Source organism: Fundulus heteroclitus, chromosome 18 (genome assembly GCF_011125445.2).
Source record: "Fundulus heteroclitus isolate FHET01 chromosome 18, MU-UCD_Fhet_4.1, whole genome shotgun sequence".
NCBI classification, from domain to species: Eukaryota; Metazoa; Chordata; class Actinopteri; order Cyprinodontiformes; family Fundulidae; genus Fundulus; species Fundulus heteroclitus.
The window spans coordinates 14180549-14251428 of record NC_046378.1 but is presented as its reverse complement, the minus strand read 5'-3'; the positions used below and the strand labels follow the sequence as shown (position 1 = coordinate 14251428).

Sequence of the window (70880 nt, the reverse complement as noted above, 5' to 3'; positions counted from 1 at the left end):
TCCTTGAAACATTGGTAGAAAACTAACCAGACATGTGTCCACAGGTGAATTGATCTGTTTCCTTGGGCCTGTTAAACTAATTTTATTGTGATTTTATGTTATAGGCATCTTATCTGCTTGTGTCCACTCTGTTCTCTCCCTTAGTGTCTTGTTTAATGTTCACTGTTCTTACCTGCCTTAGGACAGCGGATGCAAATTAGCCGTTGTGCTAATTCTGGCATATTTACATTGATGCTTTCATCTGACATGTTGATGAATGTGCATTGTCCTAATTCATAAAAAATAAATAGAGCAGTGGGCTCACCATGAGCCGAGGACAAAGCAGAGGAACATGGAGAATGTTATATTAAGTCATTGGTGCAACTTCTCTACACCAATGTCCCGCTTACACAGACGTCTACCAAGGAGATCGTAACTTTATTAGTATTATTACTGTGCTATTACCACTAGCCATGAATGTTTTGTTTTGGTTCTATTTACCCAGAATGCCCAAACGAACAGAAAACTTTCTGAGCAAACGAACCAGAGTCTGACTAAAGCAGATTAAACAGGGCTGGTGTGAATGCACCCTAAAACATGCAGGGCACCGGCTCCTGAGGACTGGACTTGGCATCTCTTGCTCCAGATATATTCCTGTGATTGTTCTTTTACAGTTTGCTAAGTGTTATTCACTTTTTCTCCTCTAAAAAGAAGGCAGGGCCTGCTTCAAAAGTCTGAGAACCAAAGGCCTAAAAAAGAGATTTCACCGCCTACAAGGAAACACTCATTTCTATGAAAACATACCAGCGATGCAGACATGGTTGAGCACACTCGTAGCCAAAAATAAATCACCACAAAGTCAAACCCTGCAACACAAGCACAGACCCTTCCTCGAAACAGGATGCAACACTCCAAAAACAGGCCTTATGTCAGATATAAAAAAAAAAGAATTAATAGAAGCATCTTGGATCCAAATTATCCAAGATCGGAGGTCTTAGTGGAGGTATATTGTTTATCAACTACTAGGGCTGGAAGATGTAAGGAAGCAATGTTTAATATTACGCTGATGATATACTGACTAACTAACCAGTCTTTTCTTTTCTATCAACAGTTCTAATGAATGGACCCTAAAATATTCTAGCTCACAATGTCCTCGCATCCATCACTGCATCCCAGCAGTCGCGTTATAGCGATTCGACACATTGTGTTAGAGACCCTTTTTACTACAGCACCAACCTCCATGTACGCACGATGATAAACCAAACTTGACGGTAAAACTTTAAATCCTTTTTAGGGAACGTCTAAACGTCTGGACTGTTGAACTGCTGAAGCCACAAAATGGACACTGTACCACATTCGTATATTGCACGGTTTTAAATAATACTCACCTGGACACCGTGAATCGCACACTGTCTATTTCCCCTGCATTGTTTACACTGTTTACTTTCAATTGTTTACATAAATCGCTTCTGCATCTTTATCCTGAAATTTACTGCCATTTACTGTGATTTTTCAAGCTGTTTGCAAACAAAATTTCGTTCTGTACGCACTTTGTGCATACAGAATGACAAATAAAGTTGTCTAAGTCTAAGTCTTGGCGAGGGGTTTATTGAGAAAAGGTCCGTGTGTTCAAACATCGCTTTAACTGTGAACAGAAACTGGGATGCGATTGCTCTCGCCATCATCTCAGACGGTCAAAAAAACAAAAAACCAGCCACCACTCGAAAGATGCTCCGCTTGCCCAGGCTTCTGAGTCTGTCAACAGGAGCCGCTTGCTTTCCAGTGGCTCCATCGAGCATCCGCGGGTCCATTAATAACGCCGTTCTGCGGTCTAGATAAGCCCAGTGGGAGGATGACGTCTCCTAAGAGCCTATTAAGAAAAGCTTGAAAGCACAGAGCTCAGGGCTGTTGGGTGGGTGTAACCTCAGTGCACTGGCTGAGGGCAGAGGTGGAGGGCCGCAGCTGGTCAAAGGCACACACCCATATGCTAAAGGTCGGGCCCTCGCCCCCCCCCACCCCCTCCTGAACGTTCACATGGACAGCTCTCCGCAGGCCAGTGTGAAGGAGGGTAGCTACAAAGCTCCACTTCCTGCAGGATGGGGGACATAAAGAGGCGTCATAAAAAGGAGACACCTGTGAAGATCTGCTCCGTTCACAACTTCCTCGTGACTAAAAGCCTCAGGGTTCGACTCTGTGTGCTCGCATTCCAGGTTGTCCTGCAGAGCCTGATGAAACCACTGGTCTGGGAGCTTCTAAGAGAATGTTTCCTGCAGCAGACAGACTGACAGAAGGACAAAATAATGCTGATAACCAGGCTGAATCTTTTAACGTGGGCCTTCTTGAGGCCATTCCACGGAGCTGTGTGGAAAAGTTCAAGCTTGTGTTGATAACGGCACGAGTGAAACGGTTTCTGCCCTAAATGAATCCATAACTCCTTTTAAAAATAGCTGATCCAAAGGAGAGTTTCCTTTAAGCAATAGGATCACTTCCCAAATACCCTTCTCTTATACTCTTACCCAAATGTCAAAAGAAATTAAATTAGGGTAATTAAGAACGGTTACCAACAACAAAAGATTATGTTTTAGATACTAGGAATATACCGAAACACCCAGCCCATGAGCAATACACCATATTTGGTTTATGGAAACAACATTTAAGAATATCTGGAGGAAATAACAGATTATTACAATAAAAACCATCAATCACGTTAAAGAGAAAATAACAGATTCTGGGTTTTTTTAACCCAAAATACCAGAAGGAATGCTTGAATTTGTCGTTTTCCGCTGTCCGAAACATTGGTTTTAACCGTTGATTCCATGAAAACATTAAGATATTAACATGCACTTCTGAAAATGTGACTGATTACAATTACTGTATTACGGTGTGACAGCATAGTTGCGTTACTTAGTTTTGCTGACCTGCCCTGGATGAGTAAGTTTTATTTTTAGGGCAGAAATGGTGCTTGTGGGGTTCTGACTATGACAGATGTGTCTGCAAATACACCAATTCATCTTTTTTTATAGATACAACACGATTTACATCACCGGTACAACGTACAGTCTTCAAAAGGACAGCAGACTACTGCCTGTCCTACTTCAAAATAAGAGTCTCTAACAAAGATGCAACAAATTCTAAGGTTTAAAACCGCCATACAGATGCATTTGCACTATGAGCCCAGGAACATTTTGCCCTCGTTACTTATCGAAAGAAAACATTCTAGTTTACCCTAACTACTTCCTGTGTGTGTTTCCCCTGTGGGGGTTCACAACCAGGTCAAACATGTGAACCGTATCCACAGAAGCCGAGCAGGTGAACGCCACCAACTCTAACAGAGCTGATCCACAGCTTGTTCAGGCCGCTAAGTGATTTCCAGCGAGACAATTATACCTCGGATTTTTAGCATTTAACGAGAACCAATGATTCTTTCACAGCGGCTCCATTTTATAACTGTCAAGTCATGAAACAGTCCATGGAAAGGTGATTCTAGCAAACTGAAGTTGTTTTCTGATGGTGCAGACTTCTGGTTTAAAGCTCAAGAAGAGGACAGAGCTCCTCTGTGAGGATCACGAGTGTTAACGCTGAAACAGAAATAAAACCACCAGGTTACGGACCTTCTGTCACAGGGTACGTTCACACAGCAGGCAAACGAGATCCAAAGCCCGTCTTTTTACCCATGTGGCCTTAATATTGTCGGCTCCCATTGCTCAACAACTTCATACCAACACAGAGACGGTAGTATCCGTGTTTTTTTGTTGTCTTATTGTTTTAACAAAGCTTTATTGAACCTGCTTAAATCAAGGAAATATCAAGAAAATTTGATTTACTTTTAGTTCCCTTTTTGCAGTGTGAATTCAAACTCAACCCTTTAGTCAACCAACTTTTTACTAAAACTGTAAGCTTTAAAAATTTAAAAAGAACATGTGCTCTATGAACTCTGTAAAGGGGCGGAGCTTGATTCCTGGGTCTGCGTTGGTGATTGGTTGGGAGGATGTAGTAACTAGTATTAACCTACATGATAGGCTAGAATGCAAAAGGAAGGATAAATGTTCTTCTATTGAACTTTTTATTGAGCTCCCCCCCCCATATCAGCAATCTATGTCTATTGATCGATATACATTGTTATTGAAAAATCGTCCCGCCCTACTTTGGGGTCTTGAACCGGTCAGACAGAAGTCTGATGGCGGTCACATTTAATTAGTAGGATGAACTACAATGTAAAAAAAAAAATTAAATAATAAACAATGAGCATCAAGACCTGCAGTGTGAATGTAGCCATTCAGGACGGATATATTTCACACACGTCTCCAAATGTTCTTGTAAATGTCAGAAAGTTCAATTAACCTTCACCCAACTTTATAAAATCAAATCTTTGTTTACTTTACATTTCCTGAAATTGAACAGTGATAAAACTGAGCTCCTTCTTATAGAAAGAAAATCAGTATTATGCAAAATAGACAGTCTCTCTCTCAGTGGCGGATCTAGGGGGCGGCTACTTGGGCTACAGCCCCGGTTGTTTCCCGATGAGCCCCGGATCTCGCTTCTGAGCTGATATGTTGTAAAATGTGCAGTACTGAAATTCACCAGAGAGTGGCAGCATGCGCGGGGAAGCAGGCTGTAGCCTTCCAGTGCAGAAGAAGAAGTGTTTTCTTCCTTCCAGTGCAGAAGAAGAAGTGTTTTCTTTCGTCGCTGCCAGCTTTTAGAAGTAGAGCGCCTCCGCGGTAAAATTTAAACGGATAGGCCAGTGGCTGATAATATCAATGGATATCAGAAGCTTTTTCAAAAAGCCGACGGCTGCACCAGCAGCACCACCAGCAGCAGCGCCAACAGCTGCTGTAAAACACACTGATGTACCAGGTATGTGAAGCTTTGACTGATTCTGAGACGTTGTTTGTCCCATTTATTTATTTTTATTTTACAATTTTGTAAACAGCTGCAGATTAAACAGACTGCTACAACCTTGACATGATTATATGAGTTGTTTTACCGAGAAATCAATTAGAAGCGCCGGGAAAACGCTGCAAAGCGCGTTCCCGACACAGGGGAAACAGATTTTCACGGGGGAACAGAATTGCGCACACCTGTTGACTGTCTCACCGGTAAAGATAAGAAGCTTTTATACAACAGTTCTACAAACAGATTTTATTAGTTAACAGAACAAAAAAATGTGATTTGTTTGTTGATTTAAATATTTTTTGGCTCCGCCAACACAAACAGTTCATCAGGTGGAAGGAAACAAGGCTGTTGCTAGGCAACATGTCAACATTTTCAGAACAATGTGTCTCCACACACCAGCGCTGCTTTGTACCATTTACATCTACACATCAGCACCTGATCTGATCTCTGGTATCCAGGCCTCCCTCCTTCCTTTGTCCTGCTCTGAGTCTGATGAAATGTTGGTTTTGGAAGTTAAAACAGATGGATTAACGGTAATTAACGGTCCTTAGAACGCCTGTGAACTGTCCCAGAGCAGTTATCGGTAAATGGTCCATTCGTTTATCCATCCGACTCGGACGTCCGAGGATGTTGAAAAGTATCCAAGTCAGACGATGGAAAGTTGAATAAAACTCTCAAAGTGAGAACGTGGTGTCATATCCGAGGTCCAAGTCGGCTCGGAGCAATAGTACTCGTTGGAATGTCTCTTGTTCAATCAAATTACTCTGTAATTTGTTGTATACTGTAAACTGTTGTATGATTTTAAATATAGGTCAGCTGCCATCCTGCAGTAAAGACATTGGGTCATCTGCAGACTGCAGATTGCTACTGCAAACTGCAGGATGCCTTTTATTATTGTACTTTATTTTACATCCTTTATTATCAGTGTCAATAACTTTTTGTTTTGTATTTCTTTCTTTCAGTGGACGGTGGGGCATATGTTAATGTTCATGCTCTGAGGTCTGGGGGCCAGTCCAAGCTCATGGTTCCTAAGATGAGACTTAAAACCAGGGGGGACAGGGCATTCTCTGTTGTTTGTCCCAGACTCTGGAACACTCTGCCCCTCTGTGTTTGAACAGCCCCCACTGTGGAGTGTTTTAAGTCTCGTCTGAAGGCCCACTTTTATTCTCTGGCTTTAACACTGCGTGACTTGTATGGTCCTATGTGTCTTTTACTGTTTTAGCTGATTGTCCTATTTTATTTTATTTTATTTTATTGGATTGGATTTATTGTATTATTTTATTGTTCTCTTATATTTTTTTTGTCTATTTTATAATTTTATTTATTTATTTTTTATTATGTATTTTAAATGTGCAGCACTTTGATGAACATGTTTCTGTTTTAAATGTGCTATATAAATAAAGTGGATTGGATTGGATAAGACGGTTCTCCGTGCCTCTCTGCTGTGGTGAGTTGAAGTACAAACAAATTCGTAGTTTTGTTTGCGAGGCAGCAAAAAAAAAAAAGACGGAACAAAGTAATCAGCATCTGCACCCTCAGGGCTAAGCCCCTGATCTCCTAGAATCCTAGATCCGCCCCTGCTCTCTCTCTCTAACACCGACCCCCTTCCCCTGTTCAAATCCAGACTTAGAACCCATCTGCTCAGAACAGCTTCCTCCATGTGTTTTCACGTATTTGGAGTTATTTTTTTGTGGATTTACTGTAGTTTTTTTTATTATTTGTACAGGGAGCTTAAGTGAAAGGTGCCTGTTAAAAAAATGTATGATCACAACAGAAGACCGTGCGTGCTTTCCTGAACATCTTCACCATTCCTGCAGCCAAACTTTTAATCAATGAAACCTGTGTGGAAAATTTGGTATGGACCAAATCCCAGCCCTTCCCAGATTTTACAACCTAAACACGTAATATATAGGAACGTGAGCCTTCCAGGAATTTGTTGTTGGCTGAACTTTGTTTTCACACCCCTGCGTCGCACTACATGCCGACAAAAAAAGAAAAGTAAAGCCAGAACACAGCGGCGGAGAAGAACACGCGGTAAATCTCACAGCCTTGGTAGAAGTGATAGACTCATGCAGCTGAACTGCTTATCGGAGGCCGGCAGGTCGACCATATCTGAATGGAGACGCTTCATCTCCACACCTACGTCGTGTCTGAGCTGCACACCCAGACCGCTTTAGTGTGGGCCGCTTACAACCATTTTTCCTCTTTCGGTCCAAATGCAGTTCATGCGTGGCGTTTTCTTTTAAAATCTCCTCCGTGTGTCTCCCCTGTGGGGTGAAGTCCAGGTGGGCGGCTCTGCTTTCACCCCCCCCCCCCCTCGCATCTACACAGGGGCTCAGAGTGAACCCATCCATCCATGCTGGGCAGTGAAAGGCCCGTCTTGTTGCCTTGGGCTTATGTGCACCTGCTCCGGCCGTGCTCTCTAGGCGCTTGGCCAAGCGCGAGCTTCAGTCTATTTTGTTGGGATTTCATGTGACAAACAAACACAAACTACTGCATAAATGAAGTGAAAATGAAAAATCATACATGATTTTTTTACTTTTTTTTTTTTGGTTTGCAAGTAAAAATCTGAAAAGGTATGAGGCCAATATGTAACTCCCCCGTAATGTGAAACTCCTACATAAAATCCCCTGAAAGCAAATTTCTTAACTGGTAATAAAGTGTAATTTAGGCCCCGTCCACACAAAGATGGACACAGCAAAGTTTCACCAATGATTAAGAAAAAAAAATTATTAAAATGAAAGGCAGCAGCACCACTGACAATATTGTAGTAGGTATGCCGGGCCCACAGGTGGCGCTGCCACAGAAAGACACGCAAAAACAAAAAAAAACACCGGGCATGCACAGACAACTCACAAAATGAACACAGCAACATGGTGGGGTATCAGACAAAAACATTTATTTATGTTCAGCGTGATACGCCAGGAGAAACACCGTGTGGAGCAGGTTCTTTAGAAAGGAAGAGTCTTAGGACGCTTTAGCCATAACGCAGCCGCCTTAGCATCAACGCAACACCGGACTGGCACAAAGTGAGGCGCATGTGGGATACAGAGAGAGGTGTAGCACGGAAACACAAAACCGGAATTTTTTTTTCTTCTTAAATACGATCGTTTACGTTCTAAACAAAACGGCGGATCCATGTAGACGCAGAGCCTAAACGGCAAAACACCTTTCTGGATACGCCTAACATCGTTTCCGTGGGAATGGAGGATATGTAGGGACACAACATACAGGTGGAAGAAGGTGCTCGGGTCTGCTTAGACAAAAATAAAATTATGAGGGGTTTACGAGCAAAACACCATGCCTGAACAAAGGTCAACACTTCATAGGAAACTGAATACACCATCCTCTTGAGAGAAAAAAACAGTGGTGGCAGCACCATGCTGTGGGGAGAACTATGATCAGAAGCTGATCAGAATTGGTGGGATGGTGGATGGAGATAAAGACAATCCTGCAGGGAAAACATTTTAGAGGCTACTAAAGACCAGGGTGCAGGGACAACTGGCCTGAGCATACAGCCACAGCCACGGTGGTTTACATCAAAGTATATTCAAGAGTTAGAAAGGCCTAGTCAAAGTCCAGACCTAAAACCCATTAAGAATAAGAGGCAGGACTTGAGTTTGACAAATGGTCAAAAATGTACTCTCTAAGCTGGTGGAGAAACCTAAATACTTGCAGCTCCAACTACTGACTCAGTAGGGCTGAATTCAAACGCATGGCACAGTTTTCAGATTTTTATCAGTTAAAAATAAAGAATTTGAAAAACCACATCTCATTTTCCCATCTACTCCCCTATCACACCTTGCTTTGTGTGGGTTTATAGCAAACCCCCAATAAAACACAAAAAGACAAATTACAATAAAGTTTGTGGTTGTAATGTGACAAAAATGTGAACAGGGGGGGCGTGAATGGAGGCGCAGGACTCGCTTTGTGTAGATTTGGAACAAAAAAAGCTCTAAATATTAACAAAGCCTTGTAAATTTCTTTAAAATAATCCCTTTTCAGTTGTTAGGGGGGGATTCTGCATGTTTAAAAAGGTGCAGATTTGTAAAGTTTGCACACCCGGTACTAAGAAACATGTGATCCAAGTCCCCCTCCTGATTAAAGTAAACACTCCCAGGTTTCAACGCGGACCCTACCCAGAGAATGCGTGTCTCCCGCACAACCAGCCCCCCTAACCTGCCCACGCTCAGCCCACGCTCAGCCCACTCAGCCCATCCACAGACACCAGCGGGCCCCTGCCTGCAGAGCCCGGACTCCTGCGTGGAGAGAGCAGCCCTGATCGTGCATGTGTGCATCAGCACAACTCCCCCCCTCCTCCTCCTCCCCTCCAACCTCAGAGGAGGAGAAAAAAAAAGACAACATTCATTTTATTCACCGGGCTGTTCTCCTTTTATAAAACAAACACACACAAGCCGCTCATTTGTGACTTACTATTTTACTCAGATCCATGGTAGTCCGTCGGAGGCGGAGAGCCGGGATGTTTTGAAGCCGTAGAGGAGCGCCGCTGGCTCCCCGTTTCCTCTCCCGTTTGAACCCGGAGTAATTAGCGACGGCAAAGCGACGGAGGCGACCAGCGCATTCGGGGAGGAGAAGAGGAGGGAGGAGGTGGAGCGCTCCGTTAGCTCAACATGTGTCCACATTTGGTATTTAAAGGAGGAAAAAAAAAAATGTCCCTGTATCCTGCGCTCCCTCCCGCCCCTTTCTCTTCCGCGTCCCTGCTCCTCTCTCCCTCCCTCCCCCTCCTCTCCTTCTCTCTCTCTCTGGGCCCGAAGAGAAGCGCTCCCTGACCGGCGAGGACCTCCAGCATCTAGCCGCCGATAAGGCTGTGCTGGTGGGGGGGACAGAGAGAGAGAGCAGCGGAGGAATGCTGCTGGTGCTGCCCGCTAAGCGTCGCAGCGGCTCCACATGCGGCGGCCGACACGGGCTGCTTTTATCCCGCAGGCGGTCCGCTCCCCGGGGACACAATAGCGGCCTGGGGGCCCCGCGGAGTGGGGTGGCTCCGTCCTGGAGGGCTTCCCAAAGATGGGGGTCCGGCCGGGGGACCAGCGAGGGGGGGTCCGGCTGAAGGAAGGGGGGAGGATGGGGTGGAGTTAGAGCTCAGGAAGTGAGCCCATGTTCCACAATGTGTAAATGACACAGAACCAGAGCCAAAAACACCATTACCACCTGGAGAGCTTATAATCATGTTGATCACTAAAGCGTTTTTCCTTAAAGAAAATGATTCCAATAAGACCTCATTATACGCTTTACTCCAACACCATGTCTCTACAAAGACAGTTTTAATAGCCAAAGGGGGTTCTAAAGCAAATTTAACAGGGGGCCAGGGTGGGGCCAGTGTTTTTTCACAGGGGCACAGAACATTAGATTGGGGGGGGAAAAACTTAACAGGTCAACATTTCATCTTTTATATTAAATAAGCCAAAGAGCCAATTGTGGCTATTAACAGGGGCGGTTCTAGACAGGGGCCAACAGGGGCCAGTGCCCCTGTAGAACTGTTCCTGGCCCCTGTTATGGCCCCTGTACTAAAAACATATTAAATTTCTTAGGATGATAAATGCTGACAAAGATACCATGACTGACTGGTCATTTGGATCAGTTGTATTTTTTTCGTTTATGTTTTTACCCAATAATAAAATAACAAAATAATAATAAAAAATAATAATAACAACAATAATTAAAAATTAAGCTGTTTCAAGTTAAGCTCCCGTCGTATTGAGAAAAGATCAGGGGTCTGCAACCTGCAGTTCCAGAGCCACAATTAGCTCTTTGGCTTACTTAATATATTAAACAATGAAATTTTGACCTGTTAAGTGCCCCCCCCCCCCCAATCTTTTGTTCTGTGCCCCTGTGAAAAAACACTGGCCCCACCCTGGCCCCCCTGCTAAATTTGGTCTAGAACCCCCATTGGCTCTGGAACTGCAGGTTGCAGACCCCTGATCTTTTCTCAATACAGCGGGAGCTTAACGTGAAACAGCTTAATTTTTAATTATTGTTATGTTTTTTTTATATTTATTTTTTAATTTTGTTATTTTATTATTAGGTAAAAACATAAACAAAAAAAATACAACTGATCCAAATGACCAGTCAGTCATGGTATCTTTGTCAGCAATTTCCTAAGAAATTTAATATCATGTTTTTAGTACAGGGGCCATAACAGGGGCCAGGAACAGTTCTACAGGGGCACAGGCCCCTGTTGGCCCCTGTCTAGAACCGCCCCTGTTAATAGCCACAAAAGAAATAAAATACCTTATATATCCAGGGCCTACTCAACCTAATGGTAGGCCCCGGGGCAAAGGGGTCCTCCCATTAAACCTTCCCCACTTACAGCTTCACAAACCCTGATGACGGCAGCAAACCGTCAGCGTGATAATTTAAATTATTTGATGAACCAACCAATAAATCAGAAACTGCAGAGAAAACCATTAAAAAGCAGTATAAAGCTTTTTCTCCACACACCCATGGTTTCAGCCCAGATTAGCCCCGTGCATTACGTTTTTATGTAAAAAGCAGAAGCACTGATTCAGACTGGAGCTTAATCTAAACCTCGGTACCTCATGCCGCTCTTTAGATGTCCTGGACTGGAACTGGTGGTCAACAAAGCTGTCACACCTAAACATGCGTTAGGTGTTTAAATCGTCAGACAAAGCTAAAAGATGATACTTTTATTTTGAAGAGGGCTGCAGTCATCTGGGGTTACAATAGCACCCTCCTGTGTGCACCAGTGTCAACTCATGTAACATGTAGAGCTGGAGCCTCATCAGTATTGTATGACGTATGCTGTATAATTGGTAATAAACCTGTTGGCATAAATGTTTTAAGAACCATGTTAATGTTGTTACAATCACCAGTAGGTAATTATCTCCCTGAATCAGAACTGGCAACTGTTCGATAGAGTAAATCAAAAATAGTTTCAACATTTTGTGCGCCTTCGCTGTTTTGTTTTTGTTGTTGTTTTTTTCCCCACCACTCTTTCTCCGTCTGTTTTCCCCTACGCTGCTTCTCTTCGCTCACATGGCCGTTCAGAATGATCGGCCCCTCCCTCCCACATTTTAAATGGCGGTCTGTCACAAGATTCAGCTGAAGTAATGAGGTGAACAACATGCGGTCCGATTGCAAATGTTACTGACTATCATTCTATGGAGAGGTGAAAGTAAATAAAAATGTACTTTCGTCATAGGTAGCTACTTCCTGGAGGTCAGTTAGTAACCTCGGAGGACCTCCACTGCTCCTCAGAGGGTACTTTAGATCAATTGCAGATTTCCTTTGTGTGTTTTTTTTTTATTTTATCGTTCAAATGTATAGGTTTCTCTGGGAAAAAAAAGGGGGGGGGGTCTCCGTCTATGTTTGAAAGGCATCAACAAATCCCATATTATAAAAGGGTATCAGGCAGGAGGAGGGTATAACTAAATTACAGAATATTAACATTAAATACTTTCATGACGACGGTTGTGTCAAGCTAATAACAGCTGGCGTTAGCTTATGTCGTCCGGCAGGTTTATAACTGTGCTTATGACCTTTACTGACGCACTGGGACTGCTATCAGGTAAAACCTGCAGGGCTCACTGAAGTGAATCAAGAAGGTGCTCCAACAAAGTAGTTTAGGGGTGTGTGTACACTTATGCACCCAGGGTGTTAAAGCCCTTCTAGTTGTCATCTCTTTTCCACTGTAACAAATTCAGTGTAATTATGCAGGGTAAAAATGGATAAAAACTTTGGAGATGATTATAGATGGTCTCGTTTTATTATTATTTATTTTTTTATATAAAATAACTGCCGTGTACTCCCTGAGACACATTATCATTAATCCAAAAATCGGTGAGTGGATTGCTGAGAAGGCCACTTGAAATACTCTGTCGGTTGTTGCGTCTATTTGCATGGCACTAGGACACACAGCCCGATGGAGGGAGTATCACCGCAGCAGATGTTCAAGCCCGACACAGAGTACAGTGACCAAGATGCTAAAGGTCACAGAGATTACTGGAAGCAATAATATCACAGTCCAGAGTGCCAACACTGGCCAGCCCTATTCTTAAGCATTTATTTCCTGAAGTCAAAGGTAACGGCAGCTGTTTGGGGAGAGCAGACCTCTGTTCTCAGAGATCACACCTTGAATTAACTTTAAATCAGACTAAACATACAGGGAAATACAATAGCTTTCACATTTATTTCTAAAAGATAACCATTAAGAGTCAGCTTATCAATATAATGTGTCACATTTTAATATAATTGACTTCGGTCGATGATCTGACCAGTAACAACAATCATAGTGGACCATGTGGACCTTTGAGGAAATTATTCGGCCACCCATGATGCAAACCGGTGTTGATAGACCTTTAAAAGAGCAGCTTTTAAAAGTAAAAAAACAACAATAAGAGGGTAAAGCTCAGCTTAAACCATGGAAGCGATTCTGGGTAAGTGATGCCCCCCTCTGGTCAAACAGAGATGGGCAGAACCTGGAGCAGAAACTGCAGTAATGTTACTGTAGTCCAAAGGTTGTGACAGCTGTTATCTAACATCTGTCATAACCCCAGGATATCAAAGAGCTTTGCATACATAGAGATACACAGCTTATTAAAAAGAAAATCTAATAAGTTGTCATTCTCTCTCTTATTTTTAAATGACAATAAAAAAAACATACCGTTTTAAAATAAAATTGATTACAATATGTTACTTGGTTGGAGAGAACACATAGGAAGCATTTGGAATAAGAAGCAACGCTTCTAGATCGGGTTTAATTACGTCACCGTACATCTGACGTCATCAACAGAGCTCTGGGGTTTTTGGATTACACAGACAGACAGGAGACGCTGAGGCAGCTTAAAGTCAAAACAACAATAAAGCCGCCGAGATCCATTTTTAAAAACCGTGTTGGCCTCTTCTGCGCAGTCACCAAACAGCAGCCGACCAGCTGAGGCCCGGCCATCCACCATAATCAATAGGTTTCTCATTAGCCCGCTGGGGCTACACATTATACCTCGGGGCCTCTCAGCAGCATGCTTCCAAACAATGCCAGCTATTTTCCACCGGGTCTCCTCACTTCCTGGTACGGCGTGGGCCCTTCGCCGACTGCGGAGCATTTCTCACATACAGCTGTCCCACTCTGTCTCAGTGTGGCTTCTCACTCTCATACACTCCTTCTCAGAGAGTCCACCCACCAGGAACTACCCTAAGGCTAAAGTCTTACCATGTTTTGTCCCCACACGTCTTCATCTGTATAACATACTTATGTTGTACGTTACAGTAAACTAGTTTTGTTTTCAGAAAATTCAGCTTGGTACATTACCACTCAAGTGTTTGGGGCCACTTAGAAAAAATTACTTTAAACAATAAACGTATCAGACATACAGTCTACTGTAGACATTGTCAGTGCGGTATTGTGTCTATAACGGACTGGCCAGCACAGTTACCAGATCTCAACCCCATTGAGCTGTTGTGGGAGCAGCTTGACCGTGTGGTGCTTAAGAAGTACCCATCAAGCCAATCCACCTGTGGGAGGGGCTTCACGAAGCATGGGGGGACATTTCCAGCAGAATGCCAAAGGTCTGCCAGGCTGCAATTGCTGCAAATTGAGGATTCTTTGATGAAAGCAAAATTTGAAGACCAAGACTATTTAAATGTCTTGACTGTAGTCAATGTCTTGACTATATTTTCTATTCATTTTGCAACTCATTTGATTAATACGACGTGAGTTTTCTTGGCAAAAATTACTGTTTTAGGTCAACCCTAAACTTTTGAGAGGTAGAATGTAAGCTGAATAGCTCCATCAGGTGGGTAACTGGGTTCAGCTTTAATGTAATGTCCTTAAAACAAGTCAAAATGAGGCTCAGTAGTGTGTGTGGCCTCCACGTGCCTGAATGACCTCCCTACAACGCCTGGGCAAGCTCTTGATGAGGTGGTGGATGGTCTCCAGACCTGGACTAACGCATCCGTCAACTCCTGGACACTGTAGCGCAATGTGCCGTTGGTGGATGGAGCAAGACATGATCTCCCAGATGTGCTTAGTTGGATTCAGGTCTGGGAAACGGGTGGGCCTGTCCATAGCATCAATGCCTTTGTCTCTCAGGAACTGATGACACACTCCAGCCACATGAGGGCTAGCATGGTCTTGCATCAGGAGGAACCAGGGCCAACCGTACCAGCATATGGTCTCACAATGGGTCTGAGGATCTCACCTGGCTTATATTTTATTTCTATGTTTTCCACTTTGTTTTTGCTTTATGCATTAATAAATTAAGCGATTTTGTGTATATTTACCATAACAAGACCTCGTGACCAGAACCACAATGTTTCGCCTACACACAATGAGTAAACAAGGAGACGCAATGGAGCAGAACGAGTCAGCATTTTAGCGCCGCCTTTGAAATGGGGATCCACCAGCGGCTTTCCAGACTGATGTGCCGTGTTTACAGTGTAAATTAGTCTGGCTGGCCAGACGAGTTCTACGGTACTGCCAGCAGATGGGACGACAATGTTTATGATGCTGATCGCATTATTTTCAGGCTCAAAACGGACTAAGTGAACACTATCAGGACAAATGCTTGCCGTATATAGTTTTCTTTTTATGGTCAAAATATGTGGCTAGGCCCCTTTAAAAAGAGGTTGAAATTCAACAAAGAGTTCTGGTAGACCTCCGAGGAAGAGGGAGCCCGTTCCAGAGATTCGGATCTGCAGCTGAAAAAGCTCCGCCTCCCCTAGTCACAAGTCGAGTTCTCGAGACCACCAAGAGCATTTCATCTTCAAATCTTACAGCTCTACATGGATGATAAGTTAACTATGTAGAAGCTCAGAAAGATGAGGTGGTGGCAGACATTGAAACATTTAACCGGTGAGCCGGTAAAGAGAAAGCAATATTGGGGAACCGGGTCAATCCCGTTATAGTAGTCCAATCTAGGAATCGGATGGCCGGTTGGTTGACAGGAAAGATCTGAGGTTAAAATAATTGTTTTAATCAGCTGACTGTGTCTCATCCAGATTCAAACAAGCCGCTGGTTTACCATTTTCTGTTTGATTACATTGTGTGTAAGCCTCCGGCTGAGAGGGAACGGCACATGAACGAACATGTACGACGACTCCAACGTCAGTGCTTGTTTACCCATGCGTTTTCAAACTAAATTCCTCAATACTCACTGATGTGTGTGTGTGTGTGTGTGTGTGTGTGTGTGTGTGTAAAGTGTAAAAAAAATGCTCTAGCAAACCCAGCTCCAACATCTGACAAGCTACACGGTTTTATTAGAGCTTTGCCTTCCTGTAAGTCATAAACAAGCTTTCATTTTCAATAGGAGTTGCTGTAGATTTAATGTTCGACAAATCCTCATATATTCAGTAGACGCTAAGCAGAACACTCTGCTCCCTGAGACGTTTTGATCAGTTCATGTTAAACTCTCTACGACCAACCTGAGGGCTGAATTCATTTCGTCTCTCAGATGAAAGCTAACGCTACATTTTTTTTTAGAATGAGGCCACTTGAGTTGAAGCCAGCTGATTTGCATACCACAAGAAGAAGGTTTCAGTCCAGCTTCTGACCTGCGCTATAAGCCTAACAATAGAATCCCACTCCATCACTGTCTCCCTCCTTTTCCGCTTTACGGTACCCTAAAAAAAACAAACAAAAAAAAAAAAACACAGAAGCTCAAAGATGATTTGTTAAAGCCGTTGTCTGTGCCACCTGGGGGCTCGTCCACGCACTTTGGACCCGTCGCTCATGACGTCCAGCTTTATCATTTCACACACAGCCAGTGCCGGGAGGCCTCAAAGCAACCACCTGCTGTTTGTGCTGCCTCAGTGCTTTTAGAGGCCTCGCTTTTCAGCCCCCCCCCCCCCCCCCCCCCCCGCCTCGTTTGTCTGAGCGCGCACCTCACGTATGCAGAAATTCCTGCAGTCTCCCGGGGTTGAGAATTGCAGGATGTGGAGAAGGAAGCGAAGAGGATTCGAGACAATGAGGGACTCTGATTGGGGGTAGTGGGGGGTGGAAGGGTACTGGGGGATTTCAAAAAAGGCCACTTTGGGTGCACATTGTGTCTGGATCCTGTGGAAGTGCTCCTTACCTGGATAACAACGCTGCTGGATGACCAAACAGAACTAAAATAGGGGGCCAGAGCCACTGGACAGGTTAAATAGTTGACTTGGCTGAAACTTCCTGCTTCGGATCTTTGCGACAGAAAATGTGTGTAAATCAAAGCGACTGCTGGCGCTTTAATCAGATCAGGAGACTTAGCCGCACACAAACAAACACACTTGACTCTGAGGCAGGCGGCGTGCCCTCGGCACGGCCGAGCCAGTACGGGAAGAAAGAGTCGGGCAGGCTAAATTTAAAGCCCTAATTATGTAACGCACAATGTGGTGTCACTCAGCGGCTCACGCTCCACGGCACCAAATGGTGCCCCAGAAGTTTTTCCCACAAGCGCTAATTACGGGCCATATCGTTCCAGAGATTACCGCCTAGCCAGGCTTTCCGGGGAAAAGCCTCCGAAACGACTCGCGGTCGGTCTTGGGAGCTGGCACTCCTCACGTTCTGGAGTCCAGAGATAAAGGCTGCACAATAAAAACCCGCGGTGTCCGGGACCAGCTTGTTATTAGCGCTTCTTCTGGTGGGGAGGGGGGGAATAAAACCTGAAGCAAAACCAAAACACGCAGTGACATTGCACATTAAACAGCCTTTAAACTCTTAAATTAGAGAGGCAGCTGCTATTACTGGGCTAAACGTATCATTAAAAGCTAGCGGGCGCTATCTGCCTACCGGGGCTCGGGCTTTTTATAACCAGGCGTGGACACTGTGACGAGGAGGATTTCAGCACGCCATGCTTGTTTACCCAACTCTGCTGGGAGATAGGCGTCCAGTTCTCAGAACCGGCGTTTTTTTGTTTTTTTTTAACGCTGCTGTGGGTTCAAAGGCCACTCTGGGCTGACTGTCTTCTTTCACTTTTACAGATCCATACTATATCTTTGTAAACAACAGATGACAGGATCACCTTACGAGGGATTCTTGTCAGCGATTCACAAAGAGTCTCGTGCTAACTTCACATTTTTAGTGTTGCGTTACAGTTGGGAAAATGCGGTTTAGATCCCAGGTAAAATGAGTAAATACGTCTGTCTTTTTCTTTCAGGAGTGTTCTGCTTCAGCTCCATCGATCTTCCCATCGGCTGTTCCTGCAAGGCCCACAGCATGACGCTGCCACCACCACCTTTCACCTTGGGGATAATGTTTGGTCAGCTAACTCAGTTTCCTCTCCACGGCCATTGTTTTTTGTATAAATGTTGGCCTCACCCTAGCAGAGTACCTTCTTTGTTGCGTCTCGGGACAAACTGCAAACTGATTCTCCTCTCTTTCTGTCAACAAAGGCTTTCTTCTCCTCTGCAAAGAACAGATTTGTTGGGTCTGCAATCATCTGTTGTCCTGTCAACAGATTCTCCCACCTGAGCTGCAGATGCTTGCAGCTCCTCCAGAGTGAGCACACGCCACTCGGCTGCTCCTGAGTGTTTACCCGTGTGGGGGTTGCTTTAGGCAGAAGCCCAGGTTTTGTGGCTGTGCCATGATCTCCCTCTTTGCAGATGATAGACCGAAGAGTGCTCTGTGATCATTTCTTGATGCTCTTTAATGTTCTGTAGCAAACCTTGCAGAAGAGCTGGATTCATAGGGTTAGGGTTGGTGAGAAAAGACTCAAAAGGGATCTTTATTTTAGGAAGCCAGAAAAAACAAGTCCCCTTTCGTTACAGTTATGCACGTTTTTTTTCTCCCGCATAAAATCCCAACACGTTAGACTGTAGGCTGTGGGTGTGTGAAAAGGCGCCGGGTGTACGGTATATGCTGCAGGTGAAAGGCGGCCACCCAGCAGATTTAGGCAGCTTTGGAGCACGACAGATCACATGAGATTATCTCTCACTGATCCACGGCAGAGCAGACAGCAGATTCATTGATTCCTCCGCCTCCGAGCGCCGCTGCGGATCCTCAGTTAGGCATTAACCACAGGAAAGAAAGGGGGAGGGGGGGGGGGTGCCTGTTTACGGCGAATACAACAGACTACAAATCTTCACTTTTAAAGACTTGAAGAAAAAAAAAACTGAGATAATTATTAAAATTACTAATAAATTGCGAGAGCTCGCCAACGAACCGGAGTTCTGCTTTGGTCGCCTGGCCAGGACACGTGCGACCTGCTAAACGAACCTTGATGAGCTCATCACACGTCCACATGGTCTCAGGAGCTTGGCGAGTGACCTACTGACACAAGCTCGGGTCGGGACACTTAAAGCCAAGCCTGCTCTCTTCCCTCCGCCGACTTCTAATCCGTGCCGCTTTCTCCCCGCCGGGTGCGGGGACGGGAGACCCAGAGCTTTAGGAGAGGGCTGGCGTCGCCAATCCATCCCAGTCATAGACCTCAGCAGCTGCCAAAATAAAGACCTGCTGAGGCACATTCAGGAAGTGCTGATAGCACTGGCTACCAGAGGCGGGTTGCAGCACTGTCGTTGCAGCTTTGGCTGCATGGATTCATCTGACCTACTTTCTGCCCGACCAACGCGCCTGGTCCGGAGAGAGGAAAGGGGAGGCCTTATACGCATACACAGTGCTGTCAAAAAGTCATTTATCGTCCTTAAGTTGTTGTTTTTTTTGTGTGTTACATTTACAAGTTCTAGCTAACTGATTCCCATATCTGACAAGGATAGCCTGCGTAGAAAACAACATTTCTTAAATGCTTATTTCAGTCATTAAGCAAAGAAAGGTATCCAAACCAACCTGGACCTGTCTGAGAAAGTAACGGCTTCTCTTGTCAAATCGTGGACTCATTTCTTGTTTCCAAGGTTGTTGTTTTAGTGATTCCAGGAATCACTTAAACAGAACCTGTCTGGCAGCATGAAGTAGGCTCAAAGATCTCAAAAAGCAAAATCGTGGCCCGATCTAAAGAAATTCTGGAACAGATGAGAAACATCTGGCAGTCTGGAAAGGGTCGACCAGCCGCCACTAAGGCTACGTTCACACTGCAGCCTGAAGTGACCCAATTCCGATTTTTTTTGCCCATATGCGACCTGGATGTGATCTTTTTATGACAGTCTGAACAGCACAGATCGGATTTTTTCAAATGCGACCCAGGCTGCTTGGATATGTGGTCCTGAATCCGATATGTATCTGATCTTTTCAGATGTGACCTGTGTCTGTACGGCCGGGTCACATTTATCCGACCTGTACGTCACCGATACTCGACAAACGTCACTATTCTGCGTCCTGCTATGCAGAAGCGGGAAGAAAGACGACACCCATAGAGGACAACAATGAGAAGAGCAGTCAGTGGAGGGAAAGCTCCAGTTAGAAAATAAATTAATGACTGCAAAATGCGCGGCAGCATTATAATCCATGTTTACTTCCACAAACACTGAGGACGCTTGCTACGTGTGACGTCATTGCGTCCTCCTGTGCGCATGATGGACACTTCGGTTGAACGCATTCAGTTCACACAGGAGATCACATACAAGTCGCATATATTTGGAAATGTGAACGACCACGCAAAAAAATCCGATTTCACAAAAAAAAAAAAAAATCGGAATTGAGCATCAAGACCTGCAATGTGAACGTAGCCTAAGAATTCTGGGTCGAGCTTACCGCCGTCAGAGAAATCGTCTACACAGCGAGAAACATGGAACGACAATTTAGAATCAGCTGACAGCGAAGAGAGCTGTGATTTATCGTAACAGCGGCTAACACCAACGAGGTTGTTCGTACACCCCGAAAACAAAGAACATGATGAATTTACAGCATGAATATCAATCTTTTTCAAAGTAGCTTTGATCCATATTATGGAAAGAGAACTGCAGCAGTTTATGATCTCACTGGTGTCCTCCAGTAACCTTTCTGATAAAGGGTGTCGTTTTAAGAGTGGTTGTTGTGCTCTTACTGTATGCAGTAAGAGACCATTTTAAGTCCAAATCACAAACCTCTACGTGGAACAGTGGTAAATCTTTGCGACCTCTTTTTAATTGATGGAACCGTGAGTTCTGCTCTCTGGCAGGAGATCCTGACCGAGGATCTCCTTGTGCAGCAAGGAAAACGGTCCAAAACACACCACCAGTGTAGCGCTGAACCCCTCCCCCATTTAGATTCAAATCTAATCGGTTTTATCCTTTCCCTTGGCGTCATCGTGACTCGTCCGTACAGCTTTGAACGAGAGAAATGTGGGACAAGACGTTTTGCAGACAGCTCTGTTCCCGCTGAGGTAACTGAAACCAATAAGCTGAAATGACAGAAACTCGATGGACTGCATATTTATCTTGATTACTGAGCTCCGCTTTCCTCTTCTGTGTTCTTTTTAAAATGTGATTTGTGGACTCGCGGGCGAATTGAGACTTTGAGCACTGTTGTATTTTATGGTTTTGTCAGCGCTGGGATAGGGCCAGGAGATACGGCCAAAACTCAGGCCACAATATGTTTCTTAATTACGATCGACACCATATAATTACGATATCCACATCAACAAAATAAAAGCCAAGAGGCTTGTGAATTTTCGCCTTTTGCAGGCTAAACATTTGATTGCTTTAAAAATGGAAGAACCCGGAAATACCAAAGATAAATGAATGGCTTAAACTACTGAGCTACAACCTGGCAATGGAAAAACTTACTTATATAACAAAAGGAAAACTTGAAGACTTTAATGATATTTGGTCTCCCTTCCTGTATTTTGCCGAACAAGTTGACGTATCATCTTAATTTTTCCTTTCCTGGTGTATAGATAGCGAGCCCTGGGGTTTAGTGTGTTTTTCTTTATTGTTATTATTCATGGGGTGGGACGGTATTGTGTTAAATTTTAATTATATTTTATTTTTCTTTTCTTGTTTCTCATGTTCTTTTCCTGTATGTCTATATTTCAGAAAATTCTAATAAAAATATATATAAAATAAATAAAAGCCTCAGAAAGAAGCTTGTACAAACTTATGACAATTTTACCGTGTTTCTAAAATTCCTCCATTTTTAGAAACATTTGCTTTTAAAAAATAAATAAAACTACATAAAGCCCAGAACGTCGGTCAGTGACGAACTGTAATGTATATTGAAATATTGGAAACGTCACGCCACCTTTATTGAATAAAGTTAGATCGCGACTTATATTGATATTGATTATTGTCCAACCCTATGTTGAGATATGTTGGTGTCTTTATTGCCACTGTTTGTGTACAAAAAACCCAGAAGAAAAAAAAAAAAGACGGTGGCACAGCGGCCTAGTCAAAGTCCTGACTTAAAATCCAATCGCCGTGCAGAGGCGTGACCATAAACAAGACGTTTGTGCATGAAAAATTATCCACTGTGGCTCATTTGAATGTTTCCACCACAGCGATGTAAAATTGATTGCCTACCAACCCAAACACTAGTTGACCATTATACTAACGAGCATTAGGGGCACAACTAGACCCCCACCCCCCTTCCTTAATGAATCAAATCATCATTTGAGGACTGCTCTTGGAATTTACTCCAGCTGTCCTTTTTCACAGTAAAAATGTCTTCAATGGTCTGAAACATTAAAGGAGGGGCAAAAACAGAAGGAAACCGGAAGTAGAAGAAGGGGGGGGGGTCAAACACGTTTCCACAGGGCTGCGCGCACTGCAAGATCAAAAACCAGTTCTGGTGGGCTGCTGGTTGCTCACATCAGTGGTCCCTGCCGTGATTCCTCCTCCCCAGGCTGCACCACCAGACATGATCCAGCTTGATGGGGCTCCACCAATAAACGCACCAGATAAGCTCCAATAAAGCGCCGCTATCTGCATTCAAAAGGGCCATTGACCCACATTTCAACAGCTCTTTTGTTGTACAGTGCGTCCATTTGTGTCTGCTTCAACACACACACACACAGAGTAGAAAAGCAATGAAGATTCCCACGTAGACAGCGTGTTAAAGGGACTCAACACGAGTGGGAGTAATTCCTCTTTTCACCATCGCAGCCGGGTTTATTTACCGAGCTGACAGCACACAGCGCGACATGCCTGCTCTCATTAATCCTCCTCCCAGTAACGGCGCGCAGAAAGCGGCTCCCAGACGGGACCTCCTCCGCGCGTCCATCCACGCTTCCCACGCGTTCATCGCTCTCCCCCACACCACACCACCCGCCGTGTCTGCGCCGCTTCCTACCTGGCCTCTCTCAAAGTTTTCCCTCTCCAGCTCCAGGCTGTTGGCCCCTCCGGTCCGTCGGATCACTTTGGGGATGGCGTTGGGGACTTGCTGCATGGAGCTTTTCACTCGGTCCATCGCGGCTTGTTGTAGCGTTGGAGGGGGAGGAAAAAAAAAACAATAAAAAACACGCGAGAACGCACGGTTCGTGGGAAGCGGAGAGGTGAACGTGAAGCCTCCGTGGGCTAACGGTTGCAGGAGGGGGGGGGGAACTATGGCGGGCAGCCGTCCATGCTGCTGTGGAGGAGGACTCTCCCCCGTCCCGTTTTCACTGGAGCACTCACTGCCTTCCAGTGACAGCAGCCAGCCAGCGCCGAGAGACGCGCTAGCACGCACGAAAGCGTCCGGACGTACGGCGGCACGCAACTTCCGGTTTCTGTGTTTCAAAATAAGAGCTCAAACAAACCACAAACCACCATGGAATGAAATGGTTGAACTTTTAAATGTCTAAAATAAATATTTCACAATAAAAAGGACGGAGAACTATTCAGTGATTTATTTATATATATATATATATATATATATATATATATATATATATATATATATATATATATATATATATATATATTTTTTTTTTTTTTTTTTTTTTTTTTTACAGAGGTGGCTCAAACGAACCCCAAAAAGGCGTATGAAACACCTAGGAGGGGGGAATAGTACTAAAGTACTAAATATCGGTTCCTGTCCCGAGAACAATCTTGACCACATTTTCAGTCTGTTCACAATCTGAGACCAAGACATGGCTGCATATCATTGCAACCCTTTAACACCAGTCCTTGAGGGGCGGACTTCTGCATGTTAGGATTTGGCCCCTGTTCCACATCTACCTTCTCAGCATGTCATTAAGGTCTGCAGAGGCCTACTCATTAGGTCCTTGTTGGGTTTAGCTGTGCTGGTCCAGGACCACACCTAAAACATGCAGGACACCGGCCCTGGTGGGCTCACTTTGGACACCACTTCTTTAAGATTTTTACTTTAATAATTTCAACATCTGTGTCTCTGCATGCAGAAGATGAGAGGGATGAGTACAACAAGAGGGAGAAACATTTTCCAGTGCAAATATATGAACCTTTCTGACTGTAAAACAAACGGAGGGAAAGAACGTAAAGTAAGTTGAGTAGGTATCAAAGTGTTGGTCTTGGCTGGTCTGGGTCTTGACTTGGTTTTGGGTTGGATTGGTCTTCACTACAACACTAGGTTTTGAGCAATAACATTTTATTCAAAATCTGTTGCTAAAGCAAAAGTATTCTCTAGCATCTTTACGTTTTTCTCTGCCTTACAACCCCAAATTTGGATGTAATTTACTGAGTTACTGAGTGTTGCCAAGACACAAAGTAACACGTGCAAAGGAAACCATGGGTTGTTTTTACTTCATTTTCTTTCAAATAAAAATCTGAAAAGTGTAACATGCATTTAGGTTCAGCTGGCCTGAGTCGATGCTTCGTAGAACAACCTTTCGCTACATCTCTCTTCGCCACCGTCTCTGAGAGCTTTGAGCAGCGAGGAACTGGAGCTTTTGCCGAGTGAATCTATGAATAGACTTTGATGCCTCGTTAGACCAGGACTGATTGTCCCAGTCCAATACGTGAAAATGATCTAATCCAAATCATTGCTTGTAGCTCTAACTGAATGTTTAGGAACTTGCTGGAAGGTGAATCTCTACCTCGCATTTTGGCTCTTTTCCAGCCTCTGACAGACTCCCTCTCAGAATTTACCTCCATCAATCTTTTCATCAGCTCTAACCAGCTTCCCTGACCTCTGAGTAAAACCTTTGCTGCTTCAGGGGCATCAGAGGGCTGGACACGACGGAAGTGTTTACAGAAAATAAAAAAGTCTATTTTTACTTCCACCATACAGCTGTGCGTGACTTTAATGTTAAAGTTTGTCACATTGGAGTCTTACTTTTCAAAGATGTCAGGATGCAGCTTATTGGCTGCATGCTGAGCCTCTCTCCCTCTCTCTTGTTCCTGCGCAGCCTGATCGGTTTCACCTGGCAGGCTGCAATTAACCCACAACTGCTTCCACCTGTTCCCACCGCTTTATCAGACTCACCTCTTTCTGTTCCCGTCGCCGGTCCATAGCGTTCACTCCCGCTCAGTCCCTGCCAGTTTTTCTTGTCAGCTCCGTTTGTACCCGTCAGCCTGAAGACTCCGTTCACCTGGTCTTGTTTCAGTCAGCCCATAGACTTTCCGACAGTTTTGTTTCCTCCAGTATTCAGCTCAGACGTTCAGACCTCCACCGTTCGGCTCAGACGTTCAGACCTCCACCGCTCGGCTCGGACGTTCAGCCCTCCACTGCACGGCTTGGACGTCCTGTGCTCCACTACTCGGCTCTGATGCTCTGCTCGCCACTGCTCGGCTCTGACGTTCTGCTCGCCTCTGCTCGGCTCTGATGATCTGCTCGGCTCTGACGTTCTGCTCGCCTCTGCTCGGCTCTGATGCTCTGCTCGGCTCCGATGCTCTGCTCGCCTCTGCTCGGCTCTGATGATCTGCTCGCCACTGCTCGGCTCTGACGTTCTGCTCGCCTCTGCTCGGCTCTGATGCTCTGCTCGGCTCCGATGCTCTGCTCGCCTCTGCTCGGCTCTGACGCTCTGCTCGCCACTGCTCTGCTCGGCTCTGATGCTCTGCGCTCCACGGCTCTGCTCAGATGTCCTGCTCTCCAGTGCTCGGCTCCAGAGTTCCTCCCGGTCAGTCTCTCCACTCTCCTCCTGCCAGCCAGCTTCTACACCCTTCACCTCCGTCCGTTGAAAGACTCTGGTCTCATCCTCCATCTTCCAAACTATTCAATAAAACTCACTCATAAGAACTGACTCTGTGTGTGCGTACTGTGTCCGGGTTCATCCCAGAAAAATATATCATAACATTATGGACCGGCCAAGGGATGAACCCGAGCACGCACAGAGCCTGGTGTAGAAGCTGGTAGGATCTGCCTCGCCTCCGGTTCGTCTCGCCTGGGTCGCAAAGTTGCGACGCCACGCTGCTGGATTCATCTTGCCTGGGTCGCTGAGTTGCGACGCCACGTTTCCGTCTCGTCTCGCCTGGGTCGCAAAGTTGCGACGCCACGTTTCTGTTTCGTCTCGCCTGGGTCGCAGAGTTGCGACGCCCCGCCTCTGACTCTGTTTTCCTGGTCCGCCTTCCCCGCTGCTCAGCACTAAGGACGGCGCTCCTCGCCGTCGCTGCCCAGCGCTAACTTTTGCTGCTGCCCAGCAGATTCAGACTTTGCTGCCCAGCGCCTTCTGGTTTTTGTTTGGAGTTATTTTTTGTTTTTGGTGTTGTGTTCTAGATCTGCTTTAGTTTCTAGTCTTTTTGTATATTTTTTATTGTTTTAGAAGAATTATTTCCGCCTTCTGTTCTTTGTTTTGGCTCAACCTTAGTTTTTGCTTTACTTAGGATTTTTTGAGATTTATGTTGCTTTTGAGTATTGTGTTTTATTTTGTTGTTTTTGTCCGGGTTTTTGTGTCCCAGGTTTATTCTAGTCGTTCGGGTTTTTCTTTTGTAGTCTAGTTTTTGGTTTTCTTAGTCAGCTAGTTCGGGTTTTGTTCTCCGTCTTCTTGTTTTAGCCATAGCCCTGATTTAGTGTTCTAGGTTCGCCTTAGTCTTCTGAGTTTTGTTTTTGAGTTCCAGTTTTTTATTTTAGACATCTTGCTTGCTTCTGTACAGATTTCTAGCTCTAGTTATCTAGTTTTTCATTAGTTTAGTCGTACTTGCCCTCATCTCCCTGTTCTGTTTCGTTTCATAGTTTTGCTTTAGCTTTTGGTTCCTTTCCTAGTTTACCAGTCTTGTTTTGATTTTTCAGTTTGAGACCCTGTAGTTTCGTCAGCCCTGTAGTTTCGTTAGCTCTGTAGTCCCTGTCTTGACCCTGTAGTCCCTGTCTAGCCCCTGTAGTTTCAGTCTAGCCCCTGTAATTCCAGTCTAGCCTCTGTAGTTTCTGTCCTAGCCCTGTAGTTCTAGTCTTGTTCTGTATTTGTTTTTTCTTTATTTTAGTTTTGTTTGTCTTTATTTTTCCCCCCCTTTAGTATTTAGGTGTCTGGGTTCCTGCGCTGTATGGGTTCCTGCGTTGGATGGAGTCCAGCGCTCTTAAAGGTCCCTGCGCTCTCTAAGGTCCCTACACCTTTCTGTTATCTTTGTTTGTTTTGCTCGGTTTGGGTTAGTTTAGTTCCCTTCAGTAGTTGTTTTGTTCTGTCTTGTCCTAGTGTATCTGTGTTGTTCCCCTGTTTAGGCGCATGCAGGTTGCCGCCAGAGCCCTCCGGCGCTCCTATGTCGCCGGCTGAGCCCTCTGGTGCGCCAGCCTGTCGCTACCCAGTGCACGCAGGTCGCCGCCAGAGCCCTCCGGTGCTTAAGTCGCTGTCTGTGCCCTCTGGCGCGCCTGGCCTGTTGCTGCCTAGCTCACCCTCTTGTTGTTATTCCCTTGTTAGGGCGCTGCCAGAGCCCTCCGGCGCCCCTATGTCGCCGGCTGAGCCCTCTGGTGCGCCAACCTGTCGCTGCCCAGCGCACGCAGGTCGCCGCCAGAGCCCTCCAGTGCTTAAGTCGCTGTCTGTGCCCTCTGGTGCGCTTGGCCTGTTGCTGCCTAGCTCACCCTCTAGTTCCCTGGTGTTTAGGTCTTGTTTTCCTGGCGTTTAGATTTAGTGTTCCCCGGCGTGTTAGGACGCCCTCTGATTCTCGGTTCCCCAGCGTGTTAGGACGCCCTCTGATTCTCGGTTTCCCGGCGTGTTAGGACGCCCTCTGATTCGTGGTTCCCCGGCATGTTAGGACGCCCTCTTTTCTGGGTTCCTCGGCGTGTTAGTACGCCCTCCGTTCTTGTTCCCTGGTGTTTTAGATATTCCTGTTTCCCTTGTGCCCCGGCGTTCCCTGTGCGCCCCGGCATTCTTCTTCCTGGCGCCCCGGCGTTCTCCCCACGCCCCGGCGTTCTCTTCCCCAAGCCCCGGTGTTTCCCTCACGCCCCGGCGGGTTTTCCCCTGGCGTTTCTGTACACCAGTCGTGTTCCAGCAAGAGTTGTTGAGCCTTGGTGTTTTCGTACGCCTGTTCTTCCCTCTGGCGTTGTCGTACGCTTGTCCTTCCCTCTGGCGTTGTCGTACGCTTGTCCTTCCCTCTGGCGTTGTCGTACGCTTGTTCTTCCCTCTGGCGTTGTCGTACGCTTGTTCTTCCCTCTGGCGTTGTCGTACGCTTGTTCTTCCCTCTGGCGTTGTCGTACGCTTGTTCTTCCCTCTGGCGTTGTCGTACGCTTATCCTTCCCTTTGGCGTTAAGTACGCCTGTTCCTTCCCTTTGGCGTTAAGTACGCCCGTTCCTTCCCTTTGGCGTTAAGTACGCCCGTTCCTTCCCTTTGGCGTTAAGTACGCCCGTTCCTTCCCCTTGGCGTTAAGTACGCCCGTTCCTTCCCTTTGGCGTTAAGTACGCCCGTTCCTTCCCTTTGGCGTTAAGTACGCCCGTTCCTTCCCTTAGGCGTTAAGTACGCCCGTTCCTTCCCTTAGGCGTTAAGTACGCCCGTTCCTTCCCTTAGGCGTTAAGTACGCCCGTTCTTTCCCCTTGGCGTTAAGTACGCCCGTTCCTTCCCTTTGGCGTTAAGTACGCCCGTTCCTTCCCTTTGGCGTTAAGTACGCCCGTTCCTTCCCTTTGGCGTTAAGTACGCCCGTTCCTTCCCTTTGGCGTTAAGTACGCCCGTTCCTTCCCTTTGGCGTTAAGTACGCCCGTTCCATCCCTTTGGCGTTAAGTACGCCCGTTCCATCCCTTTGGCGTTAAGTACGCCCGTTCCTTCCCTTAGGCGTTAAGTACGCCCGTTCTTTCCCCTTGGCGTTAAGTACGCCCGTTCCTTCCCCTTGGCGTTAAGTACGCCCGTTCCTTCCCTTTGGCGTTAAGTACGCCCGTTCCTTCCCTTTGGCGTTAAGTACGCCCGTTCCTTCCCTTAGGCGTTAAGTACGCCCGTTCCTTCCCTTTGGCGTTAAGTACGCCCGTTCCTTCCCTTTGGCGTTAAGTACGCCCGTTCCTTCCCTTTGGCGTTAAGTACGCCCGTTCCTTCCCTTTGGCGTTAAGTACGCCCGTTCCTTCCCTTTGGTGTTAAGTACGCCCGTTCCTTCCCTTTGGCGTTGAGTACGCTTGTTCCTTCCCTTTGGCGTTAAGTACGCTTGTTCCTTCCCTTTGGCGTTAAGCACGCCCGTTCCTTCCTTTTGGCGTTAAGTACGCCCGTTCTTTCCCCTTGGCGTTTTGTACGCCCGTTCTTTTCCTTTGGTGTTAAGTACGTCCGTTCTTCCCTCTTGGCGTTTTCGTACGCCTATATTTTCCCCTTGACGCTGTCATGCGTCCGTTTCGCCTCGGCGTTTCCCTCACGCCCCGGCGATCTCGCCCCTTGGGCCCCAGCGCTCCTCTCACGCTTCGGCGTTGTTTCTCCTTGGCGTTTCCACACGCCCGTTCCTTGCCCTTGGCGTTTCCATACGCCCGTTCCTTCCCCTTGGCGTTTCCATACGCCCATTCCTTCCCTTTTGGCGTTTCCATACGCCCGTTCCTTCCCTTTGGCGCTGTGTTGCGCCCGTTCCTTCCCTTTGGCGCTGTGTTGCGCCCGTTCCTTCCCTTTGGCGCTGTGTTGCGTCCGTTCCTTCCCTTTTGGCGCTGTGTTGCGCCCGTTCCTTCCCTTTGGCGCTGTGTTGCGCTTGCTCTTTCCCCAGCGCTGTCAAGCACTCGCTTTTTCTCCCGGCGCAGTCAAGCGTTCGTGCCTTTCCCTGATGTGCCGCCCCCTGATTGTGCTTTGGCACATCAGTGTTCTCTTGCTCCTTGGTTCCCCGTATTCTCTGGCCCCTTTTGTGTTTGCAGGCTCTTTGGTCCCTCAGTGTTCGGTTTCGACTCTTGCCCGCCTTCCTGGGCCCCCTCCACCCGCCCGGCGTGGGGATTCTGGGCCGTCCGGTGTCCGGCCTTGGGGGGGGGGTACTGTCAGGATGCAGCTTATTGGCTGCATGCTGAGCCTCTCTCCCTCTCTCTTGTTCCTGCGCAGCCTGATCGGTTTCACCTGGCAGGCTGCAATTAACCCACAACTGCTTCCACCTGTTCCCACCGCTTTATCAGACTCACCTCTTTCTGTTCCCGTCGCCGGTCCATAGCGTTCACTCCCGCTCAGTCCCTGCCAGTTTTTCTTGTCAGCTCCGTTTGTACCCGTCAGCCTGAAGACTCCGTTCACCTGGTCTTGTTTCAGTCAGCCCATAGACTTTCCGACAGTTTTGTTTCCTCCAGTATTCAGCTCAGACGTTCAGACCTCCACCGCTCGGCTCGGACGTTCAGCCCTCCACTGCACGGCTTGGACGTCCTGTGCTCCACTACTCGGCTCTGAGGTTCTGCTCGCCTCTGCTCAGCTCTGATGCTCTGCTCGCCACTGCTCGGCTCTGACGTTCTGCTCGCCTCTGCTCGGCTCTGATGATCTGCTCGGCTCTGACGTTCTGCTCGCCTCTGCTCGGCTCTGATGCTCTGCTCGGCTCCGATGCTCTGCTCGCCACTGCTCGGCTCTGACGTTCTGCTCGCCTCTGCTCGGCTCTGATGCTCTGCTCGGCTCCGATGCTCTGCTCGCCTCTGCTCGGCTCTGACGCTCTGCTCGCCACTGCTCTGCTCGGCTCTGATGCTCTGCGCTCCACGGCTCTGCTCAGATGTCCTGCTCTCCAGTGCTCGGCTCCAGAGTTCCTCCCGGTCAGTCTCTCCACTCTCCTCCTGCCAGCCAGCTTCTACACCCTTCACCTCCGTCCGTTGAAAGACTCTGGTCTCATCCTCCATCTTCCAAACTATTCAATAAAACTCACTCATAAGAACTGACTCTGTGTGTGCGTACTGTGTCCGGGTTCATCCCAGAAAAATATATCATAACAAAAGACACTGTTCTTTACAGGGGATGAAACACCTTTTATGGTCAGTGCTTATGCCCTTCTTCGACTAGGCTGTTAAATTCTTAACCAAAGCTCTGTTAAACATTTCCAATATGCCTTGAGAATTGGTTAAAAAAAATACTCGTGTTGTTTTAATATTAGTTCTTGTTCATTAATTTTCTTTCCATGCTAGAAGGGTCACCACACACCCTGGACAGATTTGTATGCTTCATATCTTTGAACTAAAAGGTTCAGAGATATTGTCCGCTTTCAGACGCCTTATTGTTGTTGGCCTAGTGGTTAGAGTAGTGCGCTTGCGCTCTGAGAAGGTTACAAGTACCCGGTTTGATCCACAGCTGGCACTCTGGGTCCCTGAGCAAGACCCTTAACCCCCGATTGCTTCCCAGGCGCCACACAGTGGCAGCCCACTGCTCCCCAAGGGGATGGGTTAAGATGCAGAAGTGAATTTCTCCATTGTGAGATCAGTAAAGTTCAATTAATTATTATTATTCTGTTTACGCGTTTGAGTAAATCAAAGAAATAGAATGGAATAGAAAAATGACTTTATTGGGGAAATCAGGCGTGACAGTGGCAAAAAAACACGTAGTCAGGATAAACCAGAGTTGCACATTAAGTGACATGAATTTGAAAAAAAAAAAAGGTAAGTTGTAAAGCAGAAGAGAATGTGGCCTTATCAGAAAGAGGGAAGAACAGACTGCGCAACTGCACCAGATGTGATTATGTACATAGCACGTCCATCAGGGGTGAAATGTGCAGCGTTTTGTTGCCATGGCTCTGGCGTATTTACTTTTAGTAATATCTTCTTAGCGGCATGCTGATTGCTTTCATCCGTGGTCACACGAACAGAGCACTCGCCCTGATGACGGCTTTAATGCACAGAGTCCCCGCAGGAACCGGCAGGCCCGCGCTGAAGGTACCCTGACAGCTCCCAGCAGGATGAGCATGTTATTTGGATATTTTCTCTGGCAACCGTGGCTGACTCCTCCCAGAGCTTCCAGCCACTGGCTGCAGCCCCCAGCAGGATCCGCCCACACTGTTGGAGACGTGTAGACACTCATTTACTCCAGCCTGGGCAAAACACACTCAGGCTGATTCTGAATGACAAAAAAAAAACAGCTCAATAAACTGGGTTTAGTGTTGTAGTAAACACTAAGTACAATAATAGCTGATGTCAAGTGAAAATGACTCCAGCGTGTCTGTTGAAGCATTTGCCCGCAAAGCAGAAATCAGGCTGTTTTATTTTAAGTAGGAGTTCAAAATACAAGGCAGACGCTGCTGGAGGGACCAGACCAATAACTTAAAAAAGAGAGAAAGAAATAGTGTAGATAAACAGAGAAAACAGTTAGATCGCCTGCACATTAGGGGAAACGTTAGTAGCAAAATTACATGCCGAAATCTAAAATTAGCAGGCAACTTAAATGTTTTTTTCATGTTTTCAGTCACTGAAAGGGTATTCAGGTTTGAGAGCAGGAATGTTTTAATAATGCATATTGAGCAAATATTTTTTTCAAATATCTGACACGTCTTCTGAGACATTTATTAGACCCAGAGTATGCCGTAGAGAATCATATCACTCCAAATAATGAGCAGTTTAAATATGTGACAAAATAGGGGTAAAAATACAGTGTCTCTTAAATTTGCACAGACCTTTTTTTCCTTCTTCATGTTTGTCTTGATTCCTTGATATATATATATATATATATCAATATAGATATCAAAGTGCAGTATGTCTAATTATCTCATTTTAGGGATCAAAATACTCCATTGGCAGATAATCTTAGTTATCTGCTTAAATCAAGAACAAATACACTAATTTCAAGAAAATCTTTACTTATTTTTAGTCACGCTTTTGCAGTGAGTGGCTTCAGGAGCAGACTGGGAATAAGCATATTTGGCCAAGTCAGAGTCCTCAAGTCCTGGACTTAAATGCAATTGAGCAGCTCTGAAAAAATAAAAAAAACTAACAACTACTGTTTACTGAGCGTATCTCTACTTGTGGAGACAAACCCAAGATTTGAGGAAGTGATTGGTGTTTCAACAAAAACATGGAGAAAGGGCTGTGTAAAATTAAAAAGTTTCTTTACGTTGCCATGGAGCCCTGCAGTATTCTGAGGGGGAAAAGTTCTGTAGTCCATTTTGGAAAACAGAAGTGTGCTGTGGCACTGTGGCTGTGGAGAAACAACCGTCTACATAAATACAAAATGCAACTCTGCTCAGCTATATGTATATCCTATACAGGATAGGGTATTGATTATGGTTCTTAGTTTATAATGCCCAAACTTCATCACATTTATTGAGCCTCGTGAGGATTTTCTTTTCAGTAAGTGGGACAGGGCTCACAATGGGTACATGTATGGGGACCAGTTGGGTTGTTTAAATACAACCAAAATCTACCTCTATCTACAAAATCTCATTTGTTTATTATGTAACTTAGTTCAAACTGTGCAACACAGCTAAGACACATATGGGTACCGCTTCTTAGAGTTGTCATGCATCAAAATAGTGCAGCTGTAGAGAACCTCATGATGGGCGGTGTGCAAATAGCTGTAATGATGATAATCCTCCAAGGGAGAGCACTTGTGTATTTTGCTATGATGTCATTGGCTATTAAATGCTTCATATTTCCAAGGTGGTACTTAAGCACTTTCACTTCAGGAATCTTCTAACGCGATACTCAAGAATTGTTGCTTTAACTTGAATAAACAGAGTGGGAACCAGCTCTTTAAAAAACATGAAAACACTAAGAAAACCTCAAGAATGTGTTTTTTTTAGGACCTCGCATAAAGTTTTGGATGTAAATGTGAATCAGATACACCATAACTAATTGTGAAACCACTTCGGGTGTGCTTTTTGTAAGTCATCGCTCTGAACATTTTTACAGCATTTGAGTTTTTGTGGCATGGCAGGAGAGCCAAGTATTCAGTCACCGCGCATGGTTGGTTTGCTCGACTGAACGCCGCCCTCTGCTGGTCAACAATAGATACAACAATACTAGATGCAACAGGAAAGTCAAGCAAACTTTTAATTAATTAAGGGAAAACCAAAACCAGTTTCAGTTTTAATCCAGCAAATTTTTTTTAAATCAAATACATAAGAAGATTATAGAATGATCTTTAAAATATTTTGAAAAACGCATCATGCTGAAAAACGTTTTACTGATTTCAGTGCTTTAAAGAAAATCTTTCAAACCTCTTCAACTTTTTAAGATTTTGTCATATTACAACAATAAACTTTTTTGTTCTCGTAATATGTAATATTGGTGTTTTATGTAATATATTTTGATATGCAATATATAAATCACAATAAAACATTGAGATTTTACGTCACAAATGAAAAGTAGCTTGCACGGTAATTGTTTAGTGCACATTGTTTTTCAGTCTTACAAGTAAAAAAATCTTAAAAGTGTGGCTCATATTTGTAATACTTGGTAGAACCGCCTTTTGCTGTCTCTATTAGCTTTGGCTAATCCAGAGAGTGAATGTTTTGTCCATTTACGTGTGGAAAAAAGCTCTATCTCGGTCACAATGGGGGAGAGAATATGTTTTATTTTATTTTATTTATTTATTTATTTGAATAGGGACAAAGCACATTAATGAACATCAGTATAAAAAGAAATGATATGTAAACATCGACTTTCCATTCATGAAACAGGTTCTCAGTTGAGTTTATATCTACACCTTGACTAGGCTATAACGGATACATTTATTTGCTTTGGGTGTATATTTAGTGTTTTTATCATGCTGGAAGGTGAACCAGCATTTCAACAAGCTTTCTTGCTCTGTATTTAGCTTGATCCGTCTTCACATCAACTCTGACCAAATCTCCTGTTCCTGGTGAACAATAGCAACACCCCTGGCATGGTGAGGCCGCCTCCATGTTTCACACTGGGAACCAAAGTGTTAAGTTTTCAAAAAAAATTCAGTTCTGGTTAGATCTGACCAGAGCACCATCTGCCACATGCCACTATCATGTGTTAAATACTCAATGCTTCAGATTTGGTTTCAGAACCTATCTTTGCTTTAAATGTCTCCACAGCTTTCTCCCTGACCTGCCTGCTGTGTTCCTTAGTCTTCATGATGCTGTTTGCTCACTGATGTTCGCTCAAGAACCTCTCAGGTCTTCACAGAACAGCTAGATTCTCACTGACATTAAATGGCACGCAGGTCGCCTATAATTACTGTAAAGGGTGACCTCTGAAGACGGTTGGTTGCACTTGATTTTATTTATGGGTATAAATGTAAAAAGGGCTCCTTATAATGCAACAGTGCACTTTTCAGATCTTAAATTTCTCCCCATCCTGTCACATCCCAATGATGTTTGTGGTTATAACAGGACAAAAGTGCAAGGGGTATGAATACTTTTGCAAGGCATTGTAAGTATTAAATTCATGTAAGATATTTTTGTGACATCCACAGAATAATATTTATATAGCACTGACCCCTTATTTATTTTCATTTTTTTTTAATGTTTGGTGTTTTTGGTAAAACAAAAAAGAAAAAAACAACAAATAAAATACTAATAATGATTTCTCAGTTTGTGATTTATCAAAAACAATCCCACACATAAAAAAAACATGAAACCCCCTTTTTTATGCGAAATATATGTTGTGAAAAATACATGAAATTACATCACATACTAAGACGTATGATATGAAACCTGGACATAACACAACTGGATATTTAATGATTAAATATATTAGTTAGGGTATTGCTATATAATTTGATTAATTTTCCTTTTAGTCGTGACTAGATAGTGGAGGAAAAAAAATATATAATTACAATTTTGCTGCCCCGTCATTACATTTTATAGAGTAATAAGAAAACCCATAAAAGGAGAGAGGGGGAAAACTCTTTTAATTAAGTCTCGCGAGATTACCAATGCTACAGAAGACTGGGGCTTGGTCTTGAAGTTTTCAGATGCATCTGTAGATGAATCATAACAGCACCAAGATGTCGGGACGATCAGGCCGAGCTGAGACCCGAAGTCGGGCCAAAGACGACATTAAAAAGGTCCTGGCAGCCATCGAGAAAGTGCGCAAATGGTATGTGGGCTCCGTAAAGAAACAATATGGAGGGGAATGTTTTAGTGGACCGCTGCCTGCTATCTCGCTGCGTCGTTCAACAAACTTCAGTCGGAAAAGTTAGATGATTGGCGGGGCTGCGGGCCAATCAGCGCCTCCGGTTGGCAGAAGAGGCGGGGCCTGTTGAGTTTTTTTTCCCCCCCTCTCCACCCGTTGAGAGCTGTCAATATGGCTCCAGCGGCTTCACATGCGGCGGGATTCAATCCACTAAGCTGGCCCGTTAGTCTCAGAATAACGGCGGGTATAAACCCCACGCAGAGGGTGACGAGTTTCCCCCCCACTGCAGCTGATCCTGTCAGGGGAGCACAGCTCTGTAACATCGGCTGTTTGGACAGTAGGGAACGAGCGCACCATCACATTTTGATCACTGATTGATCCCCGTCGAGCAGACGCGCTAGCTGAACGCATGCTGAGCCCTGATCTGCTTGTAACCGCACGACTCTGATCCACAGGGAGAAGAAATGGGTGACAGTCGGAGACACCTCTTTACGCATATTCAAGTGGGTTCCAGTAACGGAGACAAAGCAGGTGTGGGCCTCCGTCATAAACAGTCACCGCTTCGACTGGGATATGGCAAGCCGTCATCACATATAGTCAACCCGCACACCCTTTCCTGATCACTTTAAACACCCCCCCTATAGTCACAATGATACATGTATACACCATAAGGCATAACATTATGATGCACGGCAGGTAAGGCGAACAACACCAGTTATATCTTTCGTAATGGCCTCTGTTAGTGGGTGGGAATGTCTTATTTAGCAAGTGGAAAATGTGTAGGTGTAAATGTCACCGTACTTTGAGAAGTCCCACCTGGCTGAGCACGATTGCAGACTGTGACGCGCTGCAATCCGTGACGGCAGTAGGATAATGCCCCCCTGCCACCAAACAAAGACGGCGCAGGAATGTTTGAGGTATCGAGTTGGCCTCCTAATTCGCCAGATATCAGTCCGATCAAGCGTCTCCGTGGGATGTGCTGGTAAAAACAAGTACAATCCATGGAGGCCTCACCTCGTAACCTGTAGGACTCACATCGTGGTGCCAGATGCCACAGCACACATTCAGGGGCGTAAAGGAGTCTGCTATTAGACAGGTGGTCATAATGCTACATTTAATCGGTATATACAATTCTGAGTTCGAAGATGAAGATATTTCAGGCTATCCACAACTGATATTGTGCAACAAAAATGTTTTAAGATAAGATATCAAAAATTATTTAACATGTTTAAGAGGCCGTTTATACATCTTGGTATGAGGGGTCAATAACTGTAACCTGACCCTAGCCAAATGAATTTCGCTCCGCCTAGCTCCACTCATCCATCTGGGACATATCCATAGGAATGGTGTTTCAGAAGGCTGGGCCTTATAAAAAATCCTTGCATATGATTGGATAAGCCACTTGTCTGTCATCTTTATCGACGTGCTATTTCAACCACTCACACCGAAGCTAACCCGACGCTGATGAGAGCGACGCAGGAAAAAACAAAACCAAATCCGGTCGGGAGAAGGGCGAAAACATGGTTTCCACCAACAAAAGCCTTCAGAGCCGTTCTCTGATGTTTTAATGAAACAATATTAGGTAGATTGGACAACACGGAAGAAATAGCAGCATCAATGTTAACGCTTGCTTCCTCGATGCGAGCCGCCATTGTTATCTGAATCAAAACAGTCTCACGTCACGGTCGCTTCTCCACTACGTCACATCTATGAAAATCCAGCCCTGCGTCCTGATTGGCTAGACAATAAAATCGGTTGGAGAAATCACTTTCTATGGGAGATGTCCCAGATGGATGAGTGAAGCTAGGCGTAACGAAATTCATCTGGCTCGTCAGGTTACAATAACTGGCGTAAGTGCAGTGAATATACATATTTTATCCTGAATTTAGTCATTCCCAAACCTCAATCCTCCTCAGGCTAAGGCCACTTGTGGACATTATGTACATTATGTACATTGGTCTTTCAGCTCCAGATATCCACAAGTAATTTGTTTTTCTATCACAAGTGAATGTTATGGGTCTCTGAAAAAGACAAAGACAGCTGCTAATTTGGGGAGACTCGTCTTTCAGACATCTGCAATGTGGTTGTTAGTCATGATTTACATTTCACCTCTTTACGCAATAACTTCAGAAACTTATCTTTGTTGATATTTATAATGAAATGAATTTAGTTAATAAGGTCTAAAATTGCTTTTAACTGGTTAGAATAAACACCTACCATTCATGGCCGTCCACCTGAACCTGACATGCAGGAGAAGCAGCCCAGAGGGCCATGGTAACTCTGGAGGAGCTGCTGAAATGCGCAGCTCAGGTGGGAGGATTTATTTATTAAATTTTTATTTTTTTTTGCAGGATCACTGTTACACGTTCTCTCTACAAATACAGTATATTTTGTTCTGAAGAGCGGCATGCAGAAAGCCAAATAAGTCAAATCACAATCAGCTGTGAAACAGAGCACATTCATGTGTTAGAACGGACCAGTCATTGAGATTTTCCATCTAATCTTGCCGAGTTGGAGCCATTTTACAAAGAAGAACGGACAAACATTTCAGTCTTAGATGTGCAAAGCAAATCGAGCCTCCAAAAGACACGTAGTAGTGACGGTGCTTCAGATGCAGGGAGGCAGAATTTAAATGCGTTTCCCACTTGTTTTGGTTTTGTTCGTGCTAAAATCTGAAAATAATGCTTTTTTTTTTTTCTACTTCACAGATATGAACTACTTTGTGTTGGTCTGTCGTATAAAATTCAAATACATTACGTTGAGGTTCGTGGGTGAAACTTGACAAAAAAAAGGCCAGGATTTCAAATACTTTTCAAGGTGCTATATCTGAAAGGCAGGTTTCTTCAAATAAGAGCGTGTTTATATGGAGGATCCATGTTCTAGAATTGGACAATGTATTGTTGGATTTCTGGAGTCGGAAAACTTAAAAAGTAAATTAAGAAAACTGGTCATAGATCAGCAGACATATTCTGTATAACTTAAAATGCTAATTTTCACAGGGAAAATTTCATATATTATGTATTTAGCATTACATGAGAATAGGTTTGACAATGTTATTGTCTCCCATCAAATATTTTAATTATCTGCTTTAATCCATTAGATATTTCGCACCAAATCCACTGGTGGAGAGGTCAGAGGCCTTAAAGACGTGGTCATTGAAAACACCAACTCCATGCTGGATTTCACCGGTAGGTTTATGTTTAATGAGGGTGACGACACAGTATGCTCACTTTAAAAATAACTGCACTATGATTTATAAAAAAACAAAAACAAAACATACGCTTGTTGCAAGAGTTGAAGAGGTCGTCTGATTTGCTCATACAGATGAAAACAGCAACCAGAGCTTTCTGTCGGACGTTTATCAGCCAAAGCTTGACAACAGCAGCAGCACGTCCAGCTCGCAGCAGGTCAGCCCGCCGCACACCTACAGCCTGCGGGCCGAGGACTCCCAGCCTCCCATGCTCGGACAGGAGAGCGTAGACGGTATGCGGCCTTCTCTGCGATCGGCGGGCGCTCGTTTTTTGAAACGCTTTAACGATGTCCACGTTTCTGTCGCGCACAATAATCTCCAGAACCGGTACCTTCAGGCCGGGAGGGTGCGGACGAGCCGCCGACGCTCATCAAAGAGGACCCGCTTTCATCGGGAACTGCCAGACGGAGAACCTCAGACGCTCAGGTTTCCTACACGCTAACTGCTTTGAGAAAGAATGCAAATGTTGCCCCTAATTAAGTACATTTTCCTTATCAAGTTTCTTAAATGTAACGCTTTTATTGTAATCTGGTTCCTTTCCCCTAACAGGACGAATTAGATGAATCGGGAGCACCGCCATTAAAGAAGATTTGCACAGGGGAAAATACCGCCTTGAGATAGCTTTTCTCCCCATTTGTTCTATCCGAATCCACAGATTACTCGTTCTTGATTGTTGTAAGATTAGCAAAGCTTTCAGAACATTTCTGGTCCTCTTTAAACGCATACGTTTCATTTCGGCAAAGTCTTTGTTGTTCTGTTGTTTTGGGGGTGATTTTGTTTTGAACGGACTGAAGACAGTTTTCTAAATTTTGTATGTACCAAGCTCTCTTTAGGCATTTTCCTCTTCCGATGCTGTAAACGTTGAATTTTCTATGTTCTGCTTCCGTTTGACTTTTGCATGTGTCTAAAGCTATTTTTATGAACATATTGGCCATCATTAAAAAAATTAATAAATAAATAAATAAAGTTTTTCCCGTTTGTAGCTTAATGCAGATCGATGTTTAAATGGAACCTTTAGCTTTTAATTTGATGTTTACTGTGATAAATCTTATGGCTTGTTTCATTCTAGAATAAAGTGCTTTTTAAAAAAAAAACTTTGCTTAATTGGGCCTTTTTTTTTTTTTAAATAACTAAAATGTTCGGTAATCATGTCAGATATGTTTGTTGACCAGTATTAAACAGTGCCGGTTTTTGTTGTGGGGGGAAATGGCTCTCTCCCTAGTGCGCTACTCGGTCATGGGTGCAAAGGGAAAACATGTTCTCAGTTGTGTTTCGGGTAAGTTTTCAATTCCTTATATGCATATCCAGTCGGTGGTTGATAAACCTAAGTTAGAGACTATTTTTTCTATGCTTCTTGATTATTTTTTTTTTCAGCAATATCTACATGCTCCCCCCTAGCTCAGATTGGAACAAACAAGATTAGTTACCGGAACTATACAGACGACATACAGCTCTGCATTACAATGTCCAGGGGTCTATGAGCCCATTCAAGCGCTGGGTAAGTGCATAGAAGAAAGTATGTGTGGGCATGAGATAATTCTTTTCAACAGAAAAACAAAACAAAACTAAAGTAATTTTTTGCTCAAAAGAGGAGCGTTTGAGAGAGGGCACACAGCTTCAGTTACTACAGCTGGTAACCACTGGTCAGACTCTGAATCTGGGAGTACCGATGGACATAAAGCTGACATGAAGCGTCAGAGTCACCTAAAGAGAATTACAAAATCAGCCTTCTATCATCTGAAGAGCATTTCCAGAATTGAATGGCAAATGTCCCAGCAGGAACTTTGAAAAAACTCACCCGCATGTTTATCTTTAGTCTAACTGATCAGTGAAAAGGTGTCTTCACAGTTCTGCCTAAAAAGTCGGTCAGACAGCTGCAGTTGATCCAGGACAGCCAATTCGCTGCTGCCCGCCCTCCTCACTGAAACTAAGAAGTTAGAGAACATTTCTCCAGTTCTAAAGTTCCTACACTGGATCTAGGCTTGTACTTCCAGCTTATTGGACTATGTACCAAAATTTGTACCTTTCCCTGCTACTGGATTGTACTGAATTGTCCCTTAAGATGTGATAGATTTTGGGTTATATTAATAAAATTAACTTAATTGTACATTCAATGTGGCATACCGTGACTGTAGGTGTAAAAATTCTATCTATCTATCTATCTATCTATCTATCTATCTATCTATCTATCTATCTATCTATCTATCTATCTATCTATCTATCTATCTATAATCGGCATCAATGTAGGCGCGGTTATTTAAGGTTGGCGCTGACAGATAATGACAGACGAGCTCTACTAGCCAATGAGAGCGCGTCTAAACAATTCGATCAGGGAGGTACGCACGGGCGACCAATGAGGTTTCAGGGGAGGCGGAGCTTAAGCCCCGCGCTGTGTGCTGCCGGGGAAACGGGCTGAAGGTTCTTCTTTTGCCGGTGGACTAGAAACTCCCGCCATTTCGACAGGGAATTAACCTCTTGTTTGATTGGTGATACTTTCTTGTGACACTTGCGAACATTGTTTTCGGATAAAGCGGAACCTCGGCGGCACGGCTCATCAGCGGGAGAGGGAAAAAAAGAACCAGGCATAGTTTAAAACCACTTTCTTGGGACTGTAAAACTACATAGATCTGCAGCCGAACTGAGCTCTGGCTGTTGCCGCGAGTTTCATTTCGGGGGTGGCTCTCATCCTTTCGTGCTCACCTGAAGGACCTAAAAGTTTACCAACTAATCCGTCGGAGCAAATCTGCGACGTCTTTTTTTTTTTCTTTTCTCCCCCCATACCACGGGGCTCTGCTTGAAGCCAGCGCCGTCTCCGCTGCCACAGAAGCGGGGGATGTGGCGATGAGGCCAGGGGCGAGAAGCGCACTGTTATTGTTTTGCAACGAGATAGCGAGCCAAGCTGCTAGCTTGATCGGCTAGCTTCAGCACGCTGAGAGCCGGGGCCTGCCGGCGGTAACGTGAGACGTGCTAGCGGCTCGGTACACACATTAGATACATGCTCAGCACTACCACGGCGGTGATTTTGTGCTAGTTCGTCGCCAAAAAGCCACGTTTAACCTCTGGCCCTCGTGCCATCTTTGCATCTGCCATGGCACCGCTTCTGGGCCGGAAACCGTACCCGCTGGCTAAGCCGTTAGCCGAGCCACCAGGCCCGGGAGAAGAGGTCTACATCATCGAGCATACCAAGGAGGCCTTCAGGAACAAAGAGTATCCTTTAACGTCATGCTCGGAATCGCACCGTCCACCCGGCCGCCCGTCTTTCTCTTACATGTCTGGTTACATAAATGGACGCTTCCGTCGGTTTTGCTTATCCGCGGGCCTGTTAAGCTGGTTAAGAAACGTGACATTACCTGTCATTTCTGCCCCCTTAGCGTCTCAATTACGTTACGTGTTATCTAGACAGGGTGACACGGCTTAGCTTCCCGGCTAAACCCCCGCGTCCCCCGTCTTCTCTGACCGGCACGTCGCAGCCGCTCGTAAGCAGCCGAAGCCCGGATTGGCGTTAAATGCCGAGCCAGGGGTTAGCTTTGTGCTTCGTGGATTTGCGGGACGGGCGTGTTTCGCTTTCAGCTCGCGCGGCTCCGCTCTGCCCGACAAGCAGCGCGAGGCTAGCGGTGGGGAGCTAGTTAGCTCGCTGCTAACGTTAGCCGTCCCATTATGTCACCGCGCCGCTGGCCGGCCTCCGCCGAGCAGCGCGGGGTGTTAGCGCGGTTCTGCTAGCCCGGTTCAGGGTCAACTCCTCGCCCTTTGCGGGTTTATCGTTGCGCTCCTCTAGCCTCACGTTTAGGGGAGGTAGCGCCAGTAGTTTTTAGCTAGCGGGTCGTATTAGCTAGTTGTCAGGTTGCGCTAACGCGTAGATGGGAGTGAAGCTAATCTTTGGCGCTGTTGTGATTATTATTATACACCCCCTCCTCCTCCTTCAGCTTCGTGGTTTTAAAAACGTAGAGGTCGATTTAAAATAGAGACACAGCTGTGATGTTGTTGGTTTGATTGCTGTTAGGTTTTAGAGGACCAGCTATGATCTAAACAATTTGTTATCAGGGGACTTGTTAATTATCTGGGGATTTTACTCTCATACCCTCTTGGGATCATCATAAACACCATGTTTGGGTTTTTGTTTATCTGCTGTGATGCTGTAACTCCGTTGCTGTCTGCCAAATGGTCTTGGTTCGGTTCATAACCCACTCGGTGCTTCTTCGCTCTTCCCACTTCAATTAAGTCAAACAAAGTGCGTCACAGTACCTTGACGGAGTTGTTGTTGTGGGAGTGGTGATGCATTCAGTGAGCAGGGGGAAATCACATTTCAGATTGTTTCAGCTGTTGACAACATCATGGAAAAACTGCCTACCTTTTTGGGGGGATTGATTGGTGCATTTCTCAAAGTAATCCATAATTTTCAAATCCCATAGATATTAAATGACACCCCCTCGCCTTGCAAGGATAAGTGGCTTTAACCAACCAACCGATGGATGGATAATATAACAATTGTGAAATATTTCAGGAAAATTTTACATTGCAATACATGGTCAGCTTACTGAGATAGTATGATTTTGGAACGAACCATAATAACCGGGTGACTTCCTGCTCGTTGATGCTGATGGTTTTATTTATATGAGCACATTTCCTCACAATAGACCATAAGTGGATCATAGAAAATTGATTTAAATCATGCATTTGTAAAGTGCAAGTAACACTTCTCAGTTCCAAGTTTCGGTTTGGGGCGACACTTGCATGAAATGTCTCTTGACACAGGACGGGTTTTCAAGACTTTACAAGCCGGGAAAGAAAGTGAGCTAATGTCCCAGGAGGTCAACATCCCTGTACCTTTATTAGTTAATTTCTAATTAGGGTGTTAGGGTGACAATTCAGCCCAGGTTTAGAGAAATCTAATATTTAAGTGTAATTTTCCTGTTTGACTAAACGGTTAACAGAATAACGGCAGTAGTAAAAGTGTTAATATCCTTTATGGAAGTATGCACCTTTGATTCACCATTATCCGTGTTATTATTGGCCACATTAGCCTCCAACGGCTTTAAAACTAAATGCCGGAGTAATGGAGGTATGTTTGGTTGCTTCGCTGAGTCGTTTGCAGCCGTTCCAGTGGCGGAGCTCAGACAGACGCGCTCCCCGCATTTACGAAGCTGATATTCAAACAGCTAGAGCTAGCTCATTCAAGAGGTTTAGTACTTCACTGTTGCAGATACAGGAGCTTTACTGGCCTTTTTAAGTTGCTCTCAGACACTGGTGTCTTTGGCTTGTAGCAACAGTGTAGCACGTGGCATCGTTCAGCATTTAGTTTTTTCCCGACAGTCCACCTTTACAAGGAAAGCTCCTCGCTTTTGTGTCGGTCTTGTGAGCTAAAGAGGGCTGCATACGTTTCTTTTTTCTGGCCATACCCCACACGTTAGCAGAGTTTACACCTCTTGCCAACGCTGCGGTTGGAAAAAGTGCTACAATTCATGTGAACGGATCAGTTTATATTAATTTTGATGCAAATTGGTATCTTTACTAATTATTTTCTTTTTTTGTCTCAATTATATTGGGATATTGATTATTTTGGCAGCACTAGTCTAAACGTCTTATTTCATCCACCCCCGTCACGCCTCAGCCATCCAGTTGAGGGCCTCGTCATAATTAATATTGGCAGATTCGCATCAGGCTTTTTGACAGAGTGCTGTTCCGGTATTGCGCTTTCCTTGACAACACGTTTACAGGGAGTACGAGGCACGCCTGCAAAGGTACAGCGAACGCATCTGGACATGCAAGAGCACGGGAAGCCTCCAGCTGACTCACAAGGAGGCCTGGGAGGAGGAGCAAGAAGTCACAGAGCTGTAAGTGTGCAAGACGCGTCGGCCTGATCTCAGCCGACCGCCGTTATCTGCCCCGTGACGATGACAGGAAAAGGTGTTTCGTCTGCAGGTTTACTTTCACCTCAGGAGAAAATCTGCTTTGTCACAATTGGCTAAATATTGAGCTTCTCCTCTTATTCTGTTTATGCTACGTCTGAATGAACGTGTTTCTCTTCAGTCTGTGGCGGTTCCCTTATCCTCGTGTTTTCTAATGACACGACCTTAGGTGGGTGTCATCGTAGAGGCCAGATAAAGAGGAGCTCAGATGGCTCAGGGTCATAAGCTGTATTTAAACCGTCCTCTGAGTGTTTGCTCCCCCTAGTGGTCACTGTGGTCTTGTTTTCAGCAGCCCAACACATGTGCACCTGTAAAAAAACAACTTGATAATAATAATTCAGTGTTAAAGCGATGTTTATTTGGTGTGTTTGTTTTTAGGCTTCAGGAGGAGTATCCCCTGTGGTTTGAGAAGCCGGTCCTGGAGATGGTCCACCACAACACGGTGTCCTTAGACAAGCTGGTGGAGATGGCCTGGGTGGAAATCCTCACCAAGTATGCTGTGGGTGAAGAGTGTGACTTCCTGGTTAGTTTGGACTTCTATCAAGCTCTTTTTTTGTTCTTCTCCCCCGTGGGTTGTACAGGTTTTATTCTCCCAGAGGTGTCTTTCACAGTTTTTTTGTATTTTAGCCTGCAGTATTTGATGCAAAACCCCTTTGGTTTCTGTCAAAAGTTCCACCACGTTTAGATTTTTTTTTTAATTTACTTCTATCAGTGCATTGGCTGAATGATTAAAAAGCAGTTTAATAAAAGGTTTTTGGAAGAAGAAAAAAAGTTCAGTATGTGCTTTTCAAAATGATCATCTTACTGCACATCTTCATGCATTGCCAATATTATTATTGTGATTATCTTCATGCACCCAAATTGAAATATATACAACAAATGTTACCATTTCCACCTTTTTTCAGCGTTCTTGGTCTTGATGCGCCGCTAAGCTTCTCCTCTTTTCTCCGCTGCTGATCCTAGGTGGGAAAAGACCAAAGCCTGCGAGTAAAAGTGATCAAGATCCACCCGCTGGAAGCCGCTGAGGGCGAGTCCGGCGAGAAGAAGCTGGAAGGTGCCTGCGACTCCCCGTCCAGCGACAAGGAGAACGCAAGCCAGGAGAACCAGAGGAAGGAGCCTCCTTCTCAGGAGGAGGAGAACAGGAGGGACAGCCTGAGTACGTCTTCCCCCCACGGCGCCGTGGCTTTAAGGCCCCGCCCTGGTTTTTGCTTTTTGTCGCTAAGCCGTTGTTTGCGTTTTCTCTCAGGTGACCGAGCGCGCCGATCCCCAAGGAAATCGACCACGGCCACCAAGGAGGAGAAGAAGCGATGGGTCATGCCTAAATTTCTTCCCCATAAGTACGACGTGAAGCTCATCAACGAGGATAAGGTCTGTAGGGCACGGTTGCAGGATTATTTTGGCCCTCAGTGCACACTTTCTATTGTTATTGCTGCAGCTGACCTCCCCTGCTTTCCCGCCGTCTCCTGCGACAGGTGATCAGCGACGTCCCGGCCGACAGCCTTTACAGAACGGAGCGCCCTCCTACCAAGGAGATCATGCGCTACTTCATCAGACACTACGCTCTGAGGCTGGGCAAAGGAGAAAGCGCCCCCTGGGTGGTGGAAGACGAGCTGGTGAAAAAATACAGCCTGCCCAGCAAATTCAGCGACTTCCTCCTCGATCCGCAGAAGGTACGAAACTAAGGCTGAACGATTTTGCAAAATAATCTAATAGCGAATTTTTTTCTTAATATTGCGATTTTAATGCGATTTTTTTATTTTTTTTTTCTTTCCCCAGTTTAATTTATCACGTCTTTTCAAACATATACAAACAACAAATCAATCTGTTTCCTCGCCCACAGCATCTAAACTCAAAGCAGAAATGATTGCGTTCTGCCTGTGGTATATTTAAACCAAAATTGCAATTTTGACTTTTCTCTGCATTAACCACAAGCAACAAAAATGCCCTCTAAAAAAAGGTGTTTGTAAAGAAGGACTATTTAAAACAAGAACTTTTAATGTTTCTATTAATCAGAATATTATTCAAGAGAACAGCTTTTAATTGATTTGGACATCAATCCTTGTTGAACATAAAGTGTAACCAGTCAATGTATTAAACTGATTGACCAGAACTTAATGCTATGTATGATTATATAAACTCTAAAACAAGTAATAAAATTAGATTATCTCACTGCTGCAACTGTCTTCCCTTCCATGTGGAGGCAAACCCACTTTAAACATTTTACTGACACCTAAAGGACGCGTCTGATTCCCTAATTGTTACATAGCCAAAAATTGCAGACCTCTGCGATTTGGAAATTGCGTTTTTTTTAAATCGCGATTATATTGAAAATGCGATTAATTGTTCAGCCCTATACTAAACGCTCTTGTCCACAGCGCTTTGCTGCAGTATTCATACCCACTCAGGCAGGAGTGGCCCATCACCGAAAGATCAAAATGGTCCTGAAAGCTCATACATATATGTATAAAAACAGTTTTTTGGGGGGGCCTCTGTCAGTCGGGGGCCCTTAGAATAGTCTCAGTAGGAACCCAGTTGTCCTGTGAACTATTCAGAGGTTTGTTAGAGAACGTTAGAGGACCGAGGGACCCGGCCCTGCAGAGGTTACTCAGAGCTTGTTAATGAAACGGGCCGAAAAAAAAAAAGCTCAAAGTTGGGTGAATGCTTCTTCACGGCGCTGGATTATGATGTCATCAGAGCTCCTGTTTTTTGTCTCTGCTCACTGTTTCTTTGCCCACAGTTTTTGGCAGAAAACCCCTCCAAAAAGCGTAAAAGGTTGACCTCTGCAGACGGCAAGCCGAGCAAGAAGGCCAAGGCCGGCGACGCGGCCGGAGAGGACTCCGGAAGCGAGAAGAAGAAGAAGAAGAAGGATTCTCAAGGATTGCCCCTCAGTCCCACCATATGGGGTCACATGCAGGTCAGTGGACGAGTTTCTTCATAATGTCAGAGTTTTTTTTTCTTTTATTGAAAGGATTATACAAACCACAAGGCAGCAAATCAGAAGGTGTTTCAATACAAAACAGAAATGAGAGGCATGGATGCAGAACAGCCACAAAAGGACAGACAACAAAAAAAAAATACATTGAAACCATTGAAAACAAGGCAGTTACGAACTACAAGACTGCTAACTTGTGTTCTACAATAATGTTGAGACGTTTTTTAGCAATAGGAGTCACCATTATTTTAAGGGCTTTTACATAGAGTAGAAACTCATTGAAAAAAGTACAAAATTTAGGAGGCATTTTCTTACATTTGGACGTATGTATGTATGACTTTCCAAGAATTATGATAGTATTTATCAGAAGGGATGTTTTTTTTACAGTCCAAGATTAGACCAAAAATAATGTCTTTCTGACAAAAAATCTCCAGCTGAGGAATCATAATGTCAGAGTTAAAGTCCTCATAGTCCTATCCGGTGTTGGTACCACTGAGCTATATAATACACTGGAATGCTGATTTTGCCAAAAAACTGAAGTCACTGGCCGCCATCTTGCTACTCCCTACTCTCACAGAATCCCATAGGATTTGGCTACAACAACAAGCAGTTTTCTGGCTGAGTGAAAACGTTTCACAGGTAATTCTACAGTCAGTGGATGTACTAACACTATCAACTACTAGGAAATTAGGTGCTGAAATATTTTACATGTTATTCATATTAAATATATATATATGTATATATAAGTATGTGTATATGTATATATGTATACACATATGTAAATATATGTTTTTGTATATTGTTATTTATATATTTATAAATGTTAAACATATATATTTAAATGAATAAAATGCAAAATATTTCAGCACATGACTTTCTCAGTACTTGATATTTTTTGAACATAACATAAAAGTATATGGCATTTGACATTTTAAAAGTCTTAAGCCTCCCCTGAACATGAGAAAATCCTCGTTATTTGATCCTGTAGCGCACACATTCCCTAGTTACTGGGGGGAAATAGGGAGTACCAATATGGCGGCTGGTGGCTTCAAAGTGACTCGTTCAAACAGACGGTGATTAGCACTCCAGTGTATAATATAGCTCAGTGGTTGGTACTTGTCCCCATCGCCATCTGCTGGAGGAAATGGGTCACTGCATTTGACGACCGACTCTTCCGGCATGTCTCCAAGCCTCTTTTTTTTTGCCCTTGTTCATTTTTTTTTTTGCCCTTGTTCATTTAAATTTTCTTTCTTCCTTTTTTTTTTTTTTTTTTTTTTATCCCAGAAGGTGAAAATGAACGGCTCCCCCCTCAAGGTGAAGAACTCCGGCACCCCCAAGAAAGGAGACGGAAAAGGCTCGGCTCCCTCGTCGCCGAAGCCCGGCAAGAAGCCCGGAGACAAGAAGGACGGGAAGAGAAGCGGAAAGGGCGGCGAGAAGAAGCTGGACGATCTCAAATCCTCCAAGAAGGACGGGAAAGGCGGCGAGAAGACGCCCAAGATGAAGCAGATGACGCTGCTGCAGCTGGCTAAAGGCACGTCCACGGGGAGCCCCAAGAAGAGGGCCCGGAGCGCCGGCCTGGGCAGCCCAAAGCTGGGCAAGCCGCTGCACCCCATGGCCCTGCACCTCATCCGCTACCACAAGGAGCACAAGGGCAAAGAGGACAAGAAGACCTCCCTCTCCTCCCTCCTGTCCAAAGCCGCCAAGACGCTGACGGCGGAGGACCGCGGGCGCCTCCCCGACGAGCTGAGGGAGCTGGTGCAGAAGCGCTGGGAGCTGCTGGAGCAGAAGAGGAGGTGGGCGGCCATGAGCGAGGAGGAGAGGAGCGCCGAGATGAAGAGGCGGCGCGCCGAGCTCAAGGAGAAGCTGCGGGAGAAGGCCAAGGAGCGGCGCAAGCAGGAGATGCTGGTGCGCCAGGAGCAGTCGCGTCGCTACGAGGACCAGGAGCTCGACGGCGGCAAGGCGCTGCCGACGTTCAAGCTGGTGGACATGCCGGAGGGCCTGCCCAACACGCTGTTCGGCAGCGTCGCCATGGTGGTGGACTTCCTGCACTGCTACGCCGGGCTGCTGATGCCCGAGGACCAGTACCCGGTGACGGCCGGCGCCCTCATGGAGGCGCTGGCCGGCGAGCGCTCGGGCTTCCACTACCTGAACCGCGTGCTGGTGGTGCTGCTGCAGACGCTGCTGCAGGACGAGCTGGCCGAGGGCTACAGCGAGCTGGACATGTCCCTCTCCGAGATCCCCCTCACCATGCACTCGGCGTCGGAGCTGACGCGGCTGTGCCTGCGGCCGTGCGACGCCCACGACGAGAGCGGCCAGGGCTCGGAGGAGTCCGCGGCGGCGGGCGGCTACGACGACGTGGTGAGCAGCGAGTTCCTGGAGCAGCTGGAGACGGTGGAGGTGTTCGAGCTGAGCCCCGGCGAGAAGGTGGACCTGCTGATGGCGCTGTGCCACCGCATCCTCATGACCTACTCGGTGGAGGACCACGTGGACGCCATGCAGCAGCGGTCGGCCGAGCTGTGGAAGGAGCGCCTGGCCATGCTGAAGGAGGTCAACAACCGCAAGAAGGCCGAGAAGAAGATGCGCAAGGAGATGGAGAGCAAAGGTAGGTGTCGTGTGCCCATCCGGGAGGGGGGGGGAGGCGTGCCGTCCTCACCGAGCTCTACGTTTCTAGGTGAGAAGAAGAAAGAGGGAGGTGCTAAAAAGGAGGGCAAGAAAGAAGTGAAGGCGGAGCCCGAGCCGGAGCCGGAGGACCTGATCAGCCTGGTGAAGAGCCGGCGGCTGATGGCGATGCAGGCCAAGAAGGAGAAGGAGGAGTTGGACAGGCAGAACAAAGGTAACCACGGCGACGCCTCACATGTTTGATGGTGAGACCGTCAGAGCGCATCCAGTTTAGTTTTACACCTAAAGATGCTGCATTTCTGCCGTTTAGAGGATGAATCGGACCTGTTCTTTTTTTTTTTTTTTTCATACAGGGTACAATGACAATAATTCAAGTTTAGTTTAAGTTTTTTAAACCAGTTTTCAAACTCCAAATTGTGTCCAAGGTGTCACCGCTGAGATGAATTCGGTGGCGTACGCCTGTAGCTTAGGCTGCCAAAAGCTCCCGTACCGTGATGCCACCGCCACTCTGTGGGTCTCATCTGACCCTTAAAACGGTTCTTCGTGGCGGGGGGGTGTAAACTTTTCCCTGTGCTGTCTCTCCCCCCCCCCCTGCAGAGCGCATGGAGAAGGAGGCCGAGGAGGAGCGGCTGCGTCGGCAGAAAGCGGCGGCAGAGCGGGCCTTCCAGGACGGGATAACCAAAGCCAAGCAGGTGATGCGGCGGACCCCGCTGGGCACCGACAGGAACCACAACAGGTCAGAATCAGAATCCAGTTTATTGCCAAGTCGGTTTGCACTTACAAGGTCGCTCCTCCACACGCGCTCCTCTGACGGCTCTCCTCCCGTAAAGATACTGGCTCTTCTCCGACGTGGTTCCCGGGCTGTACATCGAGAAAGGCTGGGTGCACGACGGCATCGACTACAGCTTCACCCCTCCGGCCGAGGAGAAGCCCGCCGAGGCCGAGACGGAGGAGGAGGAGGAAGACAGCGAGGCGGCTTCCGCTCCCGATTCGCAGCCCGATTCACAAGGTAGAGGAGTCGGCGCCTCGGATCCGCGTCTGCCGCCCGCCAGTCGCTCCACCGACGCTTCATGCTTTGTGTTCCAGAAGCCGAAAAAGACGACGCGAGCGTGGACGGCGCGGCGAGCGAAGGAGTCCAGCAGGGGGCGGCGCCGGACGTCTGCATCGAAACCACCGTTCCCAAACAGGGGCAGAACCTGTGGTGAGCGCCCAGACCTGCCGCCGTCCTCCACGCGGCTCCCGTGTTTAGACTGGGCTTTGATCTCAGGGGAAGGTTTCTCTTCAACCTTCTGGCTTTTTATTGCAGGTTCATCATCGACAGCCCCGCTGAACTGGAGGAACTGGTGGAGAGCCTTCATCCTCAGGGAGTCCGGGAGAGTCAGCTGAAGCTGAAGATCCAGAGCAGGTGAGCCAGTGACTCCTTTCTGTAATGAGACCTGATTAAGTCTCATTAACTTTAAACCTTGTTTTTTTTTTCTGTTGAGGCGTGAACTATTTCAAAGATGTTAACCAGATATCAAACGGTGGGTTTCCAGGTACCAGGACATCCTGCACTCCATCCATCTGAGCCGCAAGTCCAAAATGGCACTCAGGTCGTGCGACGGCCACGCTGAGCTGCTCAAATACATGCGCAGCGACATCCAGGAAATCGCCTCCAGGCTGCAAAAGGGGGGGCTGGGCTACCTGGACGACAACGTAGACATCGAGGATCAGGTCAGTCACGCCGTCGTCGTTCAACGAGCCCCTTTGCTCTCGTCGTGGGTAGGATTTGGGATTTATGTTTCCAACCCGGTCGTTTGCAGCTGAAAGACACGGAGAGCCTGAAGGAGTTCGGGGAGTGCATCATCACCCTCCAGGCCTGCGTCATCAAAAAGTTCCTGCAGGGCTTCATGGCTCCCAAACAGAAGAAGAAGAAAAAACAAGGAGGGGAGGAGAGCGGCAAGGCCGAGGAGGTGGACGAGGAGAAGAAACTGGCAGAAGAAGCCAGGGTAAGTGTGTTCATGCTGAACCTCACTCTTTTTTTTCTCAGGGCCACAGACTTTAATTATACTGAGTAGCATATATCAGAGGAGAGGATCCTGTCTAGAGTTAGAAACGGTGGTTTGCAGTGTTGTAGTCAAGTCACTATGCCTCGAGTCCGAGTCTCCAGTGTTCAAGTCCAAGTCATTAAAAAAAAGTCAGTCGAGTCACTATTGATCCAAGTTGAGTCCAAGTTCTCCAGTAAAGTAAGCATAGCCTACATATTTTTAAACTAAAAAAAAATCCACACTCCACCACATTGCACTAATAATTTAGATTTTAAAATCATACACCAAATAATATTCTAATGACATATTAAAATTATAGCCTATGGATATAAAAAAAAAGTTGAGTCTTTTTCTCAATTTCCGAGTCAGAATGATCTGAATGTAGGAGTCCGAGTCCAAGTTCGAGTCATCAGTGCTCAAGTCCAAGTCAAGTCACGAGTCTCTAAATTTAGGTAATGACTCGGACTCGAGTCCTACAACACTGGTGGTTTGACACCTAAAGATGTTGCAACCAGAACAGCTGGTAGATCCTGCTGCCTGAAGGCCTGTTAGATAAACGGCATCGTGCCGACCAAGGAGTGCAGCCGGCCGGCTGCAGGTGAAGCTGTGGAGCCCCGATGGGCCGATACGATCTACGATCCCAGCTACTAACCCACCAAGATGTAATTGCTCACCTAAACCAGGAGATCATTGATCAGAAGCAGCCAGGCGGCCGGTGAGAGCTCTGGAGGAGCTGTAGAAATCCACTGCTCAGGTGTGAAGGTCTGTCAGCAGGTTGTTCACCTTACAGATCGGCTCTTTCTGGTAGAAGTTGGAAGTCAATCGATGTCCTGTTTGCTTCAAATCATGTAGAGGAAACACAAAACGACCAGAATGACAGTTTTTTTTTTTTGTTGGCCTAAATGCAAAACGTTGCGCCCCACCCTGATGGCGAAGCGTGGCGGTGGCACCGTCATGCTGTGGGGAGGCTGCTCTTCAGCTCGCACAGAGGAGCTGGTCAGCTGAATGCTGCTTTTTCTTAAAGGGTCGGTTCTGAAAGAAACTCAGTTAACGAGCCGAGATCAGGGCGAAGCTTCAACTTCCAGTGGTGCAGGGACACAAATGTTCCTCTAGTCTCATAAAGCCAGTGGATCTGCAGGTTGTTGTGTGACGCGTTGGGTGTTTTCTGTGTAAAACCATGAAAACCAGCCGCTGCTTTCCTTCCGTTTCACAATAAGTTACATACATAGAAGTCTGCTGTGATGGCATGAAAAACAACAGCAGCCCTGTTTATGAGCCAGTGTTAAGCCACCTGCTTTAGTCCCGTCTTTACATGTGCCTCCCGTTAGGTGGCCACGGCGGTGGAGAAGTGGAAGACGGCCATCAGGGAGGCGCAGACCTTCTCCCGGATGCACGTGCTGCTGGGCATGCTGGACGCCTGCATAAAGTGGGACATGTCCGCCGAGAACGCTCGCTGCAAAGTCTGTCGCAGGAAAGGTAAGTTGAGGCGGGCGGGGGCTGAAGAGTGAAGTTTTATGTTGCCTGTTTGATTTTCAAGTGACAGTCAGGGTAAGGATTAAAAATAAAGAATCAAACTGGCCTGACTGAAGCGTGGCAGCCGGTGCTCCTAACACTCCTGACACGTTAAGCGCGGTGATAAACGCCCTGTTGCCTCTTAAGATTTTTCCAGATGGTTTGTGTGAGTGATGCAGCGATGCAGTGCAGCCGGTACAACGTGTCTGCTCCGCTGTCCAGGCCTCAGGAAGGACTGGCCTCTGAGGCTGACGGAGCGCAGGCCCGGACCCAGGCGGGCCGGCGGCAGGGAGCTCAGGGCAGAGAAGGCTAGATGTGTCAGGCAGGTCTGCGTTGAGAGCCGGCAGCTCCGCACGCCCACAGGTGAACCCCCACAGGTGAACCCCCACAGGTGAACCGGCAGGGATGAGAGGACGGCAGCCTCTCTGCAGCCTGCAGCAGCAGCAGCACATGGAGAGGTTTTAGTTTACGGCAGGAAAAGACAGATGTGTAGGAAGGCTCTTTAAGTTCTAGGCAAAACCCTTTTTAAAAAAAACAACCTTTTTAATGGCTTTTTATCCAGGCGACGACGAGAAGCTTATCCTGTGTGACGAGTGCAACAAGGCCTTCCATCTGTTCTGCCTGCGACCAGCCCTGTACCGCATCCCTGCCGGGGAGTGGCTGTGTCCAGCCTGCCAGCCCACCGTGGCCCGCCGCGGCTCCCGCTCCAGGTGAGAGACCCCAAATCCGCTGTTCAAGCCGCTTCCGCTTGAAGTAATAATCTTTGGACCAATAGAGGAGAGATCAAAAGTTAGCACACAGCTTCAGCTCCTTCAGCTAGGAACCACCAATCAGGCCCGAAATCAGGGTGTAGTGATGGACTCAGACATGAACCTCCAAAAGCATCTAAAGACAATTACAAGGTCGGCTTTTTATCACCTGAAGAACATTTCCAGGATTAAAGGACTGATGTCTCAGCAGGATCTGGAAAAACTAATCCATGCGTTTATTTTTAGTCGAATAGATTACTGCAACGGTGTTTTCACAGGTCTGCCTAAAAAGTGGATCAGACAGCTGCAGCTGATCCAGAACGCTGCTGCCCGCGTCCTCACTAAGACTAAGAAAGTAGAGAACATCACCCCAGTTCTAAAGTCCTTACACTGGCTCCCTGTTTCTCAGAGAATAGACTTTAAAATACTTCTATTAGTCTATAAATCTCTAAATGGCTTAGCACCTAAATACATCACAGACTTGTTATCAGTGTATCAACCCTCCAGACCACTAAGGTCTTCTGGCTCCAGCCTACTCTGCATACCTAGAACCAGAACTAAACAAGGAGAAGCAGCATTTAGTTCCTATGCTCCAATTATTTGGAACAAACTTCCAGAAAACTGTAAAAGTGCTGAAAGCCTGAGTTCATTTAAATCAAGATTAAACACGCATTTGTTTACGATTGCCTTTTGACTGTTCTAGTTAACTAGTTCTACTGAAACATCGTTAGTTCAACTTTTTAGTCCAACTTTTTTTAATGTACAAATAAATTTGCCTTGCCTTCCTTCTCACGGGGTTCATTCACGTAGCCGCGGTGAACAACGGAAAGCACTCCAGCGGCTCACAGAGCCGTCCTCCTGCACAAAGAGTGACTTTAACTCCTTGGTTGCAGGAATTATAAGCAGGACTCTGAGGAAGAAGAGAGCGAGGAGGAGTCCGAGGAGGACTGCTCTGACGACGACGAAGAGGACGAGGAGGAGAATGACTACAAGGCCATGGGGCACAGCTGTGAGTATCTGAGGAGGGAGTCCGGCTAACCCTAACCCACCGTCTCCGTCTGACGGCAAAAGAACCGGAATGAGCTTTAACCTGAGCGCAGGACGAGCTGCTAATCGTAGCCAGACGTGCAGCTGGCCACCAAGGTGGTTTTTAAGACAAATGTGGCAGAATCAAAGTTCACATCAAAATGTCAAAAAGTAAAGCAGTTTATTCATTTTATCTGCAACAAAACGTAGATTCTGGGCCGAGTTTCACTTTGTCAGTGGAGGGGGGAGTGGGGGGGCTGAGCCGTGTTGTTGTCGAGGCGCGATGCTTCGCTGCATCTTCGTGGGAACGGCTAAATGTCTAAAAAGGTTGTCGACGCTTAAAAGCTAAAAAACAACATCCAAATTGTGCGATAGTAAGGTGCGTCGTCAGTGACTCATGTCTGGGATCCTACGCTGTCTGGAAAACTAGGATACCGCGGGATCTGGAACCAGACTAGACTCAATCCATTGCCTAAAAGTCCAGGACAGACGGATGGAAGGACGGCCTTCCTGCCATTCCTCCTTCTCATGTCCTCCATTTTTGGGTCCTTCCTTAATTCTCTGTCATGTCATGCATCTTTTCTTCCAGCACTTTTCTTTTCTCCCTCCAGGGTCCATCTTCATATCCTCATCACGTCAGGACTCAGCAGCATCAGTTCATAGGGATGATTTTCATTTGGACCTTTAAAACCGATTCAGAACGAAACTGATTGGATCCCTATCCTGTTGTGTGTGTGTGTGTGTGTGTGTGTGTGTGTTCACTCTTAGAACTGAAGTATTGTCCAGAAACGGTTTTAGAGACAGGCTTCCTCGTCGCTAACATTTGGGAATGAGAAGAATGCCGATGGGAAAACAGGGGCCTCGTCCTCGCTGGGTGTCTATTGTCTGCATGTTGTCGTTGCGCCCGGCTCAGGTCCAGCTCTGCTTTGAAGCGTGGCCCGTCTCAGTCTGGCTTCACTTAGAGAATGTGGCACGATGATATCCCCCCCCCCCCCCCAGCTCCAGCCCTGATAGCCGTGCCGCGCGCTTCAAGCGAGGATGTCGCTTCGCTGAGCGGATTATTTGTCCTCTTAGCCTGGGTGTGGATCAGCGGGGCCTTAAGACGTCCACAGCGTCCAGATTTCGCAGCAGCTGGTGGAGCGTAGGGCTGAACGATTTTGGAAAATAATCTAATTGCGATTATTTATATATATATATATATATATATATATATATATATATATATATATAGCGATTTAATGCGATTTTTATTTTTTTTTTCCCCCAGTTTAATTGATCATGTCTTTTTAAACATATACAAACAACAAATCAATTTGTTTCCTCGCTGTGCAGATTAGTTGCTAACAGACCCACAGCATCTAAACTCAGAGCAGAAATGATTGCGTTCTGCCTACGATATATTTCAACCAAAATTGCAATTCTGACTTTTCTCTGCGTTAACCACAAGCAACAAAAATGGCCTCTAAATAAAGATGTTTGTAAAGAAGGACTATTTAAAACAAGAACTTTTAATGTTTCTATTAATCAGGATGTTATTCAAGAAACCAGCTTTTAGTTGATCTGGACATCAATCCTTGTTGAACATAAAGCAACCAACAAGCAAGTCTATGTATTAAACTGATTGACCAGTACTTAATGCTATGTATGATTATATAAACTCTAAAACAAGTAATAAAATTAGATTATCTCACTGCTGCAACTGTCTTCCCTTCCATGTGGAGGCAAACTCACTTTAAACATTTTACCAACACCTAATGGACGTGTGTAATTCACTAATTGTTACATAGCCAAAAATTGCAGACATCTGCGATTTGGAAATTGCGTTTTTTTTTTTTAAATCACGATTATATTGAAAATGCAATTAATTGTTCAGCCCTAGTGGAGTGCGAACACCCTGACCTTTCCTGACGTCGCCCTTGTTTACAGTGAGGCCGAGGAAGAGGAACAAGCAGTCGTCGTCTCGACAGAAGAGCTCCAAAAGTAAAGCCAAGAAGCCCTCCAGCAGCCAGAGCAGCAAGCAGAGAGCCGGTCCCAGCAGCCCCGCTGACATCGACGAGCTCGTAAGAAGTCGCCTGAAAACCTCCCAGCACACACAGGAAACCTACATTACAAGCAACTTGATGGGTGCTCGTTTCTATCCCCCCCACTAGGTGAGGCAGAGCTCCCAGACAGGAGTCAGCAAGCAGGCGCTGGAGCTGGAGAGGTGTGAAGAGATCCTGAAGAAGCTGATGAAGTTCCGCTACAGCTGGCCCTTCAGGTGAGCGCTGGCCGGGGGGGCAGCTGAAAAATAAACTGGCTTTTTTAGTTTAATTCATGTTGGGTTTGCAGCATCATGGCCCAACCTTATCGTCACCCATGTTTTTTAGGTTTTCGCTGTCCTTTAACCCACTGATTATTTGCCCGGTGGCTTCTTTAGGGGTTTAGGTCATCAAATTAAATTTGTCAGATAAACTAAGTGAAAGTAAAATGCTGTTTAAGGACGATTTTACAATGACTGTACCAAGTCAGTCTGGCCCTATATGAAAAACGTAATCCCTGCTCTTGATTGATTCAGATTTTACCCGCAATTAATGAACTAATAAAGTTAAATCAGTTTCATTAGCCACGTCTCTATAATTAAGAGATGGGACCCATCCGACTGCACGAAGTCGGCTAAAGGACCTCAAAAATAAACGCCTCTTGCCCTAATCTAACCCAGGAACGAATAAGAAACAGCGTCACTGACATTCATGAATCTGGAAAGAGTTAGAAGCAAAGAAAATCCTGAAGGAGAATGGCCTAGTCAAAGTCTGGAGGTCAAGCCCTCTGAGATGCTGTGGTGTGATCTTAAATAGGCTCCAAAACTCCAAAATTAAAGCATTTATGGAAAGCTCAGCAGGCCGGTAATCAGGCCTGGCTGTTGCTAGTGAAACTGGTTGATTACATGATTTAATGAGGGGTGGAGTTTATTTTTATGGCTGCTAAAAACCTGCAGCCATCCTGAGTTATCGGTGCCTAGCACTGAGCCATATAATACACTGGAGTGCTGATTTAGCCGAAAAACTGAAGTCACTGGCCGCCATCTTGCTACTATATATATATATATATATATATATATATATATATATATATATATATATATATATATATATATATATATATATATATATATATATATATATATATATATATATATATAAATAAATAAAATGCAAAATATTTCAGTACATGACTTTCTCAGTACTTGATAGTTTTAGAACATAACATGACATTTGACATTTTAAAAGTCTTAAGCCCCCCCTGAACATGAGAAAATCATCGTTATTCGATGCTGTAGCGCACATACTCCCTAGTTACTGGGGGAAAATAGGGAGTACCAATATGGCGGCTGGTGGCTTCAAAGCGACTCGTTCTAACAGCGGGTGATTAGCACTCCAGTGTATTATATAGATCAGTGGTGCCTAGCCTGCCGTCTGATGTGGCTCTTTATTTTTTTTCCTCTCAGGGAGCCCGTCTCCCCGGACGAGGCGGAGGACTACCTGGACATCATCTCGGAGCCCATGGACTTCCAGACGATGCTGGGCAAGTTCGGCCAGGGCTCCTACCGGCACGCCCAGGACTTCCTGGAGGACATCAAGCTGGTGTTCTCCAACGCCGAGGAGTACAACCAGCAGGGCAGCACCGTGCTCTCCTGCATGATCAAGACCGAGCAGACCCTCACCGAGCTCATCCACAAGCTGCTGCCCGGAACCAGCTACCTCCGCCGGCGCTCCCGCAAGCGCGTCAGCCGGGCCCCTCCTTCGTCTGACGAGGAGGACGAGGAGGAGGAAGAAGAACAGGACGACGACGAGGAAGAGGACTGCGAGGAGGAGCAAGAGGAGGCCCCCAAGAAGAAGATGCAGAACGGCAAATCGAACCGCAAGGCGAGCCGGAACGCTCGGACCCGCAAAGACCAGAGCGAAAGCGAGGAGGACAGCGAGGAGGAGGAGGATAACGTGAGGAGGAGTAAGAGGACCTCTGCCACCTCGGGCAGGAAGGATTACAGGGAGCTGGACAGCGACGGGGAGCAGGACACGAGGCGAGGCCGGCACCGGGGGGGGCGGGGCGACGCCAGCAGCGACGACGAGCGTTCCCGTCACCAGCAGCGACATTCCAAGAGGCTGAAGCGCTCGTGAGAGTCCAGGCGGCCGCGTCTCCTCCTCCTCCTCCTCCTCCTCCTCCTTCCTCCCACTACCAGCAGGACTCAAACCTCAGAAGGACTCGTTTTTTGTGTTAGCAAATTTCTGTTCACATTTTGGAAAAAACAAAGAAAACTGATTTATATTTGTAACGTTTTTTGATATTGGTGGTGATTTTTGTTTTTTTGTTGTTTGTTTTTCTGTCCCTACCCAGAAAGATTTACCTTTTTACTAATTAGTTTTATCATTTGGTGACTCGCAACGTCACACCTGCCAGCATCCCTCCCCAGCCTATCTTCGTTGTCTCTCTTTCTGCAGTAAATTTTCTGGATATTCTGAATACAGGTGTGCAGAAACGCTCCGTTTTTTTTTTTTTTTATCTGGGCGTGCGTTGAAATGCCAGGAACATGTTCAGGAACCCGACCAGCTCCTAGAGCTGCGCAGCCTTTTCTCCTCCTTTAGTGCCCTGCCACTTTAAATACGCCTCCACCTGTTTGTACTCCTCCTTTGTAAAAGTACAGGACCGTACATCAATAAAGGTATGTGCATAATCAGTTGTACACAGTATTTAAAGTCTGTTTATGTTTTTTTTGGTTTTTATTGTTTAAAGAAAGTTGGCTTTTCCTTTTTTTTTTTCTTCTTTTGGCACATTTTATTTGGTATTGTAAATGAAAAGCTGTCTAATAAATGCACAGAGAGCACGTCTCGGCAGAAATTATGACTTTTTTTTACGTTTTGTGACCAACACCCTCCGGCTCCGCTGAGTTCAGATCGATGCCCAAAACCTGGAAGGAGAGAAAAAGGTGCTGCGGCGTTACGGGTCACCAGGAGGTGGCGCTCTGCTCCTTCACTTAATCATTGGTGCTGAGGAGGTTTTAGTGCTGGTTGAAAACAAATGTTCCCAGAAACATTCCCTTACAGCAGCAGCCAGCCAATGCAAGGAGTTGGTGTGGATTGCCAGCGTTGTGTGTGTATATTTATATATAAATATATATATTTGTGTATACTGGTGAGGCAGTGGTTGGGTTTCCCCCTTTTCCTGTCTGTACTGTGAGATGCTGTGTTTTTGACTAGTGCTGTTAACATCCAGACGTTCTTATCACAAATAGTTTGTTTCAAACCCCAACCTGTTCCTGTTAAATTTGGGTTTGCCCCGTTCAAAAAAATAAATAATAAAAAATAAAAAAAGCCCTGTGCAGACTGACATGTCAATGAGCAAACAGGCGACTGAACTTGGGACTGTAGATGCTTTCTTTATTCTTGGAGGACCTGCAAAAGGCTTTTACACTTAATTTTTTAAAATATATATATATTTATAGACTAAAGCTGGGCTGGAACAGGCTGGAGGTTTCTCATGTAAAGAGTTTCCAGTAGAGGTCCTGATGTAGTTGAGTGGAGCTGAGGTCCTGTGTCGGGTCGGTCTGACAGATCACTGCCATGAGGAGTTAACGGATGGGGGGGGGGGGCTTGATGGCTGAACTGTCTTTTTAATAAAAGATTCAAACATTTGTCATCGTCTCAGGTGTTAAATACTTCCACCGTTCACTTGTTCTGGAGCCAAACCTTGAAGTGCTGAATGTCAGAAGAACAGGGGAATGTTTCTGTAACTCTGGTCCTGATTCAACACCAGTCTGTTTAAAAGACCTGCAGCGTATGGAGGACCAATCCTGTCATAATTATGAATACATATAAAATAATTAATGACCCAATAAAATAAATACAGGCCCAAAAAGTTGCTAAAAATGTGCCATTATGCGACAAAATAGTAGAAGACTTTAAATAATTGAGGCCCTCTATGTATTTTATTGAGTCATTTAGTTTTATGTATTCTGAGTTATGGCAGGATTGGTCCTCCATTGCAGAGGGACAGCAGTGTGTGGCACCTTTTAATGCACAGTGCCTTGCAAAAGTATTCCCACTTTGTGTTGCAATTCCAGCTGCGTGTGTTTTCAGGTGCAAACAGCGCATTTGCTGGGGGGGAGCAGTGGAGATGCGTCTGGCCCTTCTTTGGACTCCTTCTGCATAAATTGAGTCCAGATCCTGCAGACGGCATCCCACAATCCCCTGCGCTGTTCTCACCACACGTGTTAGGTCCTTCCTCTCCTGCACTGTGCATCTCCCATACCATACAGTTATGCTTAGACATAAAACGCTCTCTATGGTAGTTATATAGAAGTTCTTTAGCAGTTTAGTGGATAGTCCAGACCTTTTCCGTTTCCTGAGGAAGAAGAGCTGCTGTTGGGCTTCTTCACCAGGTGGGAGGTGTTCGCAGTCAAAGACGTGGGAGGAGATGTGAATGCCCATGAATTTAATGCTGTCCACATGCTCCACCACCTCCACCTGTAAATAGAGAGGAGCGTGTTCAGTCCTCCTGGACCTCCTGTAGTCTATTATGACCTCCTTGGTCTTACTGGTGTTCAGGATTAGATTGTTCCTGGAGCACCACTGTAATGGGACTCATCATTGTTGGAGATGAGACCCACTACAGTGGTGTTGTCCACAAATTTTCACGACTGTTTGTGGGATGGACAAGCAGAACAGTCCTGGGTGAAAAGGATGAAGAGAGCAGGGCTGAGGACGCAGCCCTGCGGCGTTCCTGTGATGATCAGTGGAGCAGATGTTCCCTTTCCTCACTACCTGGAGTCTGTTGGTGAGGAAGTCCCTGATCCAGGAGCAGACATGTGTGGATAAGAGAGGTGTGGATAATCCCATGTTGTGGAGCTTCAGAGCTAGTAGCATGGTGTTAAATGGTGAGCTGAAGTCCAAGAAGAGCATCCTTCCTTAGGCGTTGGGCTGCTGCAGATTATTCAGAGCTGAGTGCAGCGCAACGAGACAACGTCCTCTGTGGAGAAATTCTCCCTGTAGGCAAACTGCAGGCTGTCCAGGCCAGCAGGGATTGCATCTTTGATGTGCTTTAGGAGGATCCTCTGGAAGAGCTTCAGGATTACAGGGGTCAGAGCGATGGGACGATAATCACTGAGGCAGGTGATGATTGGTTTCTTGGGGACAGACAGGGAGCAACCATGGAGAGCTGCAGGGAGAGGTTGAAGATATCCAGAAAGACCCCTGCTGGTTGGTCCGCACACGATTTAAGGGTCCGACCTGTCACCATGTCTGGACCTGCAGCCTTGTTGGTGTCTACTTTTTACAAGGAAGAGGTCACTTGGTGGAGTTGCAGAACTAGAGGCTGATGGTGCTCCTCTGGCCGGGGAAGATGCTCAGGCTCCCTGCAGCTTGGAGAGTCAAAGCTTGCGAAGAAGCTGTTTAAGGTGGGTTGTTGCTGCTGAAGTGGTCCTCAATGGGCTTCCTGAATCTTTGCTTTGCCTTCTGGATGCCTTTCTAAAGTTCACTCCTAGCCAGTCTGTCTCCAGATCTGAACGCTGCATCTCCACCCCCGGTTTCTGGTTAGGAAACACTCACTGCCTCTATTACTGCCTGTATCCTGCTGCAATCAAGAGCGAGAGGATCAGATCCTTCGCACAACTACTCTAAACTCACTGCAGCTCTGGCAGAGCTGTTTACATTATCCTGGATGCATCGATCATCTGGTGTTACTGACAGTAATAAACGAGTTTGCAATGTATTTACAGTAAAAGAGAGTCGTAGTTTATTTATTTTTTTATTCCAAAACAAAAATGCAACAGCAGCGTGCAAAAATAAGCTGTAGTGCAAGAACAACAGATAAAATAACAGGTAAACTCAATTGTACAAAAAACAGAAAGGTAAGATAAGACAGGATAGACTTTATTGATCTCACAGTGGAGAAATTCACGTGTCACATCGGCTCAATAATCAAAAGAAGGTGCCAGAAGGAGGAAAAGGTGCATGAGGTATATACAGTGTGTCCACATATATACTGTGGATCGAGAAAAAAAGAAATAAAGCAGAGATTTAAGTGGTACCAGGTAAAGAACGACAGTGGGGTAGTGAGATAACTATAACAGCTGAAGTCTCTTATTTAACAGGATTATTGCATAGGGTATTAAATAGTAATTGCACATTAGTTATTACAGTTACGGTAGCGCTTCTTTTTACACACAGGGTGTATAAGTATAAAATGGACTCTGAACTGCTGAAGCCACAAATGGACTCTGTACCACATTCGTAAACTACACAGTTTTTAATAATACTCACCTGTACACTGTGAAATCGCACACTGTCTATTTCCCCTGCATTGTTTACATTGTTGAGATTGTTTACATTTCAATTGATTACAAAAATCCTTATCCTGTAATTTACTATAATTTACTGCAATTCACTGTGATTCTTCAAGCTGTATGCAAACGTAAATTTGTTCTGTACGCACTCTGTACATACAAAATGACAAATAAAGTTTTCGAAGTCTAAGTCTAAGTCATGTCAGGCCGATACTTAAACAATGAACAGTAACCAGGTAAAAAATGGCCTGAAAAACTAATTGGTCATAGTATATAATTTACTGCGTTATATCAGAAATATACCATCCTCTGCAGCAAACTAGATATCTCCAAACCACCGATGGCTCTAAAATGGCTCTTTGGGTGTGAAGGTTATGATCCATAGAGCTGTACAGGATGAGAGGTTGAAAAGGGACTTCCTCTGCAAGGTTGCTGAAAGCTGGTCATTTGGGGGGAGCTTAGAGCCGCTGATGCTTCACACCGAAAGGAACAAGCTGGGGGGGTTTCTCTCCTGGTCCTCCGCCCAGTCTGGGATGAGCAGAAGAACGGTTGTAGGCTAGAGACTGAAGGGATGTATGAATACAAGGCGCTTCGTCCGTTTAGGTGGACGCTTCCAGCTGCATCTTTAGTGTGAGATGTGTGGCGTGTGGAGCGAGGGAAAGTACACGGAGGACCACCGCAGCTTTCAGAAACATCCAGCAGCGCGGCGGTGACAGCTTTGAGCTGTCTGTAATTTGCCGACAGGTGCGGAGGGCTTGAGGTGGATCAGAGTAAAGGTCAGACACGTGAAAAGTCAGTGGAAACAGCCCCTGATTAGTGTCAGATCAAACAAGGAGGCGGCTGCATTCAGGCATACCCCCCCCCCCCCCCCGACATGAAAGACTGTAATGGCCTTTCAGTACGTTTCAATTAATTCCTAGAAGGAACGCCGCTCCGTTCGAAGCACTTTCTGTAACCGAGACCCGCATTCTCCTGATGAACACAAGGCGCGGAGAGCATTCATCAGCTTCTTCCCCGTCTGCGTTCTTCATACGGTTTATCCTTCACACCGAGCCCACTCGCTGCTGAAGTCAGGGACAGAAGGCCGTTGGAAGATTTGGACTGGAAAGAGGGGCTCAAAGCCACGGAAGATGAAAAAGCGCCACAATCTCGTTACAATGACTTGACGACGAGCTTATTGATAGCCTCGCGTCTCCCTGAACTCTTCGCCACGCTGCTGACACAGCACCTGGCAGGGAAAACGCTCCCATCCATCAACGTGGCTCAGACTGAAGTATTTCAACAGCTACTGCATGGACTGCTGAGAAATCTGTGGACATTACTGCCCTGACCCGAATGAAACACTTCCCCTGACCTCGTCACCGGTGGCTTGTGGTGCAGAGTAACTTGGTCTAGCAAGTCTTTTGTGTACCAGCCAGCTAGAATGACTTTAAATGAATGGCAATGGACTGTTTTTAGGTACTTTATGTCTACTTTTGCTCTACCTGTGTCCTATTGTGTTTTATTGGGAGTCGGAGCAGGTTAAATAATGTCAGTAGCAGAAAACACGAAGGCTCTCTTTTTGTTTAACGTTCGGGATTTGAACGAGTCTTTTAGCCTGACCTTAAGTCCGTTTTGTCACTTTTCCCCAACCGGTGCCGTCACAGACGAAATGACTCTGCAGCTCAAAGTCTCCTGGCAGCGCCACCTTTGCAGTGCATGAAGGGAGTTTTTTTTTTTTTTTTTTTTTTCAGCTGTGAGCGCAAAACTCCGCTTATGTCACATCATGGCATACTTCAGAATGAGCTCAGTCAATAGTCTATCGCACTGGCAGCAGCAGGAATGCACACACGGAAAATGAGGACAAGTGGAGGGAGAGGGAGAGGGAGGGGGAGATCCTGACAAGCTGCCAGAACAAAGAAAATATGCAGTAATAGATTCATTCACAGAGCATGTAGGTGTCTTAAAGGTTGAGTTGTTTTTGGTTTGTTTTCTTGTTTTTTTATTTCAAGTGCAAATGCAACCGATTATTAATGGATTATTCACAAACCGGAGCCCTTACCCCCCCGTTTCATCCACTGATGTGTGCTCTTTCCCTTTGATAGTGCAACCAGAGCAAGAGGGAACGTAGGAGTTCACAGGGCGGCTCTCCTCCTGGGAATGCCGAGCTCATCCCAGAGGAAAAATAGAAACAGGGAAGCGTTTCCACATCGCTCGTTTATCCCCTCTGCAGAACACGAGCAGAGCCATCCGTGGCAGGGTGCAGGTGTCTGGCCTGCTCGCGGCGGACAAACAAGGAAGGTAAACGCCTTTGCGTCTTTCCTCCCTGTCAATAAATGTTGGACTCTACACGAAGGCGCCAATCTGAGTCACGTTAAGGGCAATTTAGGAAAAGGGAGGGAAAGAGAATAAACTCAGACTCCCGTGGAGAATCCTTTGAACTCGGGGATCCTGATGTGGCAGCAGCAACAATCGGATGAGCGCGCTGCGGAGAAGATGAAAGGCAGTCGAGCTCGTGGATGTAATAAGTGGGCCGAGGCCTTCCGTGACTCGTGCCCAGGCTTCGTTTTGCTGCTCAGTCAGGCCGGTGATTTCAAATGTTGAGCAGACTTGTGTTTACGGCTGCACAAAGGCCTCTTTTATGTTCCTCAGCTGTCTGTCGGACGTTGTTGGATTCAGGACGCATGTCTGCTGAATATGTCACAGGCAATGTTAAAAAATTCACCACAGAGCGTATGATTATTATTTATTTCTGTTTTTATTCAGGGCGTTACAAAACATATCCGTGCTCCTTGAACTTAAAAAAAAATTATAGAAATTTAAACTTCATTGTGCTTCATTGAAAGATGAACAATAAAGCAACACAACGAAGTGCACAACTGGGAAATGGAAGGCACCCCTACAATTTCTTTCCACACATCCTCAGTTGTATTTAGATCTGGACTTTGACTAGGACATTCTAGTGGATGCACTGCAAAAACTGAACTAAAAATAAGTAATATTTTCTTAAAAGAACTGTATCTGTTCTTGATTTGAGCAGCTAAATAAGATGATCAGCCAGTGGAATGAGATGTTTGGACTTAAAAAAAACAACTCATCTCCATCATCTTGTTTCAAGTTCAGGATGTCTAATTATCTTATTTTAGGGGTCAAAATACTCATTCCATTGGCAGATGTTATTTACCTGCTGAAATCTAGGACAAAAACACACATTTTAAGAACATTTCACTTTTTTTTAGATCCGTTTTTGCAGTGTGATGCTTTGGTTTAAAACTATCCCATTGTAGATCCGACCAAACGTTCAGGGTTGTCGTGCAGCTGAACGGCGATCCTCTGCCCTAAACTGATGCCCTCAGCCCTGACGCCCCTAAAGCATTCTCTTTCCATCGAGAGATACGGAAACAGACATATAAACAAAAGTGTGTTTTTTTTTCATTTCCATGTATAACCAAGAAGGCAATAAGTAACAACGTGAAAAAAACTCTTCATTTTTTATTGCAAGATATCTGAGAAAAATGCTGGCCCATCCAAAGACAGTGATTGTAGATTCTTTAGCGCAAAATCATCAAGTTGAAAGTACTCTTAGGCCAACAAAATTACAGGGATTTTTCTTTTTTACCTGCTCAACAATAAAGTAAGCATGCTATATTCTAATTAAACAAATAAGAGTTGTCTGATCTTATGTTAGAAGGGGATGTATAAATTATTGTTGATCCACAACTTAAAAAAGGTTTTGCATGTTGGCTTATTAAAAGAAACAGATCTAGTTTTTTAAAAGTCTTTTTGAGTTGATTTTACAAAAGAGAGAAAAAATGTCAATGCTGAACAATATGAACAGGATTTACATCACTCTTTGTGTCGCTTTTGGTGTATTTAGCCAAGTTTACCAAATAAAAAATTTACTAAGGGGACCTATTATGCAAAATTCACTATTTGCAAATTCTTGAACTTCAGTTTGTGTCTCTATTGCTTCTAGAAACAATCCAAGTGCAAAAAAAACAAAAGATCCAGCCCCCTTATTTTTGGCAATAATTAATTGTTTTGTTGATGTCCGGAAAACCAGCCGTTCCAGACATTTTATTGTTAAATGCATGCTATACATGTATGTATATATTTTATATACACACACACATTTACATGTCTGTGATGGTCAAATTTTCTACAATTCTGTACCGACTGAATCTTTGAATGTGGATTATAGTCTAGATTTACACGCAGCTTTTCGTATGTCTTCTTTCGACACTGTGAAAAACGACCACGCTGCTGACAATGTATCTTTGCTTAATAAAATAAAAAAATTAAAAAATCACGGCTGTGATGCATCACTGTAACTATCTCACGACCAAACAAAAAGTGCATGATAAACCTCTCCGCTCTTGAAATACTGGCACAAAGGGCAACTAGATGGAAACAAACATCGGTTATTAATATCGGCCCAGTTTTACTTATCAAACCAATACTGATACGTCAATTCTGGAAGGAGCTCAAAATAGGCCAAACTGATTAGGTAAAATCTCATTATCTGAGAAATACTTTGTGCAAAAAAAAAATTATTAATGGACATGTTTCGGACAGTCCATACACCTATCCTAAATGTTTAAAAGAAAGCATAAGTCTTCTTTAAAAACAGATTTGGGTACACCAAAGTCAGCTTTTCAGATCTATTTCTATTTACTATGTCATTAAAGAGAATGCAAAATTTGTGGTTATTAAAATATGAATACTTTGTGTTGTACCAAACATTTCCTATTGAAAGAAGAGTTTTCATTTGTCTGGAATAACTTTGCTCTGATTAAAAATACGAAGTCTCTATCTGCATCAACAACCGGTGCTGAAGGGCCAAATTGGTATCATTTACAAATTGTAGACTAATATTGTTTAGGGGCCACAAATGGCCCCTGCTCTAGAGGCCATCTATTTTACAATGGTGCATCACTGGAGGATCCAAATAGAGGCAAGAGGGAGGAAGAGGTGGATTTGAAAATAAAGATATTTAGTAACTCAAACAGAAGCTTACAAAAGTAAAGTCAAAAGTACAACATGAAGAACATGAAACTGAAAAAAAAAAAATGGATGGAGATCAGGAACATGGAGGGAAGTTAGCCAAGCAGAGCATATATGAGTAGACACCCCACCAGCCACTGAAATACCAAAGGGGGATCTATGCGGAGGAGAAAGGGATCAGTGGAGCAAGAAACAGAGGAGGCGAGCCAGAGAACAGAGACAGTGGGAGTCAAACAGGATGGTTGGCAGAACAGTCACTAAACACAAGCGCCAGAAACTGGTAAACAGCACACAACCCCAACTCAGCTAGACACGAGGGAAACTGAAATATAAGTTCACAGAAACTCCAGGTCTCTCCAAGACGGATGTAAATACAAGGCAGAAGTTGGTCTCTGCCAGTCTCTCTGCTCAGAGACTGGCAGTAACACTAAAGAAGCTGCAGAGGTTTCTGCAGTGTTGTGTCTACATGTGACAAACATCGCTACTCTGTGTTCTCCATGTTCTTGCAGCCCCCCCCCCCCCCCCCCTCATAAAAAAACAAAACTTCCAGACCTGGCTAAAATGTTTTACAATCTTGTGGGACAAGGTTTTATGGTCTGCTGGAACCAATCCTCTACTTTGGGTCATGATTTCAAAGGTCATGATGTAAAAAGACAGTATATAGCACAGAAAGGATGACGTTAAACACAGTTAAACACGGTGGTGGCAGTATTGTGATCAGCGTAGACTTTTCTTCAGATGGAACTGGGGTTTTTAATCAGATGCTCGAAATCTCAGTCATTTTTGACCCGAACCCATCAGTCGTCTGTTAAAAAACCATCCAACTGAAAAGCAATCAGATTAAAGGAGACATAAGTAAGATATTTACTGTACAATCAACCAAAATCATTCTCACTTGTCACCTGGGATGGAAGTAACATTCCTTATAAACAATCGATCCTCTCCATCAACTATGATTTAGTCATGTTTTTATCCTTTCAAACCTAGAGGTACGGTCCAGAACTACTTTGGTTTAGCGTGTAACTCGTGTTTACTTCCTGGTTCCTGAGCCAATCATACGAGAGTTCCCAAAACAGCATTTGGTGTTTTATCTTGGCAAAAGAGCAGCAACCTGCAAACATGGAAGCCAGTAAGACAATCAGACCAGAAATGGAACAAAATACAATATTACATACATATCCTGTAGAAGTAAAAATTCAGTGGAGTTTCACAGCAACAGCGGACCGTTGAGTAAATGGCAGGTGTCCATGAAAGGCATTGTGTATGTCTTGTTCCAGTTTTAACCACTAGGTGTCATTAATACTTATTGTTGCTTTAAGGAATTAGCTCAGGGCCACGCCTCAACCAAACTTCTAATTACCCAGCAGTCTTCTTGTCCCCTGTTCACTGATCGCTTACAGTCCGTCAGGTTCCTTCAACCCCACCCTGGCTTACCCTGAACCGGACCTCACCTCGTCTCTCTTCCTCATCTTCATCCCTTCACCCAAAAATCTTTTCCTACTTCCTGCTCTTATTCTTCATCTCTATTGACTCCTCTTCATTCCAGGTTTCATCTGAGGTGGGTGGGCTTGGGAAAAGACTACATCCCCACGCTGAGTCTCTTCCTCCCAGT

The 70880-nt window shown here is 45.4% G+C and overlaps 3 protein-coding genes across 6 annotated transcripts in view; 2 read left to right on the top strand and 1 right to left on the bottom strand.

Annotated features, from left to right (window-relative positions):
• The window catches only part of hip1 (huntingtin interacting protein 1), a 68325-nt gene extending 44999 nt beyond the window's left edge, over positions 1-23326 (bottom strand). Inside the window, exon 1 of one of the 3 annotated variants that reach the window (XM_021314728.2) lies at positions 22979-23326. In XM_021314728.2, the coding sequence (XP_021170403.2) occupies positions 22979-23095 (117 nt within the window). In that variant the 5' untranslated portion in view covers positions 23096-23326. Of the gene's footprint in view, positions 1-9306; positions 9580-22978 lie in introns of those variants that run through there. The other 2 variants (XM_021314729.2, XM_021314730.2) reach the window with 2 other exon arrangements.
• Positions 23327-35745: 12419 nt separating this feature from the next.
• bcl7bb (BAF chromatin remodeling complex subunit BCL7B b) lies at positions 35746-40294 on the top strand. Its single transcript, XM_012859352.3, has 6 exons — positions 35746-35914; positions 36406-36481; positions 39051-39138; positions 39275-39433; positions 39523-39626; positions 39750-40294. The coding sequence occupies exons 1-6, from the start codon at positions 35802-35804 to the stop codon at positions 39819-39821; spliced, it is 612 nt and encodes a 203-aa protein (XP_012714806.2). The 5' UTR covers positions 35746-35801; the 3' UTR covers positions 39822-40294.
• A 1307-nt stretch (positions 40295-41601) lies between these two features.
• Positions 41602-60846, top strand: baz1b (bromodomain adjacent to zinc finger domain, 1B). Of its 2 annotated transcripts, XM_021314794.2 has the most exons (22): positions 41602-42407; positions 44915-45031; positions 45485-45629; positions 46070-46262; positions 46353-46474; positions 46579-46776; positions 47844-48020; positions 49323-50640; positions 50710-50871; positions 51255-51393; positions 51488-51666; positions 51744-51858; positions 51964-52062; positions 52193-52370; positions 52460-52645; positions 54013-54160; positions 54419-54559; positions 54759-54906; positions 55839-55954; positions 57898-58031; positions 58122-58228; positions 59456-60846. In XM_021314794.2, exons 1-22 carry the CDS (start codon positions 42289-42291, stop codon positions 60123-60125), a joined length of 4911 nt encoding a protein of 1636 aa, XP_021170469.2. In that variant the 5' UTR covers positions 41602-42288; the 3' UTR covers positions 60126-60846. The 2 variants fall into 2 exon arrangements, with proteins under 2 accessions (XP_021170469.2, XP_012714805.2); XM_012859351.3 differs by lacking the exon at positions 54419-54559 and having other exon boundaries at positions 41604-42407.
• Positions 60847-70880: the final 10034 nt, after the last annotated feature.

Coding starts and splice junctions, on each gene's coding strand:
- bcl7bb (XM_012859352.3), top strand. CDS start 35,802: ATGAATCATAACAGCACCAAGATGTCGGGACGATCAGGCCGAGCTGAG. Junction 35,915..36,405: donor ATCGAGAAAGTGCGCAAATG/GTATGTGGGCTC, acceptor TCTGATCCACAG/GGAGAAGAAATGGGTGACAG. Junction 36,482..39,050: donor CAGTAACGGAGACAAAGCAG/GTGTGGGCCTCC, acceptor TTAATCCATTAG/ATATTTCGCACCAAATCCAC.
- baz1b (XM_021314794.2), top strand. CDS start 42,289: ATGGCACCGCTTCTGGGCCGGAAACCGTACCCGCTGGCTAAGCCGTTA. Junction 48,021..49,322: donor CCATATGGGGTCACATGCAG/GTCAGTGGACGA, acceptor TTTTTATCCCAG/AAGGTGAAAATGAACGGCTC. Junction 58,229..59,455: donor CGCTACAGCTGGCCCTTCAG/GTGAGCGCTGGC, acceptor TTTTCCTCTCAG/GGAGCCCGTCTCCCCGGACG.